A 72,089-nucleotide genomic window follows, 5' to 3' on the forward strand; every position below is an offset into this window, starting at 1 on the left:
GGTGGAAGCTACCCTTTTAACAACCTAGCCTTGGAAGTCACATAGCACCACTTCTACTACATTTTGTTTGTTAGAAATGAGTCATTAAGAACGGACCACCCTTAGGGAGAGGGGAATTAGGCTCTACCATTGGAAGAAAAGAGTGTCAAAGAAATGGCAGACATATTTTAAAACTAACACATATTAGGAAGGCATATTTATTCATGCCAAACATGGTACTGGTTCGTGAATAGACAGGCCAATAGAACAGAATTTAAAGTACAAAAATGATTCAAGCACATAGAGAACTTAGTGATAAAGGTAGCATCTGAAATCATGGAGAACAGAGAGTATTCAATAAATGGTGTTAGGGCCACTGGGAAGCATCTGGAAAAAATAAAGTTAAATTTTACACTAAGGTTTTTAATGTGTTTTATTCTTTTGTAGTCTTATTTAATATATTTAGCCTTTTCATACATTTGGAAGTTACTTTTTTGTAGGTTGCAAGGCATGGGGGTTTAGCTTTATTTTTATTTCTCAAATAGTGGCTAATTATTCCAGTGCCATCTCTTGAATTACTCTTCAGGATGAAAGGAAAGTACATTATTTTCCTGTTGATTTGAAATACTATTTTTATTAGAAAATAAAACATACAAGCATGGGCCTTTGTAAGGCTCTTTTTGATTGATTTCTTAGCTGTTCTTATAGACATTGTCTCAAAGTCTTTAAAAAAAATCCTGTTGGAGTTTTGATTAGGATTGCATCAAATTTATAAATTACTTTGGGGAGAGTAGACATATTTATAACAGTAAATCTTCCCATTAGGGAAAATGGCATGTCTTTTTATTAAGATCTCATGTCTTTCAGTAAAGTTTTATAAATTTGTTTATAAAAATCTTGCACATTTCTTGTTTTATATATATATACACATTATATATATGCATATGTATGCATTTAATTCTCTCTTTATTTCCTTAGACTTGTCCTTCTGAAACTCATCTTAACTCTTGCTTTTCCTCCCTATATCTTCTCCCTGTTCTCATTCTTTAGAACTCTATTGCTCACCACTCTGTGAAGCAAGTAAGTGGAGGGGTGTGATAGTCTCCAGGTTAAAAAACAATCAAGATGGAAGAATCCCTTGGAAGGTACATGAAAGGAGGATGATAGCAAGTTCTTTTCTAGCTTTACAGTTACTGTCTATCAAAGAGTCAGTTGTGGTGCCGGTTGGGAGGTCACATCTGGAAAGATTGGTGTACTCTCGTGTAGAATACGGTGTGTACTTTGAACCAGGAACCCATATATGGTGCTGGTTCTCCCATAGCCATGGTTTCATGAATCTGGGAATCAAGGGGTGGTAGCATGACTTATTTCTCTTGTTATTAGGCCAAATAATGTATTCACAGAATTTTTGCTTCCCACCGTCACAGTTTTGGGCTCTGCTGGTTTAGAGATCTTACTTTCTCTTATAGCCTAGGTTGTCCAAAAAGCAGAGACTGAGACAAAGTTCTGTTTGCTAGTAATTTGGGAATATTATCTCATTGGGAAAAGTGACAGAGGGGTGTAAAGAGAGAAGAAGAGAGAGAGCCAATACTGGGGTGGCTTATTGAGTTGGCCACCGCTAGGAGTGAATAAGTCTTGATGAAATGAGTCACAGGATCATCTACCTTAGTGAAAACAGGGGAAGCATATATTCATCAGCTCCAAGCACCTGTTATTTAAGGGTTGGCTCATGGGTCAACAACTCCCCTACACTTTCAGGCTGTGTATGTATGACTGTTAGGCAGGCTTCCCATGATATTCCACTCAATGGAATCAGAGAAACACTACGGCACGATGCAAGAAGCAGGTGGAACAGGCCTGAGATAATGCAGTCGGATTGTATCTGTGTAAAGCTGATTGAAGTCTGCAGAACAGGTTACTGCAGCTGTGGCTGGATTAAAAATGATGTCTGAGAGGGGCTGGCCCCGTGGCTGAGTGGTTAAGTTCGCGCGCTCTGCTGCAGGTGGCCCAGTGTTTCGTCAGTTCGAATCCTGAGCGCGGACATGGCACTGCTCATCAAGCCATGCTGAGGTGGTGTCCCACATGCCACAGCTAGAAGGACCCACAACAGAGAATATACAACTGTGTACCAGGGGCTTTGGGGAGAAAAAGGAAAAAAAATCTAAAAAAAAAAAATGATGTCTGAGAGAATCTGAGTGGTGCACAAGAAGTCTCTGATACAGTTCCCAAGGGAAGAATACTTCTACCAGGGTTGCTTCAATGGTTCTAGTCTCTGGAAGCTGAGACTGCTGCTTGGCCATTTTGGGTTATGTAACTGAACCAACAGGAAAACAAAGGAGTTACCATACTGTCTGGAGTAATTCAATCCAAATTACCAATAGAAAATTGAGTTTCTCTACATAACAAGGAAAGGAATGACCATGCCTGATATCCAGGAGATTCTTTGGGGTACCACTTAGTAAAAGTTAATGAAACTGTAGCAACCCAATAAAGGTGATAAAACTGAGGATTCAGACTCCGGAGGAATGAAGGTTGAATGTAAAGAACCCCATTGAGCTGAGATGATGACAAAGGGAATGTGGAATAGCAATGGGAGAAAGAGTTATAAATGTTAGCTATGGCCTTGTGATCAATTGCAGGGTGAGGAAGAGCTGGAAACTGGAGGTAATCTGACACATAGGGAGAGTACTAGAGATGACGGTGGTAGCGGGGTGTTATTAAGGTTTTTCTACAGAGGTAAGAAGCTATACGTACCTCAGTGGGATACAAATCTGGGTTTCTTTTCTATGTAGGCCTGAGGAAGAGATGAATCTGATGTAGGAGAGTTTATCTTTTATTATCCTTTCCATAAATCTGCGTATGGTTGAGCATAGTAGTTTAATCCTTGTTAACAGCAGGTGTCTCTCTCCTCTGAGGTATTTTTATGGGGAATTGGGTTGTAGTGAGATTATTCCACCCTGGGAATCTTTCCAAAATATATGCCTTTCATGGTGGTACTCTGCTCAAAGACCTCTGATGGCTTCTTTTTGCCCATAGGATAACGCCTAAACTCCCACATTCTAAGATATTTTAGGATATTCACAGTCTGGTCCCTGCTTGTTTTTATGGCTTCTCCAACCATCTTCCTTCATCTTCAAAAATGTAGGCTCCAACCCCACAGGACTACTGTCCATTACCTAAACAGGCAGTGATTAAGCATCCATGCATGTGCTGCTCTCCATACCCATCTTCCCCCAAACTATAGTCAAGTGTGTTCAGTGACTGTAATCAATCACTGCTCCAGGAGTCTCAGAGCATTTGTCCTAGAGAGGTCCTGGGTAATTATTTCATCTTTAATGAGTTCCTCCAGGATCCGGACTCCTCTGGGATCCAGGGCCCCTTTGGCCCAGGGATGTGTAGGGTGGGAGATGTGAGAAGGGATGTTGCAGACACAGGTGATAACAACAGAGGCTGTTACTTCACATGCCTTAGTGAATAAAGGGGAGCAGAATCTCAGGTCAGGCTCCTGGAGTCACCCTCAGGCACACTGGGTAAGTTGGGCAGAGGGTGAATGAGCTGGTCCGTTATGGTCCTTCCAACGTGAGGATCTTGATTACCAGTTTGTATGATGTTCTGCAGGATGGTTTTTCACATATGATAACCCTCTTCTTCTCCATCTCTCAGCCTTCCAAGATTTTTCCACATTATAGAAATATTTTGACTGATGTTCACCAGTTGTATTAATCTTTTTATTAAGGATAGCATTCATAAATATTACTTTGTAATGAATCTCATAAAATTGTATCATTTCAACACAAGACATCTGTGTGAGACAGGCATTTAATGTAGAGGTTCTTAACCCTTGACTATGTATTTGAATTACACAAAGAACTTTAAAATGCTTTGAGAGGCTAGCCCTCCTCAGAGATTCTGATTACACTTATTGGGGGAGGGTGCAGTAATCTGTATTTTAAAAATGTGTAGCTCAAAGTATGGTCCACAAACCAGCATCGCCAAATGTAAAATCTGTGCTTATAAAATGCGTAATTTTAGGCACCACACAGACCTACTAAATCAAAATCAGCATTTAACAGGGCCCTTAGGTAGTTCACATGTAAATTAAACTTTTAGAAGCACTGCCCTTTGTGATTCTCATTTGCAGTCCAGACTGAGAACTACTGATTCCACCAGGTGAAGATGGGGGGTGGGGGGAGGGCATCATTAAAGGAGCAGCTGACGCTCATATGCTTGATCAGTGGCAGCATCTGCAAGTGCCGGCTTTCTGGTTTGTGATTCCTAATGAGACCGTTGACACCAGAGATGAGGCCCACTAGTTTCCCAGAGGAGAAAAATTCTGAGAAATTAGGCATATGAAACTTCACTTGATGCTTTTCTCTACTGCAACACCAGCACATTATGCCAACATGTTGAAAATTAGGAATGTGGCTCAATTAAACAGCATCAGCAGGGTGAAAATCCCAGCAGATGAACTAGGTTATGTTTCTTTAGAGAAGGAACTTCCCGTATCCCTTAATGCTCCTCCTTAGCTTTCTTAGTCAGCCCTGAGGCACACTTTGAGGTATGAATATCTGGAGAAGAACTGGAGCAAGGTCTCAAGGGTAGTAATTATCTCTATTTTTTTCCTTTTCTCCCCAAATTACTAAACCTCCCCATCAGATTAATTTTTTTGGAGTAATATCACTGAATCCTATGGATATCAACAAGGAAAAAGTGACAGTGTAGCTGTGTATACTGGGTTGTCTGTTTAGGATAAAGAGTAGTGTGGTTGAGGTAGTCTAGTATTTTCCATAAGTCTGAGGTTACATCTGGGAATTCTGTAATAAAGTGTCAAAAACTAATGAGTTCTTGTTCTGTGAGGATTTGATAGCAGTAGATATTCTGACTTAACAGGAGTTTTCTGTATTTAAAGTTGGATGAATGTGTGTCTCAGCCTGAAGCACATCCAGGAAATATTTATGAAACATCGGCTACATCCGGGTACTGTGCCAGGTGCTGGCACTGCTGTAGTCATGAGGCAGACAGAACCTTTCCTGCATGGAGTTTACAATCTGGTAGGAAAGACAGCTATAAACAAATAATCTCCTGGGCATTGAGTGTTATGGGACAAGCACAGGATGCTGTGGGAACATAGAAGCGTGTTCTTACTTGGTCTGGGATAAAAGGGAAGGTTTAGCTGAATAAGTGACATGTAATATACCTGAAGGATAAGTAGGGGCAAGTCAGGTGAAGAGGGAGCAGAAGGAAGAAGATGCTACTGTAGGGGAGGAGGACATTTCCTCTCCCCAAATGGGGGTTCGTCTAGCTGGAGAACGAATTAAATTCACATGAGACAGAATAGCAAGAGAAAATTAAACAAAGCTTTATGAGGAACCATGGCCCGGGGCCTTTCTTCCCGAAGGAAGAAAGGGCACCGAAGAAGTGGGGTACACATAGTGGTTATATACCCCCAAACAGGGTGTTTCACATGTGATTGAAATGTCCCTTTTACAGTAGTCACGAGGCCGCTCTGTCAGCACAGAACTCGATGGAAATGACAGATAGGTCTGCTGTCCCAGTGAACACTGGGGGGGGGCAGGGGTGTTGCCTCGGGGGGGGGGGGGGGGCGGTGGTGGTGTCACAGATGAGCGCCGCAATCGGTTCCCAGCCTAAAGAAAGATGCTTAATCTTTAAGGAGATTCCAACGTTGGGAGGGGGAGGGAAGTCAGTTACAGGAGGTTACCAGACTAGCACAATAAACAAATGCAGATTTAAGTCCTTGCCTTTGGTATTGATTAAGAGTTTTTAGAGAGAAGGTCATCTCCTTTCTTCTTCCTGGTACAGAAAGGGAGGCACCTTTTACAGATAGAGATTTACCTTACAAATGTAAATGTGTCCTAACAAAGGGCAAGTTCCATTCCTCCTTCCCTGTCCCAGTTTATCAAAAGCAATCAGCCTCAAATAATCCTGATGCCAAAGAGACATATCTTGGGGTGACCAATTCCAGGTCCCCACACTACGCAAGAGGACCAGCAAGTGTGAAAGGTTGGAGGCAAGAAATTGTGTCTTTCAAGTCTAGCATTGATGGAGAGTGGAATGTGTGTGTTATTATGGGACAAGATGAAGCTGTGGAGGTAGAAAAGGGTCAGATTATGAAGCACCTTTTGTGCCCTTGAAAGCAGTCTTGCCTTACCTTAAAAGCTGTGAAGATCCATGAGGACTTTAAGGAGAATGATGATCAGATTTTCATCTTAGAATGCCACAGGGTGAAGAGATTGAATGAGGGTGAGCATGGAAGCAAGGAGATAAATTAAGAAGCTGTTCCAATAGTACAGACAAGTTATGATGTTAGCCTGGCCCAAGGTAGTGAGAGTTGGGATAGGAGTGGATGAACGAGAAAGAGAATTAAATGACAGAACTATAGGACTTAATAGATTGGATGTTGGTAGTGACAGAAAGGAGGGAATGGAAGAAAACTCTTAGGTTTATGACTTGAGCCTGGATTTCTTTTACTGAGATATGGGACATTTGGAGGAGTGGATTCGGAGAAGTGCAGGGTGAAATCATGAGTTTCCCTTGGGATGCTTTGAGCTGAAGATGCTTGTGATAGTCCATGGGGAGATAATCATTAAGCAATTGATTATATGGTTCCAAAGGTGATAGAAGTTTACCCATGAGATTTAGATGGTAATTGATGCCATAGGAATAGGCGAGCTCTTTCAGGACTGAATATGTAGAATTATAAGAGAACAGTGTTTAGGAAAAAGCCCAAGGAAACACCAATATATAAGATAATGTTAGAGAACAAACCAATCACAGTTACTGAGGATGAGCGGCCAGTGAAGTATCAGGAGAACCTGTGTGATCACACAGAAGATAAGAGATGAGACTGTCTTAGAAGGGAGGGAAGAGTCAATATCGTTACCTGCTAATTAATGAGAAATGAAGAAAACAAGTCTGAAAAGTGGCTTGGATTTAGTGATGTGTTATATTCCTGGTTATAGAGAGTGTTATTACTGATAATGAAGGTGAAAATAATTACCGTGGAACAACTAACAGTCCATGTATCATAGAAATATGTTCATTTTTATTCAGATTTTTAATGGACACTGTTATTTTCTCCTAAAGATACTAGACACAAATCATGACAGGAAGAAATCAAACCGTCGTCTCAGACTTCCTCCTCCTGGGTCTGCAGATTGAGCCAGAGCAGCAAAACCTGTTCTATGCTCTGTTCCTGGTCATGTATGTTACCACCATCCTGGGGAACCTCCTCATAATTTTCCTCATTCGACTGGATTCCCACCTTCACACACCCATGTATTTGTTTCTCAGCAATTTGTCCTTCTCTGATATCTGCTTCTCTTCTGTGACCATTCCCAAGTTGTTGCAGAACATGCAGAGCCAAGAACCATCCATTCCCTATGCTGGCTGCCTGACCCAAATGTACTTCTTCCTGTTTTTTGCAGACCTGGAGAGCTTCCTTCTTGTGGCCATGGCCCATGACCGCTATGTGGCCATCTGCTTCCCCCTGCGCTACAGCACCATCATGAGCCCCAAGCTCTGTCTCTCCCTGGTGGTGCTGTCCTGGGTGCTGACCACATTCCATGCCATGTTACACACCCTGCTCATGGCCAGATTATGTTTTTGTGGGGACAACATGATCCCCCACTTTTTCTGTGATATGTCTGCTCTGCTGAAGCTGTCCTGCTCTGACACCCGAGTCAATGAGTTGGTGATATTTATCATGGGAGGATTCATTCTCGTCATCCCATTTCTACTCATCATCTTGTCCTATGCACAAATTGTCTCCTCCATCCTCAAGGTCCCTTCTGCGAGGGGCATCCGCAAGGCGTTCTCTACCTGTGGTTCCCACATCTCTGTGGTGTCATTGTTCTATGGGACAGTTATTGGTCTCTATTTATGTCCGTCAAGTAGTAATTCTACTGTTAAGGAGATTGCCATGGCTATGATGTACACTGTGGTGACCCCCATGTTGAACCCCTTCATCTACAGCCTGAGGAACAGAGACATGAAGAGAGCCCTGGGAAGAGTCTTTTACAGAAAGAAAATTCTCTTCTCTCTATGATGGTAAAGCTTGGGATTTTTACATAATATTATCCTGTAGATAGATTGATATTAATATTGGGATATTCACCCAGACATTTTTTTCACCATGCAACTTTCTGTTAAAATGACATACTAAATAATTGTCCAATAAGTAAAAGAGATGAAGTGAAGGTATGTTGTTGAACTTGGAAAGGGGACCTCAGTGACCTGTTTAGCAAGGCCTTCCTCTATTTTTCCTGGGTGACCCTGAAGAAGCATCATTTAAAAACTTTCAATTAATCTCTGTCTCCAGTTGTTGAAAAACTAATTTATCACGTGTTATTATTATTTTTTAAACCCAAACTCTGCTTTAAATAATACTTCGTCCTCCCAGGTCCATACTGACTAAAACTGAAACATCTCACTTTCCTGCTTACCTCTGCTAAACTGGACATTTTATTGTTGACTACAGATTTTTACTTGCCTCTTCTCTTCACAGCATTCTGTCTCTTAGCCTTTTTTCTTCTGATTTATTTTCATGTGTGCATTATCTTTTTGACCTGATCTGAACCTCAAGTGAACTTTCTATTTCCATTTCTACAATGGTTTAGTTTGTCTTTGCATGGAGGTAGCTTCTAGCTAGGGCCCTAAAAGTTATTCCCTCAGGTATGGGGAAGGAAGCCAGAGTTAAGAACTTCACTCTTTAAAGATGTCTCTCTCCTGCTTAGTATTTTGGAATTTAACAACAAATTTTAAATCTATAATATTATTCTACTCTTATAATGTTTCCACAGAGGAATCTAATTGCCATTTTAAAGATTAAAAAATGTGAACTTTCATGACTTGCCAAGGTCCAGGAGTGGGTCAGTACTGAGCTTAAGATCTCAGACTATCTGATTTTAGGGTTTCTTCTTCTCATTTCCTCCTACCTCAGAAATAAAGGGTGTAGCCATTGATTTTTCAAGCTTAGCTCTACATATGACATCGTCTAGATTTTCAACATTGGTTCATTTGTTTTCTTATTCTCTCCTCTAAGGGATGGCATCTAAACCCATCACTTTAATCCTCTCATATTTATGCTTACCTCCACATCTCTATCTGCAGTCTAGACCCTTCTCCAGTTCTCTGTTTTTATTTTCAATTTCATAGTTGGCACCTCCACTTGATGTTCTTTGAGAACTTCAGTCTTTACATACAAAAAATTGAACTCTTCATATTTCTCCCATATCTGCTCTTTGTTTTCTATTCCATTTGGTTTTTTAAGCTTTATTGAAGTGTAATTTATAAAAGTCATATACATTTAATGTATCCATCTTGAGTTTGGACATATACATACACCCATGATACCTTCACTACAACCAATGTACTAAACATATTCATCAGCTCCAAGAATTTCCTTGTGTTCTTTGATGGTTTTTGTTTTCTTTTTTTTTGTAGAAGCATTAACCATGAGATCTATCCTCTTAACATATTTTAGAGTACACAATGCCATATTATTAATTGTAGGTACTATATTGTACAGCAGAGCTTTAGTACTTACTCATCTTGCATAACAGAAACTTTACACCCATTGAAAAACAATTCTCATTTTCCATTTCCCTGCTGCCTCTGACAACCACCAGTCTATTCTCTCTATCTATGAGTTTGACTACTATTTTAGATACCTCATATAAGTGGAATCATGCAGTATCTGTCCACTTATGACTGGGTTATTTCATTTAACGTAAAGTCCTCTAGGCTCATCCATGTTCTCACAAATGGCACGATTACCTTCTTGTTTTGCCGAATCATATTCTTTTGTACATACATAGCACATTTTCTTTATCTATTCATTTTTTGATGGACATTTGAGTTGTTTCCATATATTGGCTATTGTGAATAATGCTGCAATGAACATGGGGATGCAGAAACCTCTTCGAGGTCCTATTTCCTTTGCATATATAGCCAACGGTATATAATGGTTCCAGTTTTTCCATATCCTCTCCAACACTTATCTTTTTTTTGACACTATCCATCCTAACAGGTGTGAGATGATATCCCATTGTGGTTTTGATCTGTGTTTCCCTGATGATTAGTGATTTTGAGCACCTTTTAATGTACCTCGTGGCCATTTGTATGTCTTCTTTGGAGAAATGTCTATTTAAGTCCTCTGCCTGGTTTTTAACTGGGTTACTTTTTTTTTTTTAGTTTTTGAGTTGTAGGAGATTCTAACATATTTTGGATATTAACTCCTTATCAGAATGATGGTTTGGAAATATTTTCTCCCCCCAAAGGATGACTTTTCACTCCGTTGGTTGTTTTCCTTGCTGTGCATAAGCTTTAGTTTGCTGTAGCATCAGAAAGAATAACCCAAGGGTTTATTTCCACTTGATCATGTTGTATGATTCTTTAAATTTTCTGTTGAATTCAGTTTGCTAATATTGTGTTGAGAATTGTGCATCTATATTCACCAGGGATATTGGTCTGTAGTTTTCTTTCTTGTAGTGTCCTTATCTGGCTTTGGTATCAGGGTAATGCTGACCTCATAAAATGAGTTTCGGAGTGCTTCCTCCTCTTCAATTTTTTGGAAGAGTTTGAGAAGGATTGGCATTAATTCTTTAAATTTTTGGTAGAATTCATCAATGAAACCATCTGGTTCTTGTCTTTTCTTCATTGGGAGGTTTTGATTGCTGACTCAATCTCTTTCCTCTTTATTGATTTGTTTTGATTTTCTATTTCTTCATAATTCAGCCTTGGTACGTTGTATGTTTCTAGTAAGTTAACCATTTCTTCTAGGTTTTCCAATTTGTTGGTATATGATTGTTCCTAGTAGTCTCTTATGATCCTTTATATTTCTGTAGTGGTAGTTGTAATGTCTCCTTTTTTATTCCTGATTTTAGTTTTTGAGTTTTCTCTCTCTCTCTCTTTTTTTTAAATCTAACTAAGGGTTTGGCAATTTTGTTTATCTTTTGGAAGAACCAGCTTATAGTTTCATTGGTCTTTGCTGTTGTTTTTCTGGTTTATATCTCATTTATTTCTGCTCTGATCTTTGCTATTTCATTCCTTGTGCTAACTTTGGGTTTAGTTTGTTCCTTTTCTTCTTTCCTGAGGTGTAAAGTTAGGTTTTTTACTTGAGATCTTTCTTTTTTTTTTTTTAATATAGGTGTTTATCACTATAAACTTAACCCTTAGAATTGCTTTTGCAGCATCCCATAGGTTTTGGCATGTTGTGTTTCTATTTTGTTTGTTTCAAGATATATACTGATTTCCCTTTTGATTAATTCCTTGACCCATTGGTTGTTCAGGAATGTGTTGTTTAATTTCATATTTGTGAATTTTCCAGCTTCCCTCCTGTTATTGACTTCTAGTTTCATACCGTTGTGGTCAGAAATGATACTTGGTATAATTTCAATCTTAAATTTGCTAAGACTTCTTTTGTGGCCCATTTTATGATCTATCCTGGACAGTGTTCCACGTGCACTTGAGAAGATGTGTATTCTGCTGTTGTTGGATGGATTGTTCTTTATAAGTCTGTTAGGTCCATTTGGTCTAAAGTATGGTTCAAGTATGATGTTTCTTTGTTGATTTGTGACTGGGTGATCTATCCATTGTTGGAAGTGAAGTATTGAAGTCCCCTACTATTATTATACTGTTGTCTGTTTCTCCCTTCAGATCTGTTAGTATTTGCTTAATATATTTAGGTACTCCAAAGATGAGTGCATATATATTTATGATTTGTTATATCTTCTTGATGAATTGACCCTTTTATCATTATGTAATGGCTTTTTTTGTCTATTGTTACTGTTTTTGGTTTGAATTCTATTTTGTCTGATATAAGTATAGCTTCTCTTGCTCTCTTTTTGGTTTCCACTTGAATGGAATATTTTTTCCATCCCTTGACTTGAGCCTATGTGTGTCCTTAATGTGGAAAATTGGTATAATTTCTTCCTTAAGTTTTTGGTAGAATTTACAGGCAAACCCATCTGGGCCTGATACTCTGTTTTGGGAGTTTATTAATATTGACTCAGTAAAAAACATATATAGACTTATTGAGATTGTCTATTTCTTTTTGTATGAATTTTGGCAGATTGTGTCTTTTAAGATATTCAAAAGATCTTTCAAAATATTCAAGATATTTCAAGATCTATTTCATCTAGCTTATAAAATTTGTGGTCATACAGTTGTTCATAGTATTCTTTTATTATCCTTTTAATATTCATAAGATCTGTAGTGATGTCCCTTCTTTCATTTCTGATATTAGTGATTTGTGTCCTGTCTCTTTTTTTCTTAGTTAGCTTGACTAGAGGTGTATTAATTTTATTGCTCTCTTCAAAGAACTAGGTTTTATTTCATTGATTTTTTTCTACTGATTTTCTCTTTTCAATTTCATTGATTTCTGCTCTTATTTTTATTATTTATTTTCTTCTCCTTGCTTTGGATTTAATTTGCTCTTCGTTTTCTAGTTTCCTAAGGTGAAACTTAGATCATTGATTTTAGATCTTTCTTCTTTTCTAACATATACATTCAGCACTATAAATTTCCTTCAGGCACTGCTTTTGATAAATTGTGTTTTAATTTAGTTCAAAATATTAAGAAATTTCCCTTGAGATATCTTCTTTGACCTATGTGTTATTTAGAAGTGTGTGTTTAATTGCCAAACATTTTTGGATTTTCTAGGTATCTTTCTGTTATTTATTTCTGGTTTAATTCCACTGTGGCCTGACAGCAGACATTGTATGATGTCTATTCTTTTAAATTTGTTAAGGTGTGTTTGTGTCCTAGAATGTGGTGTGCCTTGGTGAATATTCTATGTGAACCTGAAAAGAGTGTATATTCCACTGTTGTTGGATGAAGTAGTCCATAGATGTCCATTATACCCAGTTGATTGATGGTGGTGTTGAGTTCAACTATGTTCTTACTGATTTTCTGCCTACTGGATCTGTCCATTTCTGAGAGAGGGGTGTCGAAGTCTCCAACTCTAATAGTAGATTCACCTATTTCTTCTTGCAGTTTTTGCCTCACATATTACATGCTTGGTTGTTGGGTGCATACATGTTAAGGATTGCTATAGCCTCTTAGAGAACTGAGCCCTTTATCACTCTGTAACGCCTCTCTTTATCTCTGATAACTTTCCTTGCTCTGAATCTCATGTATTCTGAAAATAATATTTTTTGTGAGGAAGATTGGCCCTCAGCTAACATCTGTTGCCAATCTTCCTCTCTCTGCTTAAGGAAGATCATCACTGAGCTAACATCTGTGCAAATCTTTCTCTGTTTTATGTGGGATGCATCGTAGTGTGGCTTGATAAGTGGTGCTAGGTCCACAGGATCTGAACCTGTGAACCCTGGGCCACTGAAGTGGAGTGTGCAAACTTAACCACTACGCCACTGGGCCAGCCACTGAAAATTTTTATTGAAATATAGTTTACATACAATAAAATGCACCCCTTTTAAGTGGATAGTTCAATGAGTTTTGACAAATGTAAGTGCTCAGATGACCTCAATTCCAGTCCAAATCTAGGTTTCAGTCAGCCCACAGTTCCCTTGTGATCCTTTGCAATCAGTCATCCTCTGATCCAGTTGTATACTGATCTGATTTCTGTCCCTAAATAATAGATTAGATTTCCTGGTTTTGAAATTTAAATAAATGGGAATCATATAGTATGTACTCTTTTGTATTTTTTGGTGTTCTTTTTGCTCAGCATGATGTTTTGAGATTCATCCATATAGTTGTATGTGTTGGTAGTATGTTCCTTTTGATTTCTGAGTAGCTATTACAGATAATGTTACTATGAATATTTTTGTATATGTATACCTTTCTATTGGATAAATACCTAGGAGTAAAATTTCTGGGTCATAGAGTAGGCCTGCATTCTAATATAGTAGACATTACCAAAGATATTTCCAAAGCAATCACACCAAATTGCACATCTCCGAGAAGAATATGAGAATTCTAGTTTCTTCACATCCTTACCAACACTAATATTGACAGTATTTTTTTTTATTTTAGTTATTCTGGTGAATGTGTAGTGGTATCTCATTTTTTGTATTTCTCTGGTATCTAATGAGATTGAGCCTCTTTTTGTATTTACTGGTCATTCAGATATCCTCTTTTATAAAATGTCTGCTTTAGCCCCTTGTTCATTTTCCTATTAAATTTTTTTCTTATTGACTTGTAGGCGTTCTTTATTCTGGATACAATAACTTTAAACTATCCTAGACTATTATGTATGTTATATGTGTTGCAAATATCTTCTTATAATTTGTGACTTGCAAGATTTTTCACTCTTATGGTATCTTTTGATTGCAGAATTAAAAAAAATTAAATGTAGTCTTTTATAGCAACGTTTCCCTTTATAGTCAGTGCTTTTTATTACTTGTAATGAAATCTTTTCTTCCTCAAAAGTTCTGGTGATATTCTATATTATCTTTTAGAAGCTTTATTGTTCTGTTATATTGTAATATTCTTTTGCATTTAGATCCACAGTGTGCCTGGAAATGATTTTTATACTTGGTACAAAGTCGCCATATCTCAAATATTTGGAAAATAAGCAGCACATTTCTAAATAACCCATGGGTCAAATAGGAAGTCATAAAGAAAATTATAAAATATTTTGAATTAAAATGAAAAGATAGCATTTCAAAATTAGTAGGATGCAGCTAAAGCAGTACTGAAAGGAAAATACATAGCATCAAATGCTTATATTACAAAAGAACTAATCAATGAGCAGTCTCAAATCAGTGATCTAAACTTCCAACATAAGTACATAGGAAAAGAAGAACAAATTAAAGCAAAAGAAAGAAAAGAAATAACACAAAGAGCAGAAATCAGTGAAATTGAGAACAGAAAAATGAAGCATAAAAATCATTGAAACCAACAGTTAGTTCTTTGAAAAGCTAAATAGAATAGATAAACTTTTAGTCCAAATGAATAAGAGGAGAAAAAAGAAAAACACAAAATATAAATATCAGGAAAGAAATAAAGAATATCACTACAAACTCCTACAGACATTAGAAGAATAATAATGGAATCATATGAACAATTATATGCCCATAAATGCTACAAGTTAGATGAAATGGATAAACTTGTTGAAAAACACAATTTCCAAAGCTCACTCACAAAGAATAGATAACTTCAATAGTCATTTCTATTAAAGAAATTGAATTTGTAGCTAAGACCTCTCTGACAAAGAAAACTCCAGGACCAGATGGCTTTACTGGTTAATTATATGAAGCAGTTAAGGAAGAAATACACACATACCTCATTTTATTGCACTTCACTTTATTGTACTTTTAGATATTGCATTTTTTATACATTGAAGATTTGTGGTAACCCTGCACCAAACAAGTCTATCAGCAACATTTTTCAAACAGCATTTGCTCACTTCATTTCTCTGTGTCACATTTTGGTAAATTTTGCAGTATTTCAAGTTTTTCATTATTGTTATATTTGTTATGGTGATCTGTGATCAGCGATCTTTGATGTTACTATTGTCATTGTTTTTGGGCACCATGAACTGTGCCCATATGATGGGGAACTTAATCAATAAATGTCGTGTATTCTGACTACACTAACCAGCCATTCTCCCATCTCTGTCCTTCTCCTTGGGCCTCTCTATTCCCTGAGACACAAAAGTGTTGAAATTAGGGTAATTAATAACACTACAGTGGCCTCTAAGTGTTCAAGTTCAAGGAAGAGTCACATATCTCTCACTTTAAATCAAAAGCTAGAAATGATTAAGCTGAGTGAGGAGGGCATGTTGAAGTCTAGATAGGCTGAAAGCTAGGCCTCTTGCACCAAACAGTTAGCCAAGTTGTGAATACAAAGAAAAGTTCTTGAAGGAAATTAAATGTGCTACTCCAGTGAGCATACAAATGATAAGAATGTGAAACAGCCATATTGCTGATATGGAGAAAGTTTTAGTGGTCTGGATAGAAGTAATCAGTCTCAACATTCTCTTAAGCCAAAGCCTAATCCAGAGCAAATCTCTAACTCTCTTTAATTCTGTGAAGGCTGAGAGAGGTGAGGAAGCTGCAGAAGAAAAGTTTGAAGCTAGCAGAGGTTGGTTTATGAAGTTTAAGGAAAGAAGCCATCTCCATGACATAAAAGTGCAAGATGAAGCGGCAAGTGCTGATGTAGAAGCTGCAGCAAGTTATTAAGATCTAACTAAGATAATTAATGAAGGTAGCTATGCTAAACATCAGATTTTCAAAGTAGGTGAAATAGTCTTATAAGAAGACCATCTAGGACTTTCATAGCTAGAGAGAAGTCAATGCCTGTCTTCAAAGCCTCAAAGGACAGCCAGACTCTCTTGTTAGGCACAAATGCAGCTGGTGACTTTAAGTTGAAGCCAATGCTCATTTACTATTTTGAAAATCCTAGGGCCCTTAAGAATTGCAATAAATCTACTCTGCCTATGCTCTGTAAATGAAACAACAAAGCCTGTATGACAGCACATCTGTTTACGATGTGGTTTACTGAATATTTTAAGCCCACTGTTGAGACCTACTGCTCAGAAAAAAAGATTCTTTTCCAAAGAAACTGCTTATTGACAATGTACCTGGTCACCCAAGAGCTCTAATGGAGAATGTACAATGAGATTAATATTGTTTTCATGCCTGTTAACAACATTTATTCTGCAGCCCATGGAACAAAAAGTAATTTTGACTTTCAAGTCTTATTATTTAAGAAATGCATTTCATAAGGATATAGCTGCTGTAGATAGTGATTCCTCTGATTGATCTGGGCAAAGTAAATTGAAAACCTTCTAGAAAAGATTCATCATTCTGGGTGCCATTAAGTACATTTGTGATTCATAGGAAGAAGTTAAAATATCAACATTAACAGAAGTTTGGAAGAAGTTGATTCCAACCCTGATAGATGACTTTGAGGGGTTCAAGACTTCAGTGGAGGAAGTAACCCCAGATTTGGTGGAAATAGTAAGAGAACTAGAATTAGATGTGTAGCCTGAAGATGTGAATTAATTGCTGCAATCTCATGATAAAACTTTAATGGATGAGGCAAAGATTCTTACAGATGGGCAAAGAAAGTGGCTTCTTGAGATGAAATCTACTCCTGGTGAAGATGCTGTGAAGACTGTTGAAACGACAACAAAGGATTTAGAATATTACATAAACTTAGTTGATAAAGCAGTGGCAGGGTTTGAGAGGATTGACTCCAATTTTGAAAGAAGTTCTACTGTGGGTAAAATGCTATCCAACAGCATCACATGCCACAGAGAAATCATTCATGAAAGGAAGGGTCAATCAATATGGCAAACTTCACTGTTGTCTTATTTTGAGAGGTATTCATAGCCACCCCAGCCTTCAGCAATCACCACCCTAACCAGTCAGCAGCCATCAACATCGAGGTAAGACCCTCTAGCAGCAAAAAGATTACATCTTACTGAAGACTTAGATGATGGTTAGCATTTTTTTAAGCAATAAAGTCTTTTTAAATTAAGATATGTATATTTTTTTAGACATAATGCTATCCCACACTTCATTGACTACAGTATAGTGTAAACATAACTTTTCATGCACTGGAAAATGAAAAAATTGTGTGACTCGCTTTATTGCAATATTCACTTTATTGTGGTGGTCTGGAACTAAACCCGTGCTATCCCTGAGGTATGCCTGTAATACTAATTCTGTGCAAACTTGTCCAGAATATAAGAGATGAGGAACTACTTATCAACTTCTTTAATGAGTTCCTGGTACAAACACCATGTAAAGACATTACAAGAAAACTATAAACCAATATTCTTCATGAACATAGACACTAAAAATCAAACATACAAACAAATAGAATGTAACAATATATGAAAAACATAATACATCACTATCAAGTGGAATTTATCTGGGAATCAGAAGCTGTTTCAACATTCAAAAATTGATCAATCTAAATGATCATATCAAGAACTAAAGGAAAAACCCATATGCTAAAGAAATCTCCACCATGGTGTGAAACCTTAAAGAAACTATTTAATTAAAGCTATATTCCAAATTTCAGTTCTTTGGATCGTGTGTCACATTGCTATCAAGTGGTCCTTTGCTTTTAAAAAGGGAATTTTATCTGGAAAAAAAATCATCTCCATAGGCGCAAAAAAGTTCTTTGACAAAAAAATTCAACATTAATTTAACCAATTTGTGATTAAAACTCTCAGCAAACAGGGAATGGAATGAAACTTCCTCAACCTGATGGAAGAGCAACTTTTAGAAAACTGTAGCTAACATCATAATGGAGAAAGATTGAATGCTGTCTCCCTAAGCTCAACAAAGTAAAATTGTTTATTGTCAGCACTTTTATTCAACATTGTACTGGAAGTCCTAGGCAGTGAAAAAGGGCAAGAAAAATAAATAAAAAGTTTACAGGTTGGAAAGTAAGAAATTAAACCATCTCTATTATTAGGCAACATAATTGTCTATGTATAAAATCCAAAGAACATTAAAAAAGTTCTAGAATTAATAAGTGAGTTTAGTAAGGTCATAGGATAGAAAATAAATATAGTAAAAAGTTGTGTATATGTATAAATAACATGAATACATTAAAATTATATTTACATCAACTATCAATTAATATGTGGAAAGTTACAAAACACATTTAAGTACCATTTACAATAGCACCAAACCATTAAATCATTATATACAAATCTTACACAATATATGCAAGATATATATCTTAAAAAATCACACAACACTGATTAAAGAAATCATAACCTACTCACTTAACAGAAAAACTGCAACAGGAAAGTGCTATTAGACCTTGCAGCCAACTGTGCTGGGGCTCCCCATGCCTGATAAAGTGACTGAAGGGACCATAGAAGCCACACACAGCTGAGCATTACAACCACTGGCCAGGGTGACAGCCCAGCTCCCTTGGCACCTCCAGCAAGAGCAACCTTGCCACAACATAAGGATACACATAACCCACACAGGAGATGCTCCTGGAACATTTGGAACTAGTGACGAGAGGGAAGCACATTGCTGGGCCTCATAAGGCATCTCTTACATAAGGCTACGTCTTCAAGATCAGGAGATTTAGCTGATTTGCCTAATACATAGATATAAGCACAGAGAAAGAGGCAAAATGAGGAGACAAAGGAGTACATTCCAAATAAGGGAACAGAACAAATCCTCAGAAAAAAGAACTGATGAAACAGAGATAAATAATCTACCTGATAAAGAATACAAACAAATAGCCATAAAAATGCTCACTGATTTTGGGAGAAGAGTGGATGATCTCAGAGAGGACTTCAACAAAGAATGGGAAAATATAAAAAGGAACTAATCAGAAATGAAGAATACAATAATGAAAACGAAAAATTCACTAGAGGGACTCAATAGCAGAGTAGATGATGCAGAAGAACAGATCAGCAAGCTGGATGAAAGACTAGAGGAAATCACCCAAGCTGAACAGATAAAAGAAAAAAGAGTTAAAAAGAATGAGGACAGTCTAAGGGGTCTCTGGGATAACATCAAGTGCACTAACATCTATATTATAGGCAACCCAGAAGGAGAAGATACAGACAAAGAGGCAGAGAATCTACCTGATGAAATAATAGCCGAAAACTTTCCTAACTTAAGGAAGGAAACAGACATCCAGGTACAGGAAGCACAGAGAGCACCAAACAAGATAAACCCAAAGAGGCCCACACCATGACACATTATAATTAAAATGTCAAGAATTAAAGGTAAAGAGAGAATCCTAAAAACAAGAGAACTGCAGCAAGTTACATACAAAGGAAATCCTGTAAGGCTATCAGCTGACTTCTCAGCAGAAACCTTACACACTAGAAGGTAGTGCCATGATATAATTAAATTGCTGAAAGGAAAAAACCTACAGCCAAGAATACTGGGCAAGGTTATCATTCAAAATGGAAGGAGAGATAAAAGTTTTCCAGACAAGCAAAAACTAAAGGAGTTTGTCACCAAGAAACCAGCCTTACAAGAAGTGTTAAAGGGACTTATTTAAGTGGAAAAGAAAAGACCACAAAGAGGAATAAGAAAATTATCAAAAAACAATAAAATCACTGGCAAAGGTAAATATACAGTAAAGGTAGCAGACCAACCACCTATGAAGCTAATATGAAGATCAAAACACAAAAGTACTAAAATTATCTATTTCCATGATAAGAGAGTAATGGATCACATGCATCAAAAAGAGGTTAGATATGATATCAAAAATATAAAATTTAGGAGGAGGGAAGTAAAAGAGTACAGTTTTTAGCAAGAGCACAAACTTAAGAGACCATCAACTTAATGTAGATTGCTGTATATGTAGGTTATTATATATGAACCTCATGGTAATCGCAAACCAGAAACCTATAATAAATACACAAAAAATTAAGATAAAGGAACCCAGACCTAATACTAAAGAAAGACATCAAACCACAAGGGAAGAGAGCAAGAGAAGAAGAAAGGAACAGAGAAGAACTACTAAAATGCCCAGAAAAAGGTAACAAAATGGCATAAGTACATTCTTATTAATAGCTACTTTAAATGTCAGTGGACTAACTGCTCCAATCAAAAGGCATAGTTTGGAGGTTAAGTTCACATGCTCCACTTCTGCGGCCTGGAGTTCACTGGTTCAGATCCCAGACATGGACCTACACACTGCTCATCAAGCCATACCATGGTGGTATCCCACATACAAAACAGAGGAAGATTGTTACAGATGTTAGCGACAATCTTCCGTACCAAAAATTAAAAAAAAAAAAAAGGCCCAGGGTGGCTGATTGTATAAAAAAAAAAGACGTATATATATGCTGCATACAAGAGACAAACTTGAGTCCTAAAGACACTCACGAACTGAAAGTGAAGGGATGGAAAAAGATACACCACGCAAATGACCATGAAAAGAAAGGTATGGTAGCAATATTTATATCAGACAAAATAGAGTGTAAAACAACTGTAGCAAGAGACAAAGAAGGGCACTACATAATGATAAAGGGAAAAATCCAACAAGAGGATATAACACTTGTAAATATCTATGTCCCCAAAATAGAAAGCTCAAATAAATAAAATCAGAAATGAAAGACGAGAAATTACAATTGACACCTCATAAATGCAAAAGATTCTAAGAGAATACTTTGAAAAGCTATACACCAACAAATTGGATAATCTAGAAGAAATGGATAAATTCTTAGAATCATATGACCTTCCAAAACTGAATCAAGAAGAAATAGAGAATTTCAGTAGACCAATCACCAGTAGGGAGATCGAAACAGTAATCAAAAACTTCCCCCAAAATAAAAGTCCAGGATCAGATGGCTTCCCTGGTGAATTCTACCAAACATTCAAAGAAGACTTAATACCTATCCTTCTCAAACTCTTCCAATTTTTTGTTAAAATGTCCATATTTCCTAAAGCAATCTACAGATTCAATGCAATCTTTGATATGAAGTTCCAACGAGATTTTTCACAGAAATAGAACAAAGAATCCTAAAATTTATATGGAAAAACAAAAGACTCCAAATAGCCAAAGGAATTCTAAGAAAAAATAACAAAGCTGGAGGTATCACACTCCCTGATTTCAAAATGTACTACAAAGCTATAGTAGTCAAAACAGCCTGGTTCTGGCACAAGAATAGACACACAGATCAACGGCACAGAATCAAGAGCCCAGAAATAAACTCACACATCTGTGGACAGCTAATTTTCGACAAGGGAACCAAGAACATACAATGGAGAAAGGAGAGTCTCTCCAATAAATGTTGTTGGGAAAACTGGACAGCCACATGCAAAAGAATGAAAGCAGACCATTATCCTTTGCCGTACACAAAAATTAACTCAAAATGGATTAACAACTTGAATGTAAGACCTGAAACCACCAAATTTCTAGAAGAAAACATAGGCAGCACGCTCTTCAACACTGGTCTTAGCAGCATGTTTTCAAGTACCATGTCTGACCAGGCAAAGGAAACAATAGAAAAAATAAACAAATGGGATCAAACTAAAAAGCTTCTGCACAGCAAAGGAAACGATCAACAAAACGAAAAGACAACTAACAATTGGGAGAAGGTATTTGCAAACCATATGTCTGATAAGTGGTTAGTATCCAAAATATATAAAGAACTCATACATCTCAATAACAAAAACACTAACAACCCAATTAAAAAATGGGCAAGAGATCTGAACAGACGTTTTTCCAAAGGAGATATACAGATGGCCAACAGGCACATGAAGACATGTTCAACATCACTAATTATTAGGGAAATGCAAATCAAAACTTCAATGAGATATCACCTCACGCCCATCAGAATGGGTATAATTAACAGGAAAAGAAATAAGTGTTGGAGGGAATGTGGCAAAAATGAAACTCTCATACACTGCTGGTGGGAGTTCAAACTGGTGCAGCAACTATGGAAAACAGTATGGAGATTCCTCAAAATGCTAAGAATAGGACTTCTTAGTATAGTTCTATATGATCCTGCTATTCCACTGCTGGGTATTTATCCAAAGAACATGAAAACGCACATGCATAAAGATTTATGCATCCCTAGTTCATTGCAGCATTATTAGCAATAGCCAAGACTTGGAAGCAACCCAGGTGCCCATCAAGGGACGAATGGATAAAGAAGATGTGGTATATATACACGATGAAATACTAAGCCATAAAAAAGATGAAATCTTGCCATTTGCGACAACATGGATGGAACTTGAGGGTACTATGCTAAGTGAAATATGTCAGAGGGAGAAAGTCAAATACAGTATGATCTCACTTGTAAATAGAAGATAAAAACAACAACAAACAAACTCGTAGAGACAGAGATTGGATTGGTAGTCACAAGAGGGAAAGGGAGGAGGGAGGCGGGCAAAAAGGATGATTAGGCACGTATGTATGGTGATGGATGGTAATTAGTCTTTGGGAGGTCAACATAATATAATGTACACAGAAAATGAAATGTAATGATGTAAATTTACATAAATTTATATTATGTTATAAGCCAATGAAATTTATATAATGTTATAAACCAATGTTATCTCAATAAAAAATAAATAAATAAAAGCCTCTTTAGGCTATGACATACACACAAAATAAAAATAAAGAAATCACACAGATAATAAGGCAATGGATAGATATAACATGTTCATGGATTGGAAGGCTAAATATTTTTAAGATGTTGACTCTTCTGAAACTGATCTAGAGATTTGATACAATTCCAATCAAAATTCCAACAGGATTTCTTTTGGTACAAATTGAGAATCTGATAATAAAATTTATATGTATAGGCAAAGAAACTAAGAAGACCAAATTTGATTGGAAACAAGGAACAAAGTAGGAAAACTCACATTACTTGGTTTCCAGACTTACTATGAAGTTAAAATAATCAGAAAATTGTGGTATTAGAGAAGAGATAGAAATATAGATCAGTATAGAGAGCATAGAATAGCATATAGAGTCCAGGAATAGATCCACTCATATTGTTCATTGATCATTGACAAAGGTGTAAAGACAATTCAGTGGAGAATAGTCTTTTCAACAATCAGTGCTTGAAAAATTGGATTTCTGTATGCAAAAAAAAAATGAACCTTCATCTCTACCTCATACTCTCTACAATGATTCAGTCAAAGTGGGTCATACATCTAAATATTTGTATGAGTATCCAGAAAGTTCCTCATGACATCCTGTTCGGGGAGTCAGAGAAGTCCCTGTAGGAAGAAAGGAGCATGTGGAGCAGAACTGAGGTGAGGTACTGTCACATTGCATTTACTGCAGCTAGTTGAAGTTATGGCAGAGCTGGTTACTGCAGCTGTGGCGAGAGAATTGAAACTGGTGTGCAAGAGGTGTCATATGGTTATCAAGGGAGGAGAAATTTTACTGGAGATGTAACAATGGTTTCAGTGAATTGGAAGTTGAGCCTATGACTTGGACTTTTTGTAGTTCTTATATGAACTGATAATATAAAGAGCAGGGTTGCCATTCTGCCTGGGGTGGTGATATTGATCACCAAGGGAAAAAACCCATCATTTGTGTTGCTCCACCCGAGTAGAGCAGAGAGGACGATGTCTGAAATTCTGGGGAATTCTTTAAGTGCCACTTAGTATTTTCATGTTCAGTAATAAATGTTAATGAAAAGTATAACAACCCAATAAGGGCGAGACCAAGGAGGATTCATATGCCTAGGGATTAAGGCTTGCATTACCACTGTGTCAAAAACTCCATCAAGCTGGGATGATGGCCAGGGCGAACGTGGAATGTATAGTGAGAGCAGGAGTTATAAATGTTAGCTATTGGCCTTGTGACCAATTGCAACACAAGGAAGACCTGGAGACTAAGAGTTAGTCTGACATTTGGAGAGTAGGAGAGATGATGATGGTGGTGGGGTGCTATTAAGGTTTTCCTAGAGAGCTAAGGAGCTAGAAGTACTTCAGTGGGATTCAAACTGCATTTCTTTTTTTACTTGGCTTGAGGAATAATTGAACGTGATCTGAGAGTGTTTATCTTGTCTCTTATTCTTGTCCTTTCCATATAGCTGCTTATGGTGGGTCATAGAGATCTAATCCTTGTCAGCTGCAGGTTTCTCTCTCCTCTGGGGTAGGTTTATAGGGAATTGGATTGTCATAAGAGATTCTATCACCCTGAGAATCTTTCCAAAATATATGTCTTTCATGACACTCCATCAAGGGCCACTAATGGCTTATTGTTGCTCACAGGATAATGCCTTCTACAATCCTAAGATGTTTTAGGATATTCACAGTCTGGTCCCTGCTTGTTTTTATGGCTTCTCCAACCATCTTCCTTCACCTCCCAAAACGTAGGCTCCAGTCCCACAGGGCTACTGTCCATTCCCTAAACAAGCAGGGATTAAGCATCCATACTTGAGCTTCTCTCCATCACCATCTTGCCTCAAATTATAGTCAGGTGTGCTAAGTGACTGTAATCAGTCACTGCTCCAGGACTCTGAGAGCATTTGTCCTAGGGAGGTCTTGGGTAATTACTTTGTCTTTAATGAGTTCCTCTAGGATCTAGACTCATCTGGGATCCAGCGTCCCCTAGGCCCAGGGATGTGTAGAATAGGATTTTGAGAAGGGATGTTGCAGACACAGGTGAAAACTATAGAAGCTGTTATTTAACAAGCCTTAGTGAATAAATGGGAACAGAATCTCAGGCCAGAGTCCCGGAGTCACCCTCAGACACACTGGGTAAGTTGGGCAGAGAGTGAATGAGCTGGTCTCTTAGGGTCCTTCTAACTTGACAGTCTAGTTTTCCCAGGTTGTATGATGTTCCATAGGATAGTTTTCAGGTGTGATAATCCTCTTCTTCTCCACCTTTCAGTCTCCCAAGACTTCCCCACATTCTAGAAATATTTTGATTAATGTTCACCAGTTATAATCATTTTATTAATGGTAGCATTCATAAACATTACTTACTGTGTAATGGATGCCCTCAAGGTTGTATAACTTCAACATAATGACACTCTTGAGGTAAGCATTAATGCAATAGTTCTGAGTCTTGCTTTGTTTTAGAATCACCTGAGAATTTTCAAAAATTTTGCACAGGTCTCCTCTCAGAGACTGTGGTTACATTTATCTGAGGGGGCCCAATAATATTTATTTTTAAGAGCATCATATGTCCTTGCTACTCACTGTGTCATCCATGGACCACAGCATGGGCATTTACTGGGTGCAGATTAAAATATAGAAGCTGGACTACTCAGGCAGAATCAGTGTTTTCCCAGAACTTCCAGGTGATTCACATGGACATTAAATTTTAGAAGGACTGCCCTAGGTGATTTTTATATGCAAGCCCAGGCTGAGTACATCATCAGTGGCAGCATCTGCAAATGCTGTCTCTGCTTTGTGGTCCCCAGTCACGCCCTTGACACAAGAGTCAGGTCCAAGTTATCTACCAGGAAAGCCAAATTCTGAGAAACCAAGTGTGTGATTTTCCCTAGATGTTTCTTCCCACCATAATACCAGTACGTAATGTCCAAGTGTAAAAAACTGTTAATGTGGCTGGATCAAACAGCATCAGGGGAGTGAAACTCCCAACAGTTGGACTCAGTTATGTCTGTAATGAAGAAGCTTCCAACATCTCTTAATGCTTCTCCTCTGCTTTGTCAGTTTTGAGGCACACTGAGATGAATTAGTCAGGGTTCCCCAGAGAAACAGAACCAATAGGGGATTATATACATATCAATAGCTATCTATATACATATATCTATATCTATTATCTATATCATCTATAGTAGTGAAAAGGATAGTGTGTCTGAGGTACCCTAACGTTTTCCACAGGCACAAAATTGCATCCATAAATTCTGTAATAAAGTGTCAAATTTAGTGCTAAATGGTTGAGGCTAGTGAGTTCTTGTTCTGGGAGGATTTAGTAGGAGTAGTGATTCTAACTTAAAAGGATTTTTGCTGCCTTTCAAGCTGTAAGAATGCATGTCTCGGCCTGAAGCACAGCCAATAAATATTTATGAAACATGGGCTACATCCAAGTACTCTGCCAGGTGCTAGCTCTGCTGCAGTCATGAGGGCAGACATGGCCTTTCCTGCATGGAGTTTACCATCTGAGAGTGAAGACAGTTATAAACAAATATTCCCAATAGCATTGAGTGCTAAGGGGCAAGCACAGGATGCTGTGGAACATAGCAGTTTGTTTTCACCGAGTCTGGAGTAAGAGGGAAGGTTTAGATGAGCAAGTGACAAGTAATACACCTGAAGGATAATTAGGGGCAAGCTAGGTGAAGAGGGAGCAGAGGGAAGAAGATGCCAGGCAAGAGGAACAACAAGCACAAAAGGCTGGAGGCAAAAAATTGTGCCTTTTAAGTCCAGACTTTCTGGAGAGGGGGATTTGAGTTTTACTGTGGGGCCAGATGAAGCTGTGGAGGTAGGCAAAGGTCAGGTCATAAAGCACTTTTTGCCCTTGAAAGTAATTTTGCCTGCATCTTAAGAACAATGAGAATCCATGAAGACTTTATGGAAAATGGTGATCAGTTTTTCATTATAGAATGCCAAAGTGTGAATGAAAAATATTGTAGGAGAGAGTATTCAAGCATGTAAGCAGGGATGTGATTAAGAAGCTGTTCCAATAGTATAGACAAGATATGATGCCAACATAATCTAGGATAGTGACAGTGGAAACAAGGACTGGATGAATGATAAAGATAAGTAATCTATAGGACTTATTGACAGATTGGATGTTGATGATGAGACAAAGGAGGAATGAAAGAAAAAACTCAGGTTTTTGAGTGGAGCACCTGTATCCCTTTTACTGAGATACGGGAAACTACAGGAGACGGAGATAGGATAGGGGAAGGGGGAGATCATGAGGTTTTTTTGGATCTGTTGAAGTGAAAATGCGTGTGATACATCCAAGGTAAGGTAATCATGAAGCAACTGAGTATACAGTTTTATAGGTTACAGAGACATCTACACCTGAAGTTTAAAAGGCAAGCAAAGCAATTCAAGTAGCTAAGTTTTTCTTGGTGGTATATGTAGAATTATGCGAACAGAGTTTAGGAAAAAGCACTGAAGATATTTCAACACGTAAGATACTGACAAAGCAGGAGTCAATCACAGTTACTGAGGCTGTCTGGCCAGGAAGGTATGAGGAAAACTGATATATTTTGTGTCTCAGAAGCTAATGGATAAGAATGTTTTAGAAAGGACAGAATACTGTTATCTCATAAAGAGAAATGAAGAAAATAAGTCATTTCCAATTATAGAGATTCTGAGTTTAGAGATTGTGATTATTGTGATGAGGGTGATATAAAGTACTTTTACAGATCATCTAACAGACCATGTATCATAAAACTATGTTAATTTTTAATTCAGGTCTTAATGGGCACTATTATTTCTTCCTAAAGATACTGGAGACAGAGCATGGCAGGAAGGAATCAAACTGTCATCTCAGAGTTCCTCCTGCTGGGACTGCCCATCGAGTCAGAGCAGCAAAACCTGTTCTATGCTTTGTTCCTGGCGACGTATCTTACCACGGCCCTGGGCAACCTCCTTATCATCATCCTCATTCGCCTGGACTCCCACCTCCACACGCCCATGTATTTGTTTCTCAGCAATTTATCCTTCTCTGACCTCTGTTTTTCCTCTGTCACAATGCCCAAGTTTCTGCAGAACATGCAGAGCCAAGACCCGTCTATCTCCTATGCTGGCTGCCTGACCCAGATGTACTTCTTCCTGTTTTTTGGAGACCTGGAGAGCTTCCTCCTTGTGGCCATGGCCTATGACCGCTATGTGGCCATCTGCTTCCCCCTGCGCTACAGCACCATCATGAGCCCCAAGCTCTGTCTCTCCCTGGTGGTGCTGTCCTGGGTGCTGACCATGTTCCACGCCCTGATACACACCCTGCTCATGGCCAGATTGTGTTTTTGTGCAGACAGTGTGATCCCACACTTTTTCTGTGACATGTCTGCTCTGCTGAAGCTGTCCTGCTCTGACACTCGAGTCAATGAGTTGGTGATATTTATCACGGGAGGGCTCATTCTCGTCATCCCATTCCTACTCATCATCCTGTCATATGCACGAATTGTCTCCTCCATTTTCAAGGTCCCTTCTGTGAGGGGTATCCATAAGGCTTTCTCTACCTGTGGCTCCCATCTCTCTGTGGTGTCGCTGTTTTATGGGACAATTATTGGTCTCTATTTATGTCCGTCAAGTAGTAATTCTCCTGTTAAGGAGATTGCCATGGCTGTGATGTACACTGTGGTGACCCCCATGTTGAACCCCTTCATCTACAGCCTGAGGAACAGAGACATGAAGGGAGCCCTGGGAAGAGTCTTTTTCAAAAAGAATATTCTCGTCTGTCTCTGGTGGTGAAGTGGGATTTTTACATAATATTATCTTGTAGATATATTGATATTAATATTGGGATATTGACCCAGACTTTGTTTTTACCATGCAACTTTCTGTTGAAATGACATACTAAATAATTGTCCAATAAGTAAATGAGATGAAGTGAAGGTATGTTGTTGAACTTGGAAAGGGGATCGCAGTGACCTGCTAGTAAGGTCTTTCTTTTTGTTATTCTTAGGTGACCTTAAGGAAGCATCATTTAAAAACTTTTAATTGATCTTTGTCTCCAGTTGTTAAAAAACCAATTTATCATGTGTTATTTGTTTTAACCCAACTCTGCTTTTAATAACTCTCTCCTCCCAGGTGAATACTGACTAAAACTCAAACATTTTACTCCTCTGCTTACCTCTGCTAAAGTGGACTTTTCATTGTTAAATACAGAGTTTTACTTACTTATTCTTGAGCAAGAGCTCACAGCATTCTGTCTCTTAGCCTTTTCTTCTGATTTATTTTCATGTATACATCATCTTTTTGACCTTACCTGAACCTCAAGTGAACTTTCTATCTCCTTTGCTACAATATTTAGTTTGTCTTTACCTGGGAGCTAACTCATAGCTGGGGCCCTAAACGTTACTCCCTCAGGTATGGGGAAGGAAGCCAGAGTCTGGTAACAACTTCACTCTTTCAGGATGTCTCTCTCCTGCTTGATATTTTGGAATTTATCAACAAATTTAACATCCATGATCTTCTACTCTTGTGATGATTCCACAAAAGAATCTTATCACCATTTTAAAGATTGAAAAATTTGATGACTTACCAAGGTCCCAGAGTGGGTTGGTGTTGAGCTTATTTACTATCTCAGGCTAACTGATTTTAGGGTTTCTTCTCATTTCTTTTCACCTCAGAAACATGGGGGGAACAGCCATTGATTTTTCACTCTTGACTCCACATATGGCAATGTCCTGGTTTTCAACCCTGGCCTATTTGTTTCCTTATTGTCTCCTTTAAATGATGGCATCTAAACCCATTGTTTTAATGTTCTCATATATCATTGCTTACCTCCATATCTCTATCTGCAGTATAGACCTTTCTCCAGTTCCCAATTTTAATTTGCATCTTCATAGTAGACATCTCCACTTGATGCTCCTTGAGGACTTCGATCTTTATGTGCAAAAATTGAACTCTTTATATTTTTCCCATCTGCTTTTTTAATATTCCAATTGTTTTTTAGCTTTATTGAGGTATAACTGATATGCAAAAATTCCATACATTTAATGTATACATCTTGATGAGTTTGGACATTTGTGTACATCTGTGAACACATCACCACAAACAAGGGACTAAATATATCCATCACCTTCAAGAACTTCTTGTGGTTGTTTCCCCTTTTTTTGTAAGAACACTTAACATGAGATCTCTCTACTTAACATGTTTTAGACTGTACCATAGCATATTATTAATTGTAGGTACAATGTTGTACAGCAGATCTTTAGTACTTATTCATCTTACATAACAGAAATTTTATACCCATTAAAAAGCAATTCTGAATTTCCCCCTCCCTTTCGCCCCTGACAACCACCATTCCATTCTCTCCCTTTATGAGTATGACTATTTTAGATAACTCATATCAAAAATAGAATCATGCAATATTTATCCCTCTGTGAGTGGGCTATTTCACTAGGTGTGATGTCCTCTGGGTTCATTCATGTTGTCATAAATGTCAAAACTTCTTCCTTTTTTTTTTTTTTTAAGGCTGAATGATATTCCATTGTATGCATATAACACATTTTCTTTATCCATTCATCTGTTCATGGACATTTGGATTGTGTCCATATCTTGGCTATTGTGAATAATGTTGCAATGAACATGGGAGTACAGGTATCTCTTCAAAGTCTTGATTTCATTTCTTTTGGAATATGCCCAGAATTTGGATTGCTTGATCATACAGTAGTTATATTTTTAATTTTTGAAGGAGCCTCCATACTGTTTTCCATAGTGGCTGCATCATTCTACATTCCCACCAACAATGTATAAGGGTTCCTTTTTCTCCACATTCTCTCCAACAGTTGATATCTTTTTTTTTGTACTACCCATCCTAACAGATGTGAGGTGATATTGTAGTTTTGATCTGCATTTCTGTGATGATCAGTGATACTGAGCACCTTTTTCATACCTGGTGGCCAGGTATATGTCTTCTTTGGAGAAAGGTATTTTGAATTTATGTGCCCACTTTTAAATTGAGTTATTTGTTTTTTTGCTGTTGAGTTGTAGGATAATCTTACATATTTTGCATATTAACTCCTCATCAGAATGATGGTTTGAAAATATTTTCTCACATTGCATAGGATGCCTTTTCACTCTGTTGATTATTTCCTTTGCTGTGTCGAAGCTGTAAAGTTTGATGTAGCACCCCCCCCCCCAAAATGAAATACTTAGGAATAAATTTAACCAAGAGGTGAAAGACTTATATACTGAGAACTATAAAACGCTGATGAAAGAATGTAAAGCAGACACAAATAAATGGAAAGATATCCCAGATTCATGGATTGGGGGAATTAAAAATGTCCATATCCATAGAATGATCTACAGATTCACTGCTGTCCCTATCAAAATCCCAGTTGCACATTATTTTCTTACAGAACTATAAAAAACAATCCTAAAATTCCTATGGAACCACATCAGACCCCCACAAAGCCAAAGTAATCTTGGGCAGGAAGAACAAAGCTAAAGGTATCACACTTCCCTATTTCAAAATATATTACAAGCCTACAGTAATTGAAACAGTAAGATGCTGGCATAAAGATGGACATATAGACCAATGGAACAAAATAGAGAACCCAGAAATACATCTATGTATGTTTGATCAACCAATAATTGACCAGCATGCCAAGAACATGCAATGGGAAAAGGATAGTCTTTTCAGCAAATGCTGCTGGGAAAACTGATATCCACATGAAAAAGAATGAAATTGGACCCTTATCTTACACCATACACTAAAATTAACTCAAAATAGATTAAGGACTTAAATGTAAGACCTGAAACTATAAAACTCTTTGAAGAAAACATATAGGGAAAACATCTTGACATTTGTCTTGGCAATGATTTCTTGGATTTGATACCAAAACACAGGCAACAAAGCCAAACATAGACCACTGGGACCACATCAAACTATATTCCATTTCTTGATACACTTTATCTTTCATTTAGTTACGTAAGGAACCATTTGTGTATGTAAGTATGTCTATATGTGTATGTATATATGTATTTACAAAAAATATTATTGTTCATACAGGTTTTATTTTTCTATTTAGTATTATGTTTCCTGATTGGTTTAATATTCTCCATGTGTTACTTAAGGTAGAGTAGTTGCTATAACAGATAAACCCTGAAACCTCAGTGGTGTGATACCAAAAATTTTTTCTTGCTCATGTGAAATCCAGTTGGCCCTGGGATGTTGGGGGTGGTGTGTTTCATGCCATCAGGCTAATGGAGGCTCTGAAATCTTCAACATATGGTTTCCACAGTCACCTCGGGTGTTGAAATTCAGTTGGAAGAGGACAATGATAGAGGACCACTTGGAAGAGTTTTGTTGGCCAGGCCTAGAAGTGACATACACCACTTTGACCTACATTTCATTCTCCAGAGCTCAGCCACATCACTGAACTTAGATGCAAAGGGCGAGGGGTAGGGGATGTGGTGAGAGATTATGTCTTCACAGACTGCTATATTCAAACCTGTACTATAAAATTCAGGAGCATAAACTCTTAATATAAACTCAGCTGCCTTGACCACACTAACTCAGGGAAGTTGCAGAAAGTAACTGTAAAGTCTAGAAAGGGAGCTAAGAGTGACTAAACAATATACTTTTAGCTGAGGCCATATAATTTACTGTTTGAGTTGAAATGGTAACATTATGTAACTAGAATACATGAGCAAAACCAGGAAATTAACATTAGCATATTGCAATCCAAGTAAGGCATAGACTTTACTTGGATTCTACTAGTTTTTTCATGCACTCATTATTTTTTACGTCTTTGTGTATAATTATGATATTTTATTACATGTATAGATTCTTATAAACACATCAAAATCTAATTTCAGAACCATTGCCTCATCACAAAGGATCTCTGTGTTACACTTTCATAGTCCAACCTGGAAGGTGTTTTGAGAGTAGAAGGGTCTAAATAATGGGCATAAGCTGGGACTGTATAGGGCGAACTGGTATATATGGTCATCTTGTGTTTAGCTTAAGTGATGTAATCATAGTTGCTCAAGAAACAACAGGCGAGAAAGAGAGAGAGAAAGAGAAGAAATGAATGAATGAAATATGAATCCCTCATATGCTGTGCAGGGATTTAATGATTAGAGGTGCAGTTTTTTCCTTGTGCCACAGGCCTCCAAATATTGGCATATGTTTCATTGGTGCTTTACTAAAGAAGTATTAGCTGTTTCAAGAATGAAAGAAAAACTGGCTGCATTTGACTTACTGAAAGACAATATGTCATTATATAATGGGACCTCTTGCTAGGGGATTTTCAGGGTAAGTGTGAATATGTGAAGTTTTTACCTAGCATGCTACCTCTAGAATCTAAACCACACCTGGGCTGTAACTCAACTCTGTTATATCTGGCTGATTCCTTTAAGACCTGGGCCCAATATTTTGTTCTCTCAGTGTCCTCCTTCCCCTTAACACACCTCTTCCTACAGGATATAATAAGTTTGTGCACATGTAGGATATATGAGCTGTTTAAGTACATTTTAATGGGTAGACAGTAATTTCTTTGTGTAAGCAGGGTTAGAGTTGGGAAAGCTTGATAAGACCAAGAAAGGAAGGAATGGAACATGCTCAGTCTATGGCAAGACTGGGAATTGCATGAAGTGTTTCCTTGTCTATATTGAGGCTAGATTCTGATAAACCTGGTGTAACAATTGTAGACATGACTCAGTCTCCACTTTATGCCTCTAACATATATATCTAGTGCTATAAATTTCTCTCTAAATACTTCTCTCAATAAGTTGCCTTTTCATTTTCTTTTTTTAAATATAAGGATAATCACAACAGCTTTATTCTTTTTTTCAAATTTTTATTTATTTTTTAATTGCAGTAACATTGGGTTATAACATTATATAACTTTTGGATGTACATGATAATATATTTCAAATTCTGTTTTCTTTAGTTGAAAATATTTTAAAATTTCCTTTGAGATTTCTTCTTTGATCCATGTGTTATTTAGAAGTGTTGTTTAATTGCCAAGTATTTAGGGATCTTTCCAGGTATCTCTCTGTTGTTGATTTCTAGTTTAATTCCATTGTGGTCTGATAGCAGATATGGTATGATGTCTATTCTTTGACACCTGTTATGGTGTGTTCTCTGGCCAGAATGTGGTGTACCTTGGTGAATATTCCATGTGAACTTGAGAAGAATGTGCATTCTGCTGCTGTTGGATGAAGTAGTTCATAGATGTCCATTATATCCAGTCGATTGATGCTGTTGTTGAGTTCAACTACAGTTTTACTGTTTTTCTGGCTGCTGGCCCTGTCCATTTCTGAGAGAGGGGTGTGGAAGTCCCCCACTGTATTTGTGGATTAATTTGTTCCTTTTACGCTTCTAACGTTGTCCTTCTTGGTCTCTGTGGTCCATTGATGTACTTCAGCCATGCGCTGGTATTTTCACAGTGGTGTCTTGTCTATGCATAGTTGTAGTTGGTCTTCTTGTGAGGGAACTAAAGTCGGGAATGATGTATGTTATCATCTTGATGATGTTACTCCACAAATATCTTCTTACAGATTTTGACTTGCCTTTTCACTCTTAATGGTATCTTTTGATGACAAAATTAGAAGAAATTTTAAATGTAGACCTTTTAATCAATCTTTCTCTTTATAATTAGTGTTTTTAATTACTTTTAAGTGAAATCTTCCCCTTCTCCAAGGTCTTGATGATATTAGTTGTTATCTTCTAGTAAATTTTATGTTACATTATGTTCTATTTAAAATCTCTCACATGTAGATGTACAATGTGCTTGCAAATAATTTTTGTATTTGGCATGAAGTAAGCAGATCCTAACTATGTGGAAAGTCAGCAGCACATTTCTAAATAACCCATGGATCAAATAGGAAAATACAAAGATAGATAGAAAATATTTTGAATTAAAATGAAAAAACAGCATATCGAAATTAGTAAGATGCAACTAAAGCAGTGCTGAAAGGAAAAAAATTTTTGTTGAGGAAGATTAGCTCTGAGCTAACTACTGCCACTCCTCCTCCTTTTTCTGAGGAAGACTGGCCCTGAGTTAATATCCATGCCCATCTTCCTCCCCTTTATACATGGGATGCCTACCACAGCATGGCTTTTGCCAAGCGGTGCCATGTCCACACCTGGGATCCAAACTGGCAAACCCCGGGCCACCAAGAAGTGGAACGTGTGAACTTAACCACTGCGCCACTGGGCTGACCCCTGAAAGGAAAATTTGTAGCATTAAAGGCTTATATTACAAAAGAACTAAGGTCTAAAATCAGTGATCTGAGCTTCCAACTTAAGGACATAGAAAAAGAAGAGCAAATTAAAAAGCAAGACAAAGAAAAGAAACAAGAAGAAGAGAAAAAGTCAGTGAAATTGAGAACAGAAAAATGAATCATAAAAATCATTGAAATCAAAGGTTGGTTTTTTGAAAAACTAAATAAAATAGATAAACTTTTAGTCAGAATCAGTAAGAGGAGAACAAAGGAAAAAACACAAACTATAAATATCAGGAAAGAAATAAGGACTATTACTGTAGACCCCTACAGGCATTAAAAGAATAGTAATGGTATATTATGAACAATTCTGTGCCCATAAATGCTAAACTTAGATGAAATGGATAAATTTGTTGGAAGACACAACTTCCAAAACTCATTTGCAAAGAGTAGCTAACCTGAATAGTCACTTTTATGAAGATATTACATTTGTAGACAAAATCCTTCTGACAAAGAAAACCTGGGGGCAAGATGGCTTTAATGGTTAATTATATGGAGCACTTTATGAAGAAATAATACCGATACTATGCAACCTCTTCCAGCATAAAGAACAGGAGGAAATACTTCCTAACTTATTTTCTGAGATCCTGATACCTACACCATATAAAGATATTATAAGAAAACTACACACCAATATTCCATGTGAACATAGACACTAAAATCCTCAAAAATGCAAACAAATGAAATCTAACAGTGCAGTATGTGAAAAAGATAATACATCACTATCAAGTGGAGTTTATTATGGGAATGAGAAGCTGTTTCAAAATTCAAACAATAATAAATCTAAACGATCATATCAAGAACTAAAGGAAAAAAAAGGATGATAAAAAAACATGGTGTGAGACTTCAAAGAAACCATTTAATTAAAACCATATTCCAGGATGTCAGCAACATAGTGGAGTGAGCTGTTTCCTTTTCCCTCCCACTTTGAGCTACAACTAAATGGACATTCATTGAGGAGTGGGGGAAACCCACACAGCACAACAGGATGCCTGAGAGACCCTTGCAGCTATACATCTGAAGGTGGATTGACTGTCCCTCTGGGAAGCGGTAGAGATAGGTGAGAACTCCATGCCCTTCCTGAGCAGCCCTGTGCATGTGCATGAATGCTTTACAGCCTTGCTTGAGCATCCATAGTACCTCTGTGCCCTAAAAGTGGGAACACACCCCAGGGCAACTGTAGGAAGAGATGGTGGCAGCCCTTAGCCTGCTCATGATAGCTTTCCCAGTGGTGGGGGAACCCCTGAGAATGGAAAGAAGACAAGGGTGCCTACTCTCACTACTCCTATTCAACATACTACTGGAGGTTTTGGCTAGAACCATTAGACAGGAAAAAGAAATAGAAGGAATCCAAATTGGAAAGGAAGAAGTGAAATTTTCACTGTTTTCAGATGACATGATTCTATATATAGAAAACCCGAAAGAATCCATCAGAAAACTATTAGAAATAACCAACAACTACAGCAAAGTTGCAGGGTACAAAATCAACTTACAAAAATAGTTGCATTTCTATGTGCTAACAATGAACTAGCAGAAAGAGAAGTCAAGAATACAATCCCATTTATAATCACAACAAAAAGAATAAACTATGTAGGAATAAACTTAACCAAAGAGGTGAAAGGCCTATACACTGAAAACTATAAGACATTATTGAAAGAAATTGAAGACATAAAGAAATGGAAAGATATTCCATGCTCATGACTTGGAAGAATAAAAGTTAAAATGTCCATACTTCCTAAAGCAATCTACAGATTCAATGAGATCCCAATCAGAATCCCAATGACATTCTTTACGTAAATAGAACAAAGAATCCTGAAATTTATATGGAACAACAAAAGACCTCAAATAGCCAAAGCAATCCTCAGAAAGAAGAACAAAGCAGGAGGCATCACAATCCCGAATTTCAACATAATACTACAAAGCTATCGTAATCAAAACAGCATGGTACCAGCACAAAAACAGACACACAGATCAATGGAATAGAATTGAAAGTCCAGAAGTAAAACCACACATCTGTGGAAAGTTAATCTTCGACAAAGGAACCAAGAACATACAACGAAGAAAGGAAAAATCTCTTCAATAAGTGGTATTGCAAAACCTGGACAGCCACATGTAAAAGAATGAAAGTAGACCATTATCTTGCACCATACATAAAAATTAACTCAAAATGGATTAAAGACTTGGATGTAAGACCTAAAACAATAAAATTTCTAGAAGAAAACATAGGCGGTACACTCTTCGACATTGGTCTTAGCAGTATCTTTTTGAATACCATGTCTACTCAGGCAAGGGAAACAAGAAAAAGTTAACAAATGGGACTACATCAGACTAAAAAGCTTCTACAAGGCAAGGGAAACCGTGAACAAAATGAAAAGACAATGCACCAATTGGGAGAAAATATTTGCAAACCATATATATGACAAGGGGTTAATTTCCAAAATATATAAAGAACTCATACAACACAACAACAAACAACCAAACAAACAACCTAATCAAAAGATGGGCATAGGATATGAACAGACATTTTTCCAAAGAAGATATACAGATGGCCAACAGACACATGAAAAGATGTTCAACATCACTAGTTATTAGGGAAATGCAAATCAAAACTACAATGAGACATCACTGTACACTGGTCAGAATGGCTATAATTACCAGGACAAAAACCAACTAATGTTGGAGAAGACGTGGAGAAAAGGGAACCCTCATGCACTGCTGATTGGAATGCAAACTGGTGCAGCCACTGTGGAAAACGGTATGGAGATTTCTCAAAATATTAAAAATAGAAATACCATATGATCCAGCTATTCCACTACTGGGTATTTATCCAGTGAACTTGAAATCAATTATCTGAAGAGATTTATGCACCCCTATGTTCACTGCAGCATTATTCACAATAGCCAAAACATGGGAGCAACCCATGTGCCCTTCTATGGATGAATGGATAAAGAAGATATGGTATGTATATACAATGGAATACTACTCAGCCATAAAAAAGACAAAATTGTCCCACTTGCAACAACATGGGTGGTCCTTGAGAGTATGATGTTCAGCTAAATAAACCAGACAGAGAATGACAAATAGTGAATGATTTCACTCATATGTGGAAGATAAACAAATACATGGATAAAGAGAACAGATTAGTGGTTACCAGAAGGGAAGGGGGCTTGGGGTGGGTGAAAGAGGTAAAGGGACACATATGTATGGTGATGGACAAAGATTAGGCTACTGGTGGTGAGCATGATGAAGTCTATTCAGAAATTGATAGATGATAATGTACACCTCAAATTATACAATGTTATAAACCATATGATCTCAATAAAATTATTGGGAAAAAAAGCTATATTCCAAACTGTAGTTCTGTGGGTAGTGTATGGTCACATTGCTACCAAGTGGCCCTTTGCTTTGAAAAAGGGAGATTTACCTGGAATATAAAAGCATCATCTCAACAGGTGCAGAAAAGATTCAGCATTAATTTAACCAATTTGTGATTAAAACTCTCAGCAAACTGGGACTGGAAGGAAACTTCCTCAATGTGATGGAAGAGCAACTTTTGAAAAATTGAACTAACATTATACTTAATGATGAAAGATTGAATGCTATCTCCCTAATATCAGCAGCAAAGTAAAAATGTTCACGCTCACCACTCTTATTCAGTGCTGTACTGGAAGCCCTAGGCAGGGAAAAAGGGCAAGACAAAGAAATAAAAGTATACAATCAGAAAGTAAGCCATTAAACCATTTCTATTCGTAGACAACAAGACTGTCTATGTAGAAAATACCAAAGAACATTTAAAAAGGTTCTAGAATTAATAAGGGAGTTTAGTAAGGTCATAGGATACAAGGTCAGTATATTAAAAAGTTGTTCTGTATATAAATATAAATATGTTACTATATTAAAATTATACCATATTAACTAGCAATGAACATGTGGAAAGGGAAAAAAAAACTTTAAAGTAAAATTTACAATAGCACCAAATCAGTAAATGCTTAGGTATAAATAATACACAATAGATGCAATATCTATATCTTGAAAGTCACAAAACACTGATTAAAGAAATCATAGAGATCTGAAAAAATGGATAGATATAACATGTTCTTGGATTGAAATATGCAAGATTGTTAAGATGTTGACTCTTCTGAAACTGTTCTAGAGATTCAACACAATTCCAAGCAAAATTCAAGGAGGATTTTTTGGGTACAAATTGGCAATCTGATTGTAAAATTGGTATGTAAAGCCAACTTACATAAACTAAAAAAGCAAAATTGACTTTGGAAATGAATAACAAAGTAAGAGGACTCACATTGCCTGGTTTCCAGACTTACTATTGAGTTAAAATAATCAGGAATTCTGGAAGACATAGAAATGTAGATCAATATAGAGCATATAGAATAGCTGATAGAGTCCAGAAATAGATCCATTCATATTGTCCATTGGTCATTGACAAAGTGTAAAGACAATTCAGTGGGAAAAGTCTTTCCTACCAGTGGTACTGGAAAAATTGGATTTCTATATGCAAAAAGAAAAAGAACCTCAGTCTATACCTCACATTCTCTACAAAAATTCAGTTGAAATGGATTATATTTCTAAATATTTGTATGAGTATTGGTAAAGTTCCTTATGACATCCTGTTTCCTGGAATTAGAGAAATCCCAGAGCAGGAAGCAAGCAGCACGTGGAGCAGAACTGAGGTGAGGTACTGTCAGGTTGCATCTAGTAAAGCTAGTTGAAATCAGGGCAGAGCTGGTTACTGCAACCGTGGCTAGAATGAAATAAGGCTGAGAGAATTGAAAATGGTGCACAAGAGGTGTCTCATATAGTTCTCGAGGGAGGAATAGTTCTACCAAGGGATATAATAATGGTTTCATTGAATTGGATATCGAACCTACCACCTGGACATTTTGTGGTTTTTATGTGAACCGATATGCAAAGAGCAGGATTGCCCTTCTTCCTGGGATGGTGATATTGATCACCAACGGGAAAACTGGGCTGCTCGACCCAAGTAGAGCAGTAGGACCATGTCTGAAGTTCTGGGGAATTCTTTGAGTGACACTTAATATTGTCATGTCCGATAATAAACGTTAATGAAAACTACAACAACCCACTAAGGCAAGACCAGTGAGGATGCAAATTCCCTAGGAATAAAGGTTTGCATTATACCACTATGTCAGGAACCCCATTCAGCTGAGATGATGGCTGAGGAGAAAAAGGAATGTGTAGTGAAAGAAGGAGTTATAAATGTCAACTATAGCTTTGTGATCAATGGCAGCATAAGGAAGAGCTGGAGACTAGGAGTTATCTGACACATATGGAGGGTAGTAGAGAGGATGGTCGTGGTGGAGTGCTATTAAGGTTTTCCTAGAAAGGTGGGGAGCTAAAGGTACCTCAATGGGATTCAATCTGGGTTTCCTTCCCTTCTTGGCTTGAGGATGAATTGAACATGATCTGGGAGAGTTTACCTTTTCTCCTATTCCAGTATTTTTTATATATTTGCTTATAGTTGGGTCATAGAGATCTAATCATTGTTAGCTGAAGCTGTATATCCCCTCTTGGGATGTTTATGGGGAACTGGGTTGTATGGGAGATTCTTCTACCCTGGGAATCTTTCTGAAATAATGTGTCCTTAGCGATACTTCATCAAAGACCACTGATGGCTTCTTTTTGCTCACAAGATAAAGCCTGCCACAATCTAATATATTTTAGGATATTCAGAGTTTGGTCCCCACTTGTTTTTATGGCTTCTTCAGCCTTCTTCCTTCACCTCCCAAAACATAGGCTCCACCCCCACAGCACTACTGTCCATTTCCTAAACAGGCAGGGATTAAACATCCACACTTGAACTTTTCCTCAGACCCAACTTCCCCCAAAGTATAGTCAGTTGTAATCAGTGACTGTAATCAGTCACTGCTCCAGGACTCTGAGAGCATTTGTCCTAGGGAGGTCTTGGGTAATTATTTTGTCTTTAATGCATTCCTCCAGGATCTAGACTCCTCTGGGATTCAGGGCTACCTAGACCAGGGATGTATAGAATGGGACATGTGGGAAGGGATGTTTCAGCCACAGGTGATGACTACAGAGGCTGTTACTTCACATCCGTTAGTGAATAAAGGGGAACAGAATCTTGGGTCAGAATCTTGGAGTCACCCTCAGGCACACTGGGTAAGTTGGGCAGAGGGTGAATGAGCTGGTCCCTTAGTGTCCTTTCAACCTGGGGGTCCTGTTTTCCCAGGTTATATGATCTGCAGGATAGTTTTTCAGCTATGGTAACCTACCTCTTCTCCACCTCTTTGCCTCCCAAGATTTCTCCACATTCCAGAAATGTTTTGATTAGTGTTGATCAATTATAATCTTTTTATTAAGGATAGCATTCATAAATATTACTTACCATGTAATGTATTCCCACAATGTTGTATAATTTCAACATAATGACAGCTCTTTTGTTATGCTTTAACATAAGTTCTGAGTCTTTGCTTATTTTAGAATCACCTCAAGACTTTAAAACTTTGCACTGACCTCCTCTCAGAGACTGTGATTAAATTTATCTTAGGGAGCCCAGTAATCCCTATTTTAAAAGCATCATATATCCTTACTACTCACTGTGTCATCCATGAACCACAGCCTTGGAATTTCCTGGGTGCAGATTAAAATGTAGGAGCTGGATTACTAAATCAGAATAAGTGTTTTGCTAGAACTCCCAGGTGATTTGCATGGATATTAAATTTTGGAAGCACTGCCCTAGGTGACTCTTATGTACAGTTCAGGCTGAACACTACTAATTTAGTGGGTAAAGAAGATGAGAGGCTCATTACATCACCAGTTGCAGGCTTTCCAAGTGTTGTCTCTGGTTTGTGGGCCCCAGTCATGCTCTTGATGCAAGAGTTGGGTCCCAGTCATTTACCAAGAAAGCCAAATTCTGAGAACCAGGTGTATGATTTTCCCTACATGTTTCTTCCCATTGTAATGCCAGTACATACAGTCCAAGTGTAAAAACTGTTAATGTGGCCAGATCAAACAGCCTCAAGGGATGAAAATCCCAGCAGTTAGACTCAGTTATGTCTGTAATGAAGAAACTTCTAACTTTTCTTTCTTTTTCTTTTTCTTTTTTGTGAGGAGATTGGGTCTGAGCTAGCATCTGTTGCTAATCTTCCTCTTTTTTTCTCCCCAACGTCCCAGTGCATAGTTGTATATATCCTAGTTGTAGGTCATTCTAGTTCTTCTATGTGGGATGCCACCACACCACCGCTTAATGAGTGGTGCGTAGGTCTGTGCCCAGGATCCTAATTGGTGAACCCTGGGCTGCTGAAATGGAGCATGCTAACTTAATCACTTGGCCACGGGGCTGGTCCCCCAATATTTGTTAATGCTTCTCCTCTGCTTTCCTTGTCAGCCTTGAGGCACATTGAGGTGTATTAGTCAGTGTTCCCCAGAGAAACAGAACCAATAGGGGCTTATATCTATATCTATCTATGTATGCTTATACATACATATCTATTATCCATATTACCTCTAGTAGTGAAAAGAATAACGTATCTGAGATACCCTAATATTTTCAATGGGTAAAAAATTGCATCCATAAATTCTGTAATAAAGTGTCAAATTTAGTGCTAAATGGTTGAGGCTAGTGAGATCTTGTTCTGGGAGGATTTAGTAGGAGTAGTGATTCTAACTTAAAAGGATTTTTGCTGCCTTTCAAGTTGTAGAAATGCATGTCTCAGCCTGAAGCACAGCCAATAAATATTTATGAAACATCAGCTACGTCCCGGTACTGTGCCAGGTGCTAGCTCTGCTGCAGTCATAGAGCAGACAGGACCTATCCTGCATGTAGTTTACAATCTTGTATGGAAGGCAGCTATAAGCAATAATCCCAATGGCATTGCATGATATAGGTACAAACACAGGAAGCTGTGGAAACACAGCAGTGGGTTCTCTCCTGGTCAAGAGAGACATGGAAGGTTTAGCGGAGTGATATGTACTATACCTGAAGGATAGGTATGGGCAAGCCAGCTGAAGAGGGAACAGAGGGAAAAAGATGAGAGGCAGCAGGAACGGCAGGTGTGAAAAACTGGAGGCAAGATTGTTACTTTTAAGTTCAATATTGGTGTCGAGTGGAATGTGAGTTTCATAGTGGGGCCAGATGAAACTGTGGAGGTATGCAAGGGTCATGAATCACCTTTTGAAAGGAATTTTGCCTTGACACGAATTTTACCTTTATATTAAGAGCAATGAGATTCTATAAAAACATTAAGGAGAACGATGATCAGATTTTCATCTCAGAATGCTGCAGTGTGAATGAAGGATATTGAAGGAGAAGGGTTTAAGCATGGAAGCAGGAAGATGAATTACAAGATTGTTCCAATAGTACAGACAAGATACGATGTCAGCCTGATCAAGGGTAGTGATGGTCTCCTCCATTACTAAGGAGGGAATGAATGAGAAAGAGAATTAATCTATAGGACTTGTTGACAGATGGGATGTTGATGATGAGAGAAAGGAGAGAATAAAAGAAAACATTCAGGTTTTTGACTGGAAAACCTGAGTCTCTTTTACTGAGATATGGGAAACTAGAGGAGGTGAGGATGGGAGAGGAGCAAGGGGAGATCATGAGTTTCTCTGGGGATATGTTGAGCTCAAAATGCATGTGGTACATCCACAAGATAATCATAAGCAACTGAGTATACAGTTTTATAGGTTAGAGAGTCATCTACACCTGAAGTTTAAATGGTAATCAAAGCAGTTCAAGTATGGTGGTTTTTTTTTTTTGTGGTATATGTAGAATTATGAGAGAACAGTGTTTAGGAAAAAGCCCTGAGGAACATCAACATGTAAGATATTGACAAAGCAGGAGTCAATCATTGTTACTGAGGATGTCTGACCAGGCAGGTATGAGGAAAACCAATACATTTTGTGTCTCAGAAGCAGATGGATGCGAGTTTTAGAAAGGATGGAAAATTTTTACCATTTAAAGAGAAATGAAGAAAAGACGTCATTTCCAATCGTAGAGATTCTGATTATAGAGATTGTAATTATTGTGATGAGAGTGATACAAATTATTTTTGCAGAACATCTAACAGACCATGTATCATGGAAATGTGTTTATTTTTACATTCATGTTTTAATGGATACTATTATTTTTTCCTTAAGATACTGGAGACAGAGCATGACAGGAAGGAATCAAACTGTCATCTCAGAGTTCCTCCTGCTGGGACTGCCCATCGAGTCAGAGCAGCAAAACCTGTTCTATGCTTTGTTCCTGGCCATGTATCTTACCACCATCCTGGGAAACCTCCTCATCATCGTCCTCATTCGCCTGGACTCCCACCTCCACACGCCCATGTATTTGTTTCTCAGCAATTTGTCCTTCTCTGACCTCTGTTTTTCCTCTGTCACAATGCCCAAGTTGCTGCAGAACATGCAGAGCCAAGAACCATCCATCTCCTATGCTGGCTGTCTGACCCAAATATACTTCTTCCTGTTTTTTGGAGACCTGGAGAGCTTCCTCCTTGTGGCCATGGCCTATGACCGCTATGTGGCCATCTGCTTTCCCCTGCACTATACTACCATCATGAGCCCCAAGCTCTGTCTCTCCCTGGTGGTCATGTCCTGGGTGCTGACCACGTTCCACGCCCTGTTACACACCCTGCTCACGGCCAGATTGTGTTTTTGTGCAGACAATGTGATCCCCCACTTTTTCTGTGATATGTCTGCTCTGCTGAAGCTGTCCTGCTCTGACACTCGAATTAATGAGTTGGTGATATTTTTCATAGGAGGGCTCATTCTCGTCATCCCATTCCTACTCATCATCCTGTCCTATGCACGAATTGTGTTCTCCATCCTCAAGTTTCCTTCTGGTGGGGGCATCTGCAAGGCTTTCTCCACCTGTGGCTCCCATCTCTCTGTGGTGTCACTGTTCTATGGGGCAGTTATTGGTCTTTATTTATGCCCATCAGCTAATAATTCTCTTGATAAGGAGATTGCCATGGCTGTGATGTACACTGTGGTAACCCCCATGTTGAACCCCTTCACGTACAGCCTGAGGAACAGAGACATGAAGGGAGCCCTGGAAAGAGTCTTTTGCAAAAACAAAATTCTCTTCTTTCTATGACGGTCAAGGTTTGGATTTTTTACATAGGTTTATCCAGTAGATAAACTGATATTAATATTGGGGTATTGACCCAGATCTTTTTTTCCAATGCAGCTTTCTCTTAAAATGATATAGTAAATGATTGTCCCATAAGTAAAAGCAATGAAGTCCAGGTATGTTGTTGAATATGGAAAGGTGATCTTGGTGACCTGATAGCAAGATCTTCCTCTTCGTTATTCCTAGGTGACCCTGAGGAAGCAACATTTAAAAACTTTTAATTGATCTTTGTCTCCAGTTATTAAAAAAGTAATTTATCATGTGAATTTTTTTTAACCCAAACTCTGCTTTAAATAATACTCTGTCCTCCCTTGTCAATACCGACTAAAACTCAAACATCTCACTCCCTTGTTTACCTCTGCTAAAACAGACTGTTGTTGAGTACAGATTTTTACTTACCTCTTCTTGAGCTAGGGCTCACAGCACTCTCTTAGCCTTTTCTCCTCTGATTCATTTTCATGTCTATATCATCTTTCTGACCTGACCTGAACTTCAAGTGAACTTTCTATCTCCTTTGCTACAATGGTTTAGTTTGTCTTTACCTGGGAGCTAACTCATAGCTGGGGCCCTAAAAGTTGTTCCCTCAGGTATGGGGAAGGAAGCCAGAGTCTGGTTAACAACTTCACTCTTTCAGAATGTCTTTCTCTTGCTTGATATTTTGGATTTTATCAACAAATTTTACAACCATGATCTCATTCTACTCTTGTGGTGATTCTACAAAGGAATCTTATCACCATTTTAATCATTGAAAAATGTGAAATTTGATGACCTGCTAAGGTCCAAGCGTGGGTCAGTACTGAACTTAGGATCTCGGACTATCTGATTTTAGGGTTTATTCTTCTCACTTCCCCCACCTCACAAGTAAGAGGAGCAGCCATTGATTTTTCAATCTTAACTCCATGTATGGTTTTGTCTAGGTATCCAACTTTAGTCCATTTGTTTCCTTATTGTCTCCTCTAGTGGATGGCATATAAATCCATTGTTTTATTCCTCTCATATTTCTGCTTACCTCCACATCTCTATCTGCAGTATAGGCCTTTCTCCAGTTCCCAATTTTAATTTGCATCTTCATGGTAGACATCTCCACTTGATGCTCCTTGAGCACTTCAGTCTTTCCATGAAAAAACTGAACTCTTTATGTTTTTCCCAAGTTTTCTCTTTGTTTATACCCCATTTCTTTTTTAGCTTCATTAAAGTATAATTGATATCCAAAATTTTGCTTACGTTTAAGGTATACATGTCGATGAATTTGGACATATGCATAATCCATGAACACATCGCCACAACCAAGGTACTAAATAGATCCATCATCTTCAAGAATTTCTTGTGTTTTCCTTTTTGTCTTTTTTGTAAGAAGAACACTTCACATGAAATCTATCTTATTAACATGTTTTAGACTGTAACATAGCATATTATTAATTGTAGGTACTATGTTGTACAGCAGATCTTTAGTACTTACTCCTCTTACATAACGGAAACTTTATACCCATTGAAAACCAATTCTCAATTTCCCCTTCCCTTTGGCCTCTGATAACCACCATTCCATCTCCCCATCTATGGGTATGACTATTTTAGATAACTCATATCAAAGATGGAATCATGGAGTATTTGTCCTCCTGTGAGTGGTTTATTTCACTTAGCATGATGTCCTCTAGGTTCACCCATGTTGTCATAAATGTCAAGATTTCTTTCCTTTTTTTAAGGCTGAATGATATTCCATTGTATGCATATACCACATTTTCTTTATCCATTCATCTGTTGAAGGACATTTGGATTGTGTTCATATCTTGGCTACTGTGAGTAATGTTGCAATAACACGGGAGTGCAGGTATCTCTGTGAGATCCTGATTTCATTTCCTTTGGGATATACACAGGATTAGGATTGCTTGATCATCCAGTAGTGCTATTTTTAATTTTTGAAGGAGCCTTCATACTGTTTTCCCTAGTGACTGCATCATTCTACGTTCCAACCAACAATGTATAAGGGTTCCTTTTTCTCCATATCCTCTCCAACATTTATATATATATTTTTGATACTATTCATCCTAACAGGTGAGAGGTCATAGCTCACTGTGGTTTTCATCTGCATTTCTGTGATGATTAGTGATGTTGAGTACCTTTTTCATATTCCTGGTAGCTAGTTGTATATCTTCTTTGGAGAAAGGTCTTTTGAAGTCCTTTGCCTATTTTTTAATTGAGTTATTTGTTCTTTTGCTATTGAGTTGTAGGAGAATCTTACGTATTTTGCGTATTAACCCCTCATCAGAATGATGGTTTGCAAATATTTTCTCATGTTGTATAGGATGCCTTTTCACTCTGTTGATTATTTCCTTTGTTGTACAAAAGCTGTAAAGTTTGATGTAGCATCAAAAAGAATAAAATGCTTAGGAATAAATTTAACCAAGAGGTGAAAGACTTGTATACGGAAAACTACAAAACACTCTTGAAAGAATTTAAAGCAGACACAAATAAATGGAAAGGCATCTCAGATTCATGGATTGGAAGAATGAAAATTGTTAAAATGTCCATATTCCCAGAGTGATCTACAGATTCACTGCAATCCCTATCAAAATCCCCATTGCACTTTCTTTTTTTACAGAACTAGAAAAAACAATCATAAAATTCATGGGGAGCCACATCAGACCCCACAAAGCCAAAGCAATCTTGAGCAAGAAGAACAAAGCTAGAGGCATCAAAGTTCCTGATTTCAAAATATATTACAAAACTACAGTATTTGAAACAGTAAGGCACTGGCATAAAGTTAGATGTATAGACCAATGGAACAAAATAGAGAACTCGGAAATAAATCTATGTCCCTATGATCAACTGATATATGAACAGCATGCCAAGAACATGCAGTGAGAGAAGGATAGTCTCTTCAACAAATGGTGCTGGGAAAACTGATATCCACATGAAAAAGAATGAAAGTGGACCCTTATCTTTCACCATACACAGAAATCAACTCAAAATAGATTAAGGACTTAAATATGAGATCTGACACTGTAAAATTCTTTGAAGAAAATATAGAGGGAAAACATCTTGACATTTATCTTGGCAATGATTTCTTGGATATGACACCAAAATACAAGCAACAAAACCAAACATAGACCAGTGGGACTACATCAAACCATATTCCATTTCTTGATTTGCATCGCCTTCCATTTAGTTACCTACAGACCCGTTTGTGCGTATGTGTGTGTATGTATTTATTAAAATGGATTATTGTTCATACAGGTTTTCTTTTTCCATTTAGTATTATGTTTCCTGATTTAAAAAAAAATATTCTCCATGTGTTACTTAAGGTAGAGTAGTTGCTATAACAGATAAACCCTGAAACCTCAGTGGTGTGATACAACAGATATTTTTTTCTTGCTCTTGTAAAATCCAGTTATCCCTGGGATGTGGGGGGTAGTATGTTTCATGCCATCAGGCTAATGGGGGCTCTGAAATCTTCAACTTATGCTTTCCATAGTCACCTCAGGTGTTGAAATTCAGTTGGAAGAGGACAATGGTAGAGGACCACTTGGAAGAGTTTTGTTGGCCAGGCCCACAAGTGACATACATCACTTTGTCCTACATTTCATTCTCTAGAACTCGGCCACATCTCTGAACTTAGATGCAAGGGGTGGACAGGGGGCAGGATGTGGTGAGAAATTATTTCTTCACAGACCACTCTATTCAAATCCGTACTACAGAATTCAGGAGCATAAACTCTTGATATACACTTAGCTGTCTTGGCCACATTAACTCAGGGAAGTTGCATGAAGTAACTGTAAAGTCTAGAAAGGAGGCTAAGAGTGACTAAACTGTGTACTTTTAGCTAAGAGGCCATGCAGTTTATTATTCAAAGGAATACATACATGAAAAATTTTTATTTTGAAATAATTATAGACTCCCAAGAAGTTTAAAAAATAGTACAGAGAGGTAATTTTTACCTCACCCAGGTTCCTCTGATGGTAGCATTTTATATAAGTAGAATATCAGAGTGAATCCGGGAAACGGACATTGGCATATGACAATGAACTGGACCATTGACCTTACCTGGATTGCACCAGGTTTTGCGTGCAGTTATTCTTTTTTTTGTGTCTTTGTGTAAAGTTTTTGATATTTTATTACACGTATGGATTCATATAACCATACTAAAATCAAGTTTCAGAACTGTTCAAAGGATCTCTGTGTGTTACACTTTCATAGTCCAAACTGGAAGATGATTTGAGAGTAAAAGGGGTCTAATAATGGGCATAAGCTGGGACTGTATAGGGCAAACTTGTAAGTATGGTCATCTTGAATTTAGCTTGTATGAATGTAATCATAGATGCTCAAAAAATAACAGGTGAGACAGCGAGCAATGGAGAGGAAATGAATGGATGAATTACGAATGTCTCACGTGCTGTGCAGGAATTTAATGTTTAGAGGTACAGTTTTTTCCTTTCTGCCACAGGCCTCCCAATGTAGGCATATGTTTCATTGGTGCTTTACTAAAGGAGTATTAGCTGTTTCAAGAATGATAGAAAAGCTGCCTGCATTTGACTTACTGATAGACAATATGTAATTATATAATAGGGCACCTTGCTAGGGGATTTTCAAGGTAGTCGTGAATATCTGATATTTTTACCTAACATGCTGCTATTAAAATCTAAACCACGCCTGGGCTATACTCAACTGCACTGTGTCTGGTGATTCTTTTAAGACATGGACCCAATCTTTTGCTCTCCCAGTGTCCTCCTTCCCCTTAACACAGCTCTTCCTACGGGGTATAAGTTTGTGCATATGTAAGATAAATGAGCTGTTTAAGTACATTTTAACGGGTAGGTAGTAAGTTCTTTGTGTAAGCAGGATTAGAGTTGGGAAAGCTTGATAAGACCAAGAAAGGAAGGAATGGGACATGCTCAGTCTATGTCAAGACTGGGAATTACATAAAGTGTTTCCTTGTCTATATTGAGGCTAGATTCTGATAAACCTGGTGTAACGATTGTAGACGTGACTCAGTCTCCACTTTATGCCTCTAACATATATATCCAGTGCTATAAATTTCCCTCTAAATACTTCTTTCAGTAAGTTGCCTTTTCATTTTCTTTAGTTCAAAGTGTTTTAAAATCTCTTTTGAGATTTCTTCTTTGATCCATGTGTTACTTAGAAGTGTTGTTTAATTGCCAAGTATTTGGGGATTTTTCTAGGTATCTTTCTGTTGTTGATTTCTAGTTTAATTCTACTGTGGTCTGACAGCAGATATTGTATGATGTCTATTTTTTTTACATTTTATATGGTGTGTTCTGTGGCCAGAATGTGGTGTACATAGGTGAATATTCCTTGTGAGCTTGAGGAGAATGTGCATTCTGCTGTTGCTGGTTGAAGTAGTTCATAGATGTCCTTTATATCCAGTTGATTAATGGTGTTGTTGAGTTCATCTATGTTTTTACTGATTTTCTGGCTGCTAGATCTGTCCTTTTTTGAGAGAGGGATGTGGAAATCTCCAACTATAATAATGGATTCATCTATTTCTCTTACTCTTCTAATGTTGTCCTTCTTGGTCTCTGTGGTTTATGGATATACTTCAGCCTCACTCTGATATGCTGCTATTTTATTTCTTTTTTTCTTTTTTTTTTAAAGATTGGCACCTGGGCTAACATCTGTTGCCAATTTTTTTTTTCTGCTTTATCTCCCCAACCCCCCCCCCCCCCGCCCCCCGTACACAGTTGTGTATCTTAGTTGCAGGTCCTTCTAGTTGTGGGATGTAGGATGCCGCCTCAATGTGGCCTGATGAGTGGTGTCATGTCCTCGCCCAGGATCCGAACCCTGGGCTGCTGCAGTGGAGCGTGCGAACTTAACCACTCGGCCATGGAGCCGACCCCTGCTGCTATTTTCACAATGGTGGCTTGTCTATGGATAGTTGTAGTTGGTCTTCTTGTGAAGCAACTGAAGTCGGGAGTTATTTATGATATCATCTTGATGACATCACTCTGCAAATATCTTCTTACCATTTGTGACTTGCCTTTTCACTCTTAATAGAATCTTTTGGTGACAAAATTAAAAGAAATTTAAATGCAGACCTTTTAATCAATCTTTCTCTTTATAATTAGTGTTTTTAATTACTTTTTAGAAGGAAATATTTCCTTTCTCCAAGGTCCTGATGATACTCTTTGTTATCTTCTAGAAGATTTATGTTTTATTCTATTTTCAAAATCTATCACATTTAGATGTACAATATGCCTGAAAATAATTTTTGTATTTGTTATGAAGTAGGCATATCCCAAATATTTGGAAAATAAGTAGCACATTTACAAATAAATGATGGGTCAAATAGGAAATTACAAGAATAATTAGAACATATTTTGAATTAAAATTGAAAGACAGCATATCAAAATTAGTAGGAGGCAGCGAAAGCAGTGCTGAAAGGAAAATTTATAGCATTAAATGTTTATATTACAAAAGAACTAAGGTCTAAAATCAATGATCTGAGCTTCCACCTTAAGGACATAGGAAAAGAAGAGCCAATTAAAGCAAGAGAAAGAAAGGAAATAACAAAAATCAGTGAAATTGAGAACAGAAAAATGAAGCATAAAAATCATTAAATCAAAAGTTGGTTCTTTGAAAAACTAAATAAAATAGATAAACTTTTAGTCAGAATGAGCAAGAGGAGAAAAAACACAAAATATAAATATCAGGAAAGAAATATGAGATATCACTACAGACCCTTACAGTCATTAAAAGAATAATAATTGAATACTATGAACCCATAAATGCTACAACTTAGATGCAATGGATACATTTGTTGAGAGACATAACTTCCAAAGCTCACTCACAAAGAATAGATAAACTGAATGGTTGTTTTTATTAAGATACTGAATTTGTAGGTAAAATCCTTCTGACAAAGAAAACTCCAGGATCAGATGCCTTTACTGGTTAATTACACGAAGCACTCAAGGAAGAAGTAATACTAATTTTATGCAAACACTTCCAGCGTATAGAAGAGGAGGAAATACCTCCTAACCTATTTACTGAGGCTCTGAGACAGAGACCAGATAAAGATGTTATAAGAAAACTACAGACCAATATCCCACGTGAACATAGACACTAAAATCCTTAAAAATACAAACAAATGAAATCTAACAATGCAGTATGTGAAAAAGTAACACACCACTATCAAGTGGAGTTTATTATGGGAATGAGAAGCTGTTTCAACATTCAAACAACAATAAATCTAAACGGTCGTATCAATAAACTTAAGGAAAAACTATGTTAAAAAAAACATGGTATGAACTTCAAAGAAAATGTTTAATTAAAGCTATATTCCAAACTGTAATTCTGTGGACATGTGTATTGTCACATTGCTACTGAGTGGCCCTTTGCTATTAAAAAGAGAGATTTAGCTGAAAAAAAGGGATCATTTCAATAGGTGCAGAAAAGCCTTTGACAAAAAATTTCAACATTAATTTAAGCAATTTGTGATAAAACTCTCAGCAAGCTAAGATCAAAAAGAAATTTCCTCAACCTGATGGGAGAGCAACTTTTAAAAAATTATAGCTAATGTTATACTTAATAGTGAAAGATTGAATCCTTTCTCCTGAAGATCAGGAGCAAAGTAAAAATGTTTGTTCTCACCAGCCTTGTTCAACATTGTACTGGAAGTCCTAGGAAGTGGAAAAGGGCTATAAAAAGAAATAAAAAGTATACAGATTGGAAAGTAAGACGTTAAACCATCTCTATTTGCAGGTGATATAATTGTCTATGTAGAAAATCACAAAGAACATTAAAAAAGGTTCTAGAAGCAATAAGTCAGTTTAGTAAGGTCATAGGATACATGGTCAATATATTAAAAATTGTTATTCTGTAAATAAATATATTAATATATTTAAAGTTATATTTATTTCAACTAGCAATGAACAAGTGGAAAGTGAAAAAACACTTTAAAGTAAAATTTACAATAGCACCAAACCATTAAATGCTTAGGTATGAATAATACACAATACATACAAGATTTATATCTTGAAAATTACAAAACCCTGATTAAAGAAATCATAGAAGATACAAGAAATGGATAGATACAACATGTTTATGGATTGGAAGAGTCATTATTGTTAAGATGTTGACTCTTCTGAAAGTGATCTGAAGATTCAACACAATTTCAATCAAAATTCAAGCAGGCAGGATTTTTTGTGGTATAATTTGACAATCAGATTGTAAAATGTATATGTAAAGGCAAGAAGCTGAAAAAGCAAAATTGAATTTGGAAATGAAGAACAAAGCATGAGGTCTCACATTGCCTGGTTTCCAGACTTAGTATGAAGTTAAAATAGTCAGGAAATTGTGGTATTAGAGAAGAGAGAGAAATGTAGATCAGTATAGAGTGTATAGAATAGCATATAGAATCCAGAAATAGATACACTCATGTATTTTCCATTGATCATTGACACAGTGTAAAGACAATTCAGTGGGAAAAGTTTTTTCCACCAATGGTACTGGAAAAATTGGATTTCTATATGCAAAAAGAAAAAAAAAAGGAACCTCAGTCTATGCCTCACATTCTCTACAACAATTCTGTTGAAATGGATTATATATCTAAATATTTGTATGAGTATTGGTAAAGTTCTTCATGACATCCCTTTTCCTGGAATCAGAGAAGTCCCAGAGCAGGAAGCAAGGAGCACATGGAGCAGAACTGAGGTGAGGTACTGTCAGGTTGCATCTAGTAAAGCTAGCTGAAATCAGAGTAGAGCTGGTTACTGCAACTGTGGCTAGAAGGAAATAAGGCTGAGAGAATTGAAAATGGTGCACAAGAAGTGTCTCATATATTCCTCAAGGGAGGAATAGTTCTACCAAGGAATGTAACAATGGTTTCATTGAATTGGATGTTGAGCCTACCACCTGGACATTTTGTGGTTCTTATGTGAACCAATCTACACAGAGCAGGATTGCCCTTCTTCCTGGGATGGTGATGTTGATCACCAACGGGAAAACTGGGCTGCTCGACCCAAGTAGAGCAGTAGGACCATGTCTGAAATTCTGGGGAATTCTTTGAGTGCCACTTAGTATTGTCATGTCTGATAATAAACGTTAATGACAGCTGTAACAACTTGCTAAGGCAACACCCATGAGGATGCAGATTCCCTAGGAATGAAGGTTTGCATTATACCACTATGTCAGGAACCCCATCCAGCTGAGATGATGGCTGAGGAGAAAAAGGAATGTGTAGTGAATGAAGGAGTTATCAATGTCAACTATAGCTTTGTGATCAATGGCAGCATAAGGAAGAGCTGGAGACTAGGAGGTAATCTGACACATATGGAGGGTAATAGAGAGGATGGTGGTGGTGGGGTGCTATTAAGGTTTTCCTAGAAAGATAGGGAGCTAAAGGTACCTCAGTGGGATTCAAATTGGGTTTCTTTTCTATCTTGGCCTGAGGAAGAATTGAATACAATCTGGGAGGGTTTATCTTTTCTCTTATTCCACAACTTTCTGTATATCTGCATGTGGTTGGGTCATACAGATCTAATCCTTCTTAGCTGCAGATTTCTCTCTCCTCTGCGGTGGGTATATAGGGAACTGCATTGTAGTGAGAGATTCTTCTACCCTGGCAATCTTTCCAAAATATGTATGTTTCATGGCACTTTGTTAAAGACCACTGATGGCTTCTTTTTGCCCACAGAAAGCTTGCCACAAGCTAAGATATTTTAGGACATTCAGCATCTAGTCCATGCTTGTTTTTATGACTTCTCCAACCATCTTCCTTCACCTCCCAAAATGTAGGCTCCAGACCCACAGAACTACTGTCCATTCCCTAAACAGGCAGTGATTAAACATCCATATACGAGCTTCTTTGCATCCCCACCTTCCATCAAATTATAGTCAGGTGTGGTCAGTGATTGTAATCAGTCACTGTTCCAGGACTCTGAGAGCATTTGTCCTAGAGAGGTCCTGGGTGTTTACTTTGTCTTTAATGTGTTCCTCCAGGATCCAGACTCCTTTGGGATCCAGAGCCCCTTAGGCCCAGGGATGTGTAGAATGGGAGATGTTAGAAGGGTTCTCACAGTAACAGATGACAAATACAGAGGCTGTTCCTTCACATGACTTAGTGAATAGAGGCGAGCAGGATCTTGAGCCAGGGTCCTGGAGTCACCCTCAGATACAGTGGGTAAGTCAGGCAGAGGGTGAATGAGCTGGTCCCTTAGGATCCTTTCAACCTGAGGGTCTTGTTTTCCCAGGTTGTTCTGCAGGATAGTTTTTCAGGTGTGCTAACCCACTTCTTCTCCACCTCTCAGCCTCCCAAGATTTCTCCACGTTCTAGAAATACTTTGATTAATGTTCACCAGTTGCAATCCTTTTATTACTGATAGCATTTATAAGTATTACTTACTATGTAATGTATTCCCACAATGTATAATTTCAACATAATGACAGCTCTGGCGGTATGCTTTAATGTAATAGTTCTGAGTCTTTACTTTATTTTAGAATCACCTCAGGACTTTGCACTGACCTCCTCTCAGAGATCGTGATTAAATTCATCTGATGGGAGTCAATAATCTTTATTTTTAAAGCATTATATTTCTGTGCTACTGACTGTGTCTTCCATGGACTACAGCGTGGGCATTACCTGGGTGTGGATTAAAATGTAGAAGCTGGACTACTGAGTCAGAATCAGTGTTTTACCAGAACTTCCAGGTGATTTGCATGGACATTAAATTTTAGAGTCACTGCCCTAGGTGATTTTTTATGTGCAGGCCAGGCTGAGTACTAGTGACTTAATGGGTGAAGAAGATGAGAGGCTCCTTGCATCATCAGTGGGAGCATTTGCAAATGCTGTCTCTGGTTTGTGGTCCCTAGTCATACTCTTGACATAAGAGTCGAGTCCCAGTAATGTACCAGGAAAGCCAAAGTCTGAGAAACCAGGTGTATGATTTTCCCTAGATGTTTATTCCTACAGTCATGCCCATGTATAATGTCCAACTGTAAAAACTGTTCATGTGGCTGGATCAAACAGCCTCAAGGGGTGAAAAATCCCGGCAGTTGGACTTTTGTGTCTGTAATGAAGAAGCTTCCAACATCTCTTAACACTTCTCCTCTGCTTTGTTTGTCAGCTTTGAGGCACACTGAGGTGTATTAGTCAGGGTTCAAACCCATAGGAGATTATATCTATGTCTATAAATACATCTCTCTATATAATATATATCGTCTGTATTAGTGAAAAGAACAATGTATCTGAGGTACCCAAACATTTTCCAAGGGTACGAAATTACATCCATAATTTTTATAGTAAATGTCCAATTTAGTGCCAAGAGGTGAGGCAAGTTAATTATTCTTCTGGGAGGATTTAATAGGAATAGGGATTTTAACTTAAAAGGAGTTATGTTGTCTTTAAGTTGGAGGAATGCATGTGTCAACCTGAAACACAGCCAATAAATATTTGTGAAACATCGGCTACATTCAGGTGCTGTGCCAGGTGTTAACAGTGCTGCTGTCATGAGGCAGACATGACATTTCCAGCACAGAATTTACAACCTGGTAGGAAAGACACATATAGACAATAATCCCAAAGGCATTGAGTGCTGTGGGAACAAGCATAGGATGCTGTGGAAACAGCAGTGGATTCTCTCCTGATATGGGGTAAGAGAGAAGGTTTAGCTGAGTGACACGTAACATACCTGAAGGATAAGTAGGGGCAAGCCAGGTGAAGAGGGAGCAGAGGGAAGAAGATGATAGGTGGAGGAATAGCGAGTGCAAAAAGCTGGAGGCAAGATTGTTACTTATAAGTCCAGCATTGCGGACAAGAGGAATGTGAGTGTTATTGAGGGGCCAGATGAAGCCCTGGAGGTAGGCAAGGGTCATGAAACACCTTTTCAAAGGAATTTTGCCTTGAAAGGAATTTTGCCTATACTTGAGAGCAAGAAGACTCTATGCAGACTTTATAGAAAATGATGATCAGATTTTCATCTTAGAATGCTGCACTGTGAATGAAGGATATTGAAAGAGAGAGTATTCAAGCATGAAACAGGGAGTTGAATTAAGAGGCTGTTCCAATAGTACAGACGAGGTATGATTTCAACCTGATCTAGGGTAGTGGCAGTGGAGACAAGGAAAGGAAGAATGAGAAAGAAAATTAAAATATAGGACTTATTGACAGATTGGATGTTGATGATGAGACAAAGGAGGGAATGAAAGACAACACTCAGGTTTTTTGACTGGAGCCTCTGAACCCTTTTTACTGAGATATGGAAAACTAGAGGAGGCGGGGATGGGAGATCAGAGGGAGATCATGAGTTTCTTTTGGGAACTGTTGAGCTGAAAATGTGTGTGATGCATCCACAAGATAATCACAAGCAACTGAATATACAGTTTTATAGGTGAGAGAGACATCTGCACCTTAAGTTTAAAAGGTAATCAAAGCAATTGAAGTAGATGGGTTTTTCTTGGTGGTATATGTAGAATTATAAGAGAACAGTGTTTAGGAAAAAGCCCTGAGGAGCATCAAGATGTAAGGTATTGAGAAAGCAGGAGTCAATCACAGTTACTGAGGCTGTCTGGCCAGGCAGGTATGAGGAAAACTGATACATTTTGTGTCTCAGAAGCTAATGGATAAGAGTGTTTTAGAAGGGATGGAATATTGTTACCAGTTAAAGAGGAGCTAAGAATATAAGTCATTTCCAAAAATAGGAATTCTGATTATAGAGATTTAGAGTATAGAGATTGTAATTATTGTGATGAAGTTGATATAAAGTATTTTTGCAGAACATCTAACATACTATGTATCATAGAAATGTGTTCATTTTTAAATTCAGGTTTTAATGGACACTATTGTTTCTTCCTGAAGATACTGGAGACAGAGCATGACAGGAAGGAATCAAACTGTCATCTCAGAGTTCCTCCTGCTGGGACTGCCCATCGAGTCAGAGCAGCAAGACATGTTCTATGCTTTGTTCCTGGCCATGTATCTTACCACCATCCTGGGAAACCTCCTCATCATCGTCCTCATTCGCCTGGACTCCCACCTCCACACGCCCATGTATTCGTTTCTCAGCAATTTGTCCTTCTCTGATATCTGCTTCTCTTCTGTGACCATTCCCAAATTGCTGCAGAACATGCAGAGCCAAGACCCGTCTATCTCCTATGCTGGCTGCCTGACCCAAATGTACTTCTTCCTGTTTTTTGCCAACCTGGACAGCTTCCTCCTTGTGACCATGGCCTATGACCGCTATGTGGCCATCTGCTTCCCCCTACACTACAGCACCATCATGAGCACCAAGCTCTGTCTCTCCCTGGTGGTGCTGTCCTGGGTGCTGACCATGTTCCATGCCATGTTACACACCCTGCTTATGGCCAGATTGTGTTTTTGTGCAGACAACGTGATCCCACACTTTTTCTGTGATGTATCAGCTCTGCTGAAGCTGTCCTGCTCTGACACTCGAGTTAATGAGTTGGTGATATTTTTCATAGGAGGGATCATTGTCGCCACTCCATTCCTCCTCATCATCCTGTCCTATGCACGAATTGTGTTCTCTGTTCTCAAGTTTCCTTCTGGCGAGGGCATCTGCAAGGCCTTCTCCACCTGTGGGTCCCACCTCTCTGTGGTGTCACTGTTGTATGGGACAGTTATTGGTCTTTATTTTTGCCCATCTACTAATAATTCTCCTGTGAAGGAGATTGCCATGGCTGTGATGTACACTGTGGTGACCCCCATGTTGAACCCCTTCATCTACAGCCTGAGGAACAGAGACATGAAGGGAGCCCTGAGAAGAGTCTTTTGCAGAAAGAAAATTGTCTTCTCTCTATGATGATAAAGGTTTGGCTTTTTACATAATTTTATCCTGTAGATATATTGATATTAATGTTGGGATATTGACCCCGACTTCTTTTTCTTTTTACCATACAAATTTCTGTCAAAATGACAGACTAAATAATTGTCTGACAGGTAAAATATATGAAGTAAAGGTATGTTGTTCAACTTGGAAAGAAGATCTCAGTGACCTCCTAGCAAGATCTTACTCTTTGTTATTCATATGAGACTCTGAATAAGGATCATTTTAAAACGTTTAATTGATCTTTGTCTCCAGTCATTTAACAACTAGCCTGTCATGTATTATTTTTTTAACTCCAACTCTGCTTTAAATAGTACTCTGTCCTCCCAGGTCTATACTGACTAAAACTCAAACATCTTGCTCCCCTGCTTACCTCTGCTAAACTGGACTTTTTATTGTTGAATATAGATTTTTACTTCTCTCTTCTTAATTAAGGGCTCACAGCATTCTGTCTTGTAGCCTTTTCTCCTTTTGTTTATTTTCAACCCTGCATCATTTTTTTGACTTGACCTGAACCTCAAGTCAACTTTCCATCTGCTTTGCTACAATCGTTTAGTTTGTCTTTACCTGGGAGCTAACTCATACCTAGGGCCGTAAAAGTTTCTCTCTCGGTTATGGGGAAGGAAGCTAGAGTCTGGTTAACAACTTCGCTCTTTAAGGATGTCTCTCTCCTGCTTAGTGTTTTGGAATTTATCAACAAATTTTACATCCATGATCTTATTCTACTCTTGTGATGATTTCACGAAAGAATCTTATCACCATTTTAAAGATTGAAAAATGTGAAATTTGATGACTTGCCAAGGTTCCAGAGTGAGTTGGTATTGAGCTTATTTAATAACTCAGACTATCTGATTTTAGCGTTTCTTCTCATTTCCCCCCACCTCAGAAATAAGGGGAGCAACCATTGATTTTTCAGTCTTAGCTCCGTGTATGACATGTCTAGGTCTCCAATCTTGGTCCATTTGTTTCCTTATTGTCTCCTCTAAGTGATGGCATCAAAACTCAGCATTTCAATCTTCTCACCTCACATCTCTATCTGAAGATTAGACCTTTCGTCAGCTCTCAGTTTTAATTTGCATCTTTATAGTAGACATCTCAACTTGATGCTTTTGAGCTCTTCAATATTTCCATGCAAAAATTGAAGTGTTTATCCGTTTACCAAGTCTGCTCTTCATTTGTATTCTATTTCTTTTTTAGCTTTATTGAGGTATAAGTTATACATTTAATGTATACATTTTGATGAGTTTGGACATATGCATATATGCGTGAACACATCACCACAACCAACGTACTAAACAAATCCATCATCTTCAAGAATTTCTTCTGTTCTTTCACGTTTTCCCCCTTTTTTCTAAGAACACTTAACATGAGATCTATCTTTTAAACATATTTTAGAGTGCAGAATACCATATTGTTATTCGTAGGTACTATGTTATACAGCACATCATTAGTACTTGCCCATCTTACGTAATGGAAATTTTATACCCATTGAAAATCAATTCTCCATTTCTGCCCGCCTTTGGCCCCTGAAAACCACCATTCCATCCTTCCTTCTATGAGTATGACTAGTTTAGATAACTCATATCTAAAATGGAATCTTGCAATATTTGTCCTGGTAAAGGCAAATATATAGTAAAGATAGTGGATCAACCACCTATAAATCTAGTTTGAAGGTCAAACAACAAAAGCATTAAAAATATCTATCTCTGTGTTAAGAGGTTAAGGGATATACACACCCAAAAAAGAGATTAAATATGAAATAAAAAACATAAAATGTAGGAGGAAGGTAGTAAAAGTGTAGGGCTGTTAGTAAGAGGTCCAACTTAAGAGACCATCAAATGATTTTATTTCCTTTGGATACATAGCCAACAGTACATGTTTGTTCCAGTTTCTCCACATCCTCTCCAATATTTATCTTTTTTTTTTGACAATCTCCATCCTAACAGATGTGAGGTGATATTCCATTGTGGTTTTGATCTGCATTTCCCTGATGATTAGTGATGTTGAGCACCTTTTCACGTACCTGGTGGCCAGTTGTATATCTTCTTTGGAGAAAGGTCTTTTCAAGTGTTTTGCCTATTTTTTAATTAGGTTATTTGTTTTTTTGCTTTTACATTGTAGGAGATTCTTATATATTTTGGGTATTAACTTTTTACCAGAATGATGGTTTACAAATATTCTCCCACTCCATAGGATGACTTTTCCCTCTGTTGGTTGTTTTCCTTGCTGTGCATAAGCTTTGATTTGCTGTAGCATCAGAAAGAATAACCCAAGTATTATTTTCCACGTGATCATGCTGTATGATTCTTTAAATTTTCTGTTGAATTCAGTTTGCTAGTATTTTCTTGAGAATTTTGCATCTATATTCACCAGGGATATTTGTCTGTAGTTTTCTTTCTTGTAGTGTCCTTATCTGGCTTTGGTATCAGGGTAATGCTGACTTCATAAAATGGGTTTGGGAGTGCTTCCTCTTCTTCAATTTTTTGGAAGAGTTTGAGAAGGATTGGCATTAATTCTTTAAATTTTTGGTAGAATTCATCAGTGAAATCATCTGGTTCTGGTCTTTTCTTTATTGGGAGGTTTTTGATTGCTGATTCAATCTCCTTCCTCTTTATTGATTTGTTTCTTTTTTCTGTTTCTTCATGATTCAGTCTTGGTAGGTGGTATGTTTCTAGTAACTTAACCATTTCTTCTAGGTTTTCCAATTTGTTGGCATATAATTATTCCTAGTAGTCTCTTATGATCCTTTGTGTTTCTGTGCTGTCAGTTGTCGTGTCTCCTCTTTTATTCCTGATTTTATTTATTTGAGTTTTCTCTCTTTTTTTGTCTAAGTAAAGGTTTGGCAATTTTGTTTACCTTTTTGAAGAAAAGTAGTTTCTTAGGTTTCAAATTTCAAAAACTAAGTTTTGTTAGTCTTTGCTGTTGTTTTTCTGGTCTGTATCTCATTTATTTCTGTTCTGATCTTTGCTATTTCCTTCCTTGTGCTAACTTTGGGTTTAGTTTGTTCTTCTTTTTCTCATTTCCTGAGGTGTAAAGTTAGGTTGTTTATTTGAGATCTTTCTTTTTTCCTTAATATAGGTGTTTAGCACTATAAAATTCCCCCTTAGAATTGCTTTTGCAGCATTCCATAGGTTTTGGTATGCTGTGTTTCCATTTTGTTTGTTTCAAGATATTTACTGATTTCCCTTTTGATTCATTCTTTGACCCATTGGTTTTTCATGAATGTGTTAATTTCCACATATTTTTGAATTTTCCAGCTTTCCTTCTGTTATTGATTTCTAATTTCATACAATTGTGGTCAGAAAAGATACTTGGTATGATTTTAATCTTTCTAAATTTGCTAAGATTTTTTTTGTGGCCGATCTTATGATCTATCCTGGACAATGTTCATGTGCACTTAAGAAGATGTGTATTCCGCTGCTTTTGGATAGAATGTTCTGTATATGTCTGTTAGGTCCATTTGGTCTAAAGTATGGTTCAAGTATGATGTTTCTTTGTTGATTTTGTGACTGGGTGATCTATCCATTATTGAAAGTGGGGTGTGCAAGTCCCCTATTATTATTATATTGTTATATAATATATAACATAGTTATAATATATATTATATATTTCTCCCTTCAGATCTGTATTTCCTTAATATATTTAGGTGTTCCAATATTGGGTTGGATTATGATTAGGATTATTTTATCTTCTTGATGAATTGACTCTTTTATCATTATATAATGAACTTTTTTGTTTATTGTTACTGTTTTTGGTTTAAAGTCTATTTTGGCTGATATAGGTATAGCTTCTCTTGCTCTCTTTGGTTTCCACTTGAATGAAATATTTTTTCATCTCTTGACTTGAACTTATGTGTGTCCTTAAAACTGAGAATTGGTGTAATTTCTTCCTTAAATGTTTGGTAGAATTCACAGGCAAACTCATCTGAGCTTGATGCTTTTTGTTTTGGTAGGTTATCAATTATTGATTCAATTTTAAAATATATATTTATAGACTTTGAGATTATCTATTATTCTTGTGTGAGTTTTGGCAGATTATGTCTTTCAAGAAATTAGTTCATTTCACCTAGGTTATCAAGTTTGTGGGCATAGAGTTGTTCACAGCATTCTTTTATTATTCTTTTAATGTTCATGGGATCTGTAGTGATGACCCCTTTTTCATTCCTGACATTAGTAATTTGTGTTCTCTCTCCTTTTTTCTTAGTTAGCTTGGCTAGAGGCTTATCAACTTTTTGGATCTCTTCAAAGAACCAATTTATTTCACTGATTTTCTCTATTGATTTTCTATTTTCCATTTCATTGACTTCTACTCTTATTTTTATTACTTATTTTCTTCTGCTTGCTTTGGATTTAATTTGTTCTTCTCTTTCTAGTTTCCTAAGGTGACAACTTCGATTGTTCACTTTAGACCTTTCTTCTTTTCTAACATATACATTCAGTGCTATAAATTTCCCTCCAGGCACTGCTTTTGATAAATTTCACTTAGTTCAAAATATTGAAAAATCTCCCTTGAGATATCTTCTTTGACCCATGTGTTAGTTAGTTAGAAGTGTGTGTTTCATTGCCAAATACTTTGGGATTTTCAAGCTATCTTTCTGTTATTGATTTCTAGTTTAATTCCATTGTGGTCTGACAGGAGATATTGTATGATGTGTGTTGTTTTAATTTTGTTAATATGTGTTTTGTGGCCTAGAACATTGTGATGTGTCTTGATGAATATTCTATATGAATTTCAGAAGAATGTATGAAGTAGTCAATAGTTGCCCACTATATCCAGTTAGTTGATGGTGGTGTTGAGATCAACTATGTCGTTACTGATTTTCTGCCTGCTAGATCTGTTCATTTCTCATAGTGGGCTCTTTAAGTCTCCTCTTATAAGAGTGAATTCATCTATGTCTTCTTGCAGTTTTTGCCTCACATATTTAGATGCTCTGTTGTCAGGTGCGTATGTGTTAAGTATTGTTTTGTCCTCTTAAGAATTGATCCCTTTATCATTGTGTAATGCATCCCTTTATTGTGTTAACTTTCCTTGCTCTGAACCTTATATATTTTGAAAATAATTTTTATTGAAATGTAATTTACATACAATAAAATGCACCCCTTTTAAGTATACAGTTCAATAAGTTTTGACAAATGTAAGCACTCAGGTGACCTCAATTCCAGTCCAAATCTGGAATGTTTTGGTCACCCCACAGTTCCCTTGTGATCCTTTGCAATCAATCATTCATCCTTTGACTCAATTAAATTCTGATCTGATATACATCACTGCAATTAGATTGCCTGTTTTTGAATTTCATACAAATGCAAATCATATAGTATACACTTATTCATATTTTTTCTTTTGCTCAGCATAATGTTTTGAGATTCATCCATATAGTTGTATGTGTTGGTAGTATGTTCCTTTTGATTTCTGAGTAGGTATTACAAATAATGCTACTATGAATATTTTTATATGTGTTTTCTTGCGTATTATGTACATATTTCTCTTGGGTAAATACCTAGGAGTAAAATCGCTGAGTCATAGAGTATGCCTATATTCTAGTATAGTAGATATCCCCAAAGATATTTCCAAAGCAGTCATACCAAATTACACGCCTACAAGCAGTGTATGAGAATTCTACTTTTTTGGCATCCTTACCAACACTAATATAGACAGTATATATATATATATTTTTTTGGCTTAGGAAGAGTTTCCCTGAGCTAACATCTGTGAAAATCTTCCTCTATTTTGTATGTGGGTCTCTGCTCCAGTATGGCCACTGACAAAGGTGTAGGTCTGTGCCCGGGATCTGAACCTGGGCCACTGAAGTGGAGTGCACTATTGCTCTATTCTACTGTGAAATTCTTTCAAAATTAGATCCACAATAGCCTGGAAACAATTTTTGTATTTGGTATGAAGTAGATATATTCCAAATATTTGGAAAGTGAGCAACACATTTCTAAGGAACAAATGGGTCAAATAGGAAATCACAAGGAAAATTAGAAAATATTTTGAATTCAAATGAAAAGATAGCATATCAAAATTAGTAATATGCTACGAAAGCATACTGAAAATATTTATAGCATTAAATCCTGTATTAAAAATGAACTAAGTTCCCAAATTAGCGATCTAAGCTTCCAACGTAAGGACATAAGAAAAGAATAACAAATTAAAGCAAGAAAAAGAAAGGAAATGACAAAAAGAGCAAAAATCAATGAAACTGAGAACAAAAAATGAAACAGAAAAATCATTGAAACCAAAAGTTGGTTGTTTGAAAAACTAAATGAAATAGATAAACTTTTAGTCAGAATGAGTAAGGGAGAAAAAAGAGAAAAAACACAAAATATAAATATGAGGAAAGAAATAAGGAATATTGCTGCAGACCCCTACAGATATAAAAAAATAATAATGCAATATTATGAACAACTCTGTGCCCATAAATGCTACAACTTAGATGAAATAGATAAATCTGTTGAAAGATACAACTTCCAAACATCACTCACAAAAAAGAACAGATAACTTGAATAGTAGTTTTTATTAAGATATTGAATTTGCAGTTAAAACCCTTCTGACAAAGAAAACTCTGGGACAAGATGGCTTTACTGGTTAATTATAAGAAGCATGTAAGGAAGAAATAATACTAATTCTATGCAAACCATTCCAGCATATAGAAGAGGAGGAAATACTTCCTAATTTATTTTCTGAGGCCCTGATACAAAGACCAGATAAAGATATTATAAGAAAACTACAGACAATATCTCACATGAACATAGACACTAAAATCCTTAAAAATACAAACAAATGAAATCTAACAATACAGTATATGAAAAAGATAATGCATCACCATCGAGTGGAGTTTATTATGGGAATGAGAAGCTGTTTCAGCATTCAAACAGTAAATCTAAATGATCACATTAACAAACTGAAGGAAAAAAAACTATATGTTTAAAAAAACATGGTGTGAGACTTCAAAGAAAGCATTTAATTAAAACTGTATTCCAAACTGTATTTTTGTGGACATGTGTATTGTCACATTGCTACCAAGTCGTCCTTTGCTATTAAAAAGAGAGATTTAGCTGAAAAAAAGGATCATTTCAATAGGTGCAGAAAAAGCCTTTGACAAAAATTCCAACATTAGTTTAACCAATTTATGATTAAAACTCTCAGCAAACTGGGAATAGCAGGAAACTTCCTCAACCTGATGGAAGAGTAACTTTTAAAAAACTATAGCTAATGTTATACTTAATGGTGAAAGATTGAATACTTTCTCCCTAATATCAAGAACAAAGTAAAAATGTTTGTTCTCACCAGTCTCATTCAACATTGTACTGGAAGTCCTAGGAAGTGGAAAAGGGCAAGAAAAAGAAATAAAAAGTATAGAGATCGGAAAGCAAGAAATTAACCCATCTCTATTCATAGGCAACATAACTGTCTATGTAGAAAATCCCTAAGAACATAAAAAAAAGGCTCTAGAAGCAATAAGTGAGATTAGTAAGGTCATAAGATACAAGGTCAATACATTAAAAATTGTTATTCTGTATATAAATGTAAAAATATTAATATATTAAAATTATATTTATATAAGCTAGCAATAAACATATGGAAAGTGAATAAACACTTTAAAGTACCATTTACAATAGCACCAAACCATTAAATACTTAAGTGTAAACCTTACATAATATATACAGTATCTATATCTTGAAAATCACAAAACACTGATTAAAGATATCATGGAGATTTAAAGAAATGGATAGATACAACATGTTCATGGATTGGAAGAGTCAATATTCTTAAGATGTTGACTCTTGTGGAACTTATCTAGAGATTCAACACAATTCCAATATGATTTTTTGGGGGTACAAACTGAAAAAGTGATTGGAAAATTTTTATGTAAAGGCAAGAAGCTGAAAAAGCAAATTTGACTTTGGAAACAAAGAACAAAGTAGGAGGACTCATATTGCCTGATTTCTAGACTTCCTATGAAGTTAAAATAATCAGGAAATTGTGGTATTGGAGAAGAGAGAGAAATATAGATCAGTATAGGGAGTATAGAATAGCATACAGACTCCAGACATAGATACACTCATGTATTTTCCATTGATCATTGACAAAGTGTAACGACAATTCAGTGGGAAAAGTCTTTTCAACCAGTGGTGCTGGAAAAATTGGATTTCCATATGCAAAAAAAAAAAAAAAAGCAATTCATGTCTTGGACTCTCTACAACAATTTACTGGAAATAATTATATACCTAAATATTTGTTTGCGTATTGATAAAATCCCAATGACATCCTGCTTCGTGGAGTCAGAGAAATCCCAGGGCAGGAAGCAAGGAGCATGTGGAGCAGAATTGAGGTGAGGTACTGTCAGGTTGTATCTACTAAAGCTAGTTGAAATCAGGGCAGAGCTGGTTACTGCAGCTATGGCTGGAATAAGACATGAGGCTGAGAGAACTGAAAATTGTGCACAAGAAGTGTCTCATATAGTTCTCAAGAGAGGAATAGTTCTACCAGGGGATGTAACAATGGTTTCATTGAATTGGATGTTGAGCCTGCCACCTGGACATTTTGTGGTTCTTATGTGAACCGATGTACAAGGAGCAGGGTTGCCATTCTCCCTGGGGCGGTGATATTGATCACGAAGGGAAAGCTGGGCTGTTTTACCCAAAGCAGAGCAGAGAGGACCATGTCTATAATTCTGGGGAATTCTTTGAATGCCACTTAGTATTGTCATGTCTAACAATAATTGTTAATGAAAACTAGAACGACTCACTAAGGCAAGAGCAATGAGGATGCAGATTCCCCAGGAATGAAGGTTTGCATTGTACCACTATGTCAAGAACCCCATCCAGCCGAGATGATGGCCAAGGAGAACAATATACGTGTAGTGAAAGAAGGAGTTATAAATGTCAGCTATAGCTTTGTGATCAATGGCAGCATAAGGAAGAGCTGGAGACTAGGAGTTATCTGACACATATGGAGGGTAGTAGAGATGATGGTGGTGGTGGATTGCTCTTAAGGTTTTTCTAGAGAGGTAAGGAGGTAGAAGAAGCTCAATGGGATTCAAACTGGCTTTCCTTTTCTATCTTGGCTTGAGGAAGAGTTGAACATGATCTGGGAGAGTTTATCTTTTGTCGTATTCCAGTACTTTCTACATATCTGCATATGGTTGGGTCATACAGATCTACACTTTGTTATTTGCAGGCTTATCAGTCCTCTAGGGCATGTTTATGGGGAACTGGGTTGTAGTGAGAGATTCTTCCACCCCAGGAATCTTTCCAAAATATGTCTTTCATGGCACTTCGTTAAAGACCACTCGTGGTTTTTTACCCACGAGATAAAGCCTTCCCCAATCTAAGATTTTTTAGGATATTCAGAGTCTGGTCCCAGCTTGTTTTTATGGTTTCTTCAACCATCTTCCTTCACCTCCCAAAATGTAGGCTCCAACCCCACAGGACTACTGTCCATTCCCTAAACAGGCAGGGATTAAGCATCCATACATGAGTTTCTCTTCATCTCCATCTTCCCTCACATCATAATCAGAACTGTAATCAGTCACTGTACCTGTAATCAGTCACTGCTCCAGGTCTGAGATCATTTGTGCTAGAGAGGTCATATGTGTTTACTTTGTCTTTAATGTGTTCCTCCAGGATCTAGACTCCTCTGGGATCCAGGGCCCCTTAGGCCCAAGAACGTGTAGAATGGGAGATGTGAGAAGGGATGTTTCAGACACAGGTGATGACTATAGAGGCTATTTCACATGTGTTAGTGAGTAAAGGAGAGGAGAATCTTGGGTCAGGATCTTGGAGTCACCCTCAGACACCCTGGGTAAGTTGGGCAGAGGGTGAATGAGCTGGTCCCTTAGGGCCCTTCTAAACTGAGGGTCTTGTTTGCCCAGGTTGTATGATGTTCTGCATGAGAGATTTCAGGTGTGGTAACCTGCCTCTTCTCCACCTCTCAGCCTCCCAAGATTTCTCCACATTCTAGAAATACTTTGATTAATGTTCACCAGTTGCACTCCTTTTATTATTAATAGCATTTATAAATATTACTGTATAATGTATTCCCACAATGTTGTATAATTTCAGCACAATGATAGTTCTTGCGGTAGACTTTAATGTAATGGTTCTGGGCCTTTCATTTATTTCAGAATCATTTCAGAGCTATAAAAACTTTGCACGGACCTCTTATCAGAGATTGTGATTAAATTTATCTGATGGAGCCAAGTAATCTTTACTTTTAAATGCATTATGTGTCCTTGTTACTCACTGTGTCATCCATGGAGCACAGCATGGGCATTACCTGGGTACTGATAAAAATGTAGAAACTGGACTACTGAATCAGAATCAGTGTTTTACTAGAACTCCCAGGTGATTTGCATGGATGTTAAGTTTTGGAAGCACTGCCCTAGGTGATTATTACATACAGTCCAGGCTGAGCAGTACTGACTTAATGGGTGAAGAAGATAAGAGACTCATTGCATCATCAGTGGGAGCATGTACAAATGCTCCCTCTGGTTTGTGATCCCCAGTCATGCTCTTGACACAAGATTCACGTCCAACTCATTTACCAGGCAAGGAAAATTCTGCAAAACCCGGTGTATGATTTTCCCTAGATGTTTCTTCCCAGAGTAATGCCAGTGTGTAATGTCCCAGTGTAAAAACTGTTAATGTGGCTGGATCAAACAGCATCAGGGGAGAGAAACTCCCAACAGCTGGACTCAGTTATGTTTGTAATGAAGGAGCTTCCAATATCTCTTAATGCTTCTCCTCTGCTTTCTTTGTCAGCTTTGAGGCACACCGAGATGAATTAGTCAGGGTTCCCCAGAGAAACAGAACCAATAGGGGATTTATACATATCTATATCTATTATCTATATCATCTATAGTAGTGAAAAGGGTAGTGTGTCTGAGGTACCCTAACATTTTCCACAGGCACAAAATTGCATCCATAAATTCTGTAATAAAGTGTCAAATTTAGTGCTAAATGGTTGAGGCTAGTGAGTTCTTGTTCTGGGAGGATTTAGTAGGAGTAGTGATTCTAACTTAAAAGGATTTTTGCTGCCTTTCAAGCTGTAAGAATGCATGTCTCGGCCTGAAGCACAGCCAATAAATATTTCTGGAGCATCAGCTGCATCCAGGTACTGTGCCAGGTGCTATCTCTGCTGCAGTCGTGAGGGCAGACACGGCCTTTCCTGCATGGAGCTTACCATGCGATAGTGAAGACAATTATAAACAAATATTCCCAATAGCATTGAGTGCTAAGGGGCAAGCACAGGATGCTGTGGAACATAGCAGTTTGTTCTCACCTAGTCTGGAGTAAGAGGGAAGGTTTAGCTGGTAAGTGACATGTACTATATCTGAAGGATAAGTAAGGGCAAGCCAGGTGAAGAGAGAGCAGAGGGAAGAAGATGCCAGGCAAGAGGAACAGAAAACGACAAAGGCTGGAGGCAAGATTGTTACTTTTAAGTCCAGTACTACTGTCAAGGGAGATGTAAGTGTCACTGTGAGGCTAGCTGAAGTTGCGGAGATAGGCAAGGGTCATGAAGCACCTTTTGAAAGGCATTTTGCTTTGAAAGGAATTTTGCCTGTATCTTAAGAGCAATTTGAGTCTATGAAAAGTTTAAGGAGAAAGATGATCAGATTTTCATCTTAGAATACCTCTGTGTAAATGAAGGGTATTGAAGGAGGAGGGTTCAAGCATGGAAACAAGGAGATGATTTGAGACTATTCCCATAGTACAGACAAGATATGATGTCAGCCTGGTGTATAGCAGTGACAGTGGAGATAATGAGTGGATGAATGAGAAAGAGAATTAAGTGGCAGAATTTGTAGGACTTGCTGACATTGGATGTTGATGATGAGAGAAAGGAGTGAATGTAAGAAAACACTCAGAGTTTTTACTGGAGCCTCTGGATCCTTTTACTGAGATATGGGAAACTGGAGGAGCCGGGGATGGGAGAGGAGCAAGGGGAGATCACGAGTTTCTCTGGGGATATGTTGAGCTGAAAATGCATGTGGTACATCCACAAGATAATCATAAGCAACTGGGCATACAGTTTTGTAGGGTAGAGAGTCATCTATAGCTGAAGTTTAAATGGTAATCAAAGCCATTTAAGTAGATGGGTTTTTCTTGGTGGCATATGTGGAATTACAAGAGAAGAGTGTTTAGGAAGAAGCCCTGAGGAACATCAACATGTAAGATATTGACAAAGCAGGAGTCAATCATAGTTACTGAGGCTCTCTGGCCAGGGAGGTATGAGGAAAACTGATACATTTTGTGTCTCAGAAACTAATGGAGAAGAGCGTTTTAGAAAGGATGGAATATTGGGACCTGTTAAAGAGAAGTAAAGAAAATAAATCATTTTCAATCACAGAAGTTCTGATTATAGAGATTTGGAGTATAAAGATTGTAATTATTGTGATGAAGTTGATAAGTATTTTTGCAGAACATCTAACAGACCATGTATCATGGAAATGTGTTTGTTTTTACATTCATATTTTAATGGACATTATTATTTCTTCCAAAGGATATTGGAGACAGAGCATGACAGGAAGCAATCAAACTGTCATCTCAGAGTTCCTCCTGCTGGGACTGCCCATCGAGTCAGAGCAGCAAAACCTGTTCTATGCCTTGTTCCTGGCCATGTATCTTACCACCGTCCTGGGAAACCTCCTCATCATCATCCTCATTCACCTGGATTCCCACCTCCAGACGCCCATGTATTTATTTCTCAGCAATTTGTCCTTCTCTGACCTCTGTTTTTCCTCTGTCACAATGCCCAAGTTGCTGCAGAACATGCTGAGTCAATTCCCATCTATCCCCTATGCTGGCTGCCTGACCCAAATGTACTTCTTCCTGTTTTTTGGAGACATGGAGATTTTCCTCCTTGTGGCCATGGCCTATGACCGCTATGTGGCCATCTGCTTCC

At 37.5% G+C, this 72,089-nt stretch overlaps 4 protein-coding genes across 4 annotated transcripts; all 4 read left to right on the top strand.

Moving 5' to 3' along the window:
* The first annotated feature begins 7,099 nt into the window (after positions 1-7,099).
* On the top strand, positions 7,100-8,044 carry LOC124247386 (olfactory receptor-like protein DTMT). The gene has a single exon (XM_046676599.1). The coding sequence runs from the start codon at positions 7,100-7,102 to the stop codon at positions 8,042-8,044; it is 945 nt and encodes a 314-aa protein (XP_046532555.1).
* A 19,771-nt stretch (positions 8,045-27,815) lies between these two features.
* Positions 27,816-28,766, top strand: LOC124247384 (olfactory receptor-like protein DTMT). The gene has a single exon (XM_046676597.1). It carries the CDS (start codon positions 27,816-27,818, stop codon positions 28,764-28,766), a length of 951 nt encoding a protein of 316 aa, XP_046532553.1.
* A 15,646-nt stretch (positions 28,767-44,412) lies between these two features.
* LOC124247385 (olfactory receptor-like protein DTMT) lies at positions 44,413-45,357 on the top strand. The gene has a single exon (XM_046676598.1). The coding sequence runs from the start codon at positions 44,413-44,415 to the stop codon at positions 45,355-45,357; it is 945 nt and encodes a 314-aa protein (XP_046532554.1).
* Positions 45,358-58,214: 12,857 nt separating this feature from the next.
* On the top strand, positions 58,215-59,159 carry LOC124247373 (olfactory receptor-like protein DTMT). Its single transcript, XM_046676578.1, has one exon. The coding sequence runs from the start codon at positions 58,215-58,217 to the stop codon at positions 59,157-59,159; it is 945 nt and encodes a 314-aa protein (XP_046532534.1).
* The last annotated feature ends 12,930 nt before the right edge of the window (positions 59,160-72,089 follow it).

This window comes from Equus quagga, chromosome 11 (genome assembly GCF_021613505.1).
Source record: "Equus quagga isolate Etosha38 chromosome 11, UCLA_HA_Equagga_1.0, whole genome shotgun sequence".
Classification (NCBI taxonomy): Eukaryota; Metazoa; Chordata; class Mammalia; order Perissodactyla; family Equidae; genus Equus; species Equus quagga.

Bases quoted from the DNA above. Each gene is read 5' to 3' on its own strand.
- LOC124247386 (XM_046676599.1), top strand. From the start codon at position 7,100: ATGACAGGAAGAAATCAAACCGTCGTCTCAGACTTCCTCCTCCTGGGT.
- LOC124247373 (XM_046676578.1), top strand. From the start codon at position 58,215: ATGACAGGAAGGAATCAAACTGTCATCTCAGAGTTCCTCCTGCTGGGA.
- LOC124247385 (XM_046676598.1), top strand. From the start codon at position 44,413: ATGACAGGAAGGAATCAAACTGTCATCTCAGAGTTCCTCCTGCTGGGA.
- LOC124247384 (XM_046676597.1), top strand. From the start codon at position 27,816: ATGGCAGGAAGGAATCAAACTGTCATCTCAGAGTTCCTCCTGCTGGGA.